Source organism: Pinus tabuliformis, chromosome 6 (assembly GCF_031772625.1).
Source record: "Pinus tabuliformis cultivar Carrire ecotype Pingquan chromosome 6, CPIR1, whole genome shotgun sequence".
NCBI classification, from domain to species: Eukaryota; Viridiplantae; Streptophyta; class Pinopsida; order Pinales; family Pinaceae; genus Pinus; species Pinus tabuliformis.
This window is the reverse complement of record NC_142292.1, coordinates 33,067,179-33,139,267: the sequence shown is the minus strand read 5'-3', so window position 1 is coordinate 33,139,267 and position 72,089 is coordinate 33,067,179. Positions and strand designations below refer to the sequence as shown.

The 72,089-nt window shown below is 41.2% G+C and overlaps 1 protein-coding gene across 8 annotated transcripts; it reads left to right on the top strand.

Moving 5' to 3' along the window:
* Positions 1-15,235: 15,235 nt before the first annotated feature.
* LOC149257076 (protein NUCLEAR FUSION DEFECTIVE 6, mitochondrial-like) lies at positions 15,236-68,119 on the top strand. 8 transcript variants are annotated; one of them, XM_089413568.1, is made up of 5 exons: positions 15,236-15,596; positions 15,746-15,858; positions 61,841-62,020; positions 67,259-67,322; positions 67,787-68,119. In XM_089413568.1, exons 1-3 carry the CDS (start codon positions 15,430-15,432, stop codon positions 61,885-61,887), a joined length of 327 nt encoding a protein of 108 aa, XP_089269694.1. In that variant the 5' UTR covers positions 15,236-15,429; the 3' UTR covers positions 61,888-62,020; positions 67,259-67,322; positions 67,787-68,119. The 8 variants fall into 8 exon arrangements, with proteins under 8 accessions (XP_089269694.1, XP_089269693.1, XP_089269701.1 ...); XM_089413575.1 differs by lacking the exon at positions 67,259-67,322 and adding an exon at positions 48,661-48,840 and having other exon boundaries at positions 15,237-15,596; XM_089413567.1 differs by lacking the exon at positions 67,259-67,322.
* The last annotated feature ends 3,970 nt before the right edge of the window (positions 68,120-72,089 follow it).

Genomic DNA, 72,089 nt, shown 5'->3' with positions numbered 1-72,089 from the left:
TTCCGCTTCCTAGCTTTCCGGTTCCCCTGCCTCTATCCGTTTGAATCCCTTTGTTCTGCGTAATCAGTCACTGTATAATGCCTCACAGGGAGGTGGCCACCTATTTCATAACGGATGAGTGTCAGTTCTCTTAGACATATTTGAAATGACCGTTTTTTCCGTTAACTCCAAGAATGCCCACGAAACATGACCTTTCTGCCAATGCATTGTCCACATCGGACTTCAAATCTTATACAACTTTGCCTGTTAACCTCGTAAAATCTGGTCATCCATCAAAACACATCTCCATGTTGATCTGGAGCCTCCAAATCTTATGGTTATCGTCCATATCAGGCGAATAAGTAACATGATGTTTATCCGTCTGATGCGAGCGGTTTTCTCTCTCTTCCACGGGATGCATGGAAATCGCTGCATGGCATCAAGCGGAACTCGGTTGAAACTGCTTACGCTCGAAGCCCCTCCGATATTTTACTGGTTTTGTGGAATCCTGCTTTCGATGGAATCAGAACGATATCCATTGCATTTTATGATTTTTCAGGTCCAGGTGCTTGCGGCCTTTCCTTCTTTTAGGGGCTTGCCCTACGATATGTGATCGCATATCGAAAACGACCCCCATTTCTTGAAATGACCTTTGGATTTGCTAATTTGTGATAGCGCACGTTACCATGGGCTGACAGTCTGTGTGCTTGACCGACAGTCCTTGTTGCTCTACACTGATCACCAATTGTAACTGTTACGAGGATACCTCCGATAAGCTTGATCTTCATAAGATTTGTAGCCTTTGGTGTAATTTTTGAAGAGTTCATGAAAACTTAGAGAGTGTTCTAGGATCCAATTTGGATCACGGCCTTCCCACTGAAAAAGCTTTTGGACCACCAAAAGTTGGTTTTTAAGCATCAAGCAAGTGAGGATATAGATTCCCCGCTTGCCCAATTTCTATCCATCTTGCACTGCTTGGTTTTGAACCCTTGAGTCCAATCCTAAGGTACTCAACATCCCCTTGTGCGTAGTTCTCACCTTCTTGTCCAGAACTGTATCTTCCTGCAATTCATTAAGATATTCAGGCAACAGATCATTAAGAGAAGGCAATTGACTCTGCTCTTCGAGATCTTCAATCAATGAAGGTTCAAATAGTCTCAAGCTTTCTGCATTAACCATTAAATAGATGTGCATGTAAGCTGGCAAATCAAGGCGAAAAGCATTCTCACCGATTTTCTCAAGTATCTTGAAAGGTCCATACCTTATTGGCTTCAACTTCTTACCTTCACCTTGCATTCTATCTTTGCTGATATACAACCAGATTTGATCACCAACTTGGAAACTATGCTCAATCTGATGCTTATCATGCCTTGCCTTGTACTTGGCTTGGCTCATTTCCAGCTATTCCTGTACTGCTTGGTGAATCTCTTGGATTTGTTCAATGAAATCGGTTGCCTTGTCCACATCACTGTGTCCATCAACCATTATGTCTTTACCAAAGACAAAATCCAAGGGAGACCTTGGTGTGAAACCAAAACAAGTCTTAAAAGGAGATCTTTATGTAGAAGAATGTTTAGCCCAGTTGTAAGCATGTTGCACGTAACACAAATGTTCATCCCATAGCTTGGGATGCTTGCTGCAATAGCCTCTGAGCAACTGGATCACTGTTCGGTTGACCACCTCTGTTTGACCATCTATTTATGGATGAAAGGTTGTGCTCTTCTTCAATTTGGCGTCCATCAATTCCCACAGACTTGACCAAAACTTCCCAACAAATCGGGAATCTCGATCAGATACAATGGAAGTGGGTAATCCAAAATGAACCCATACATGCTGAAAGAACAACTTTGTTGTTTGTTCAGCTGTAATTTGTTTGTTACAAGGTATTAAAATACACATTTTGCTGAACCTATCCACAATAACATATAAATAGTCATGACCTTTTCTAGATTTAGGCAGTCCCCCAACAAAGTCCATGGAAACACTTTCCCAAGGATGAGAAGGAACTGGTAGTGGAGTGTACAAGCCTAGTTTTCTATTGATGGGCTTGCTTTTAGCACACATGGTACACCCTCTTATATATCTAGAAACTGTTTCATTCATTTTTGGCCAATAACAAAATCTTTGCAGCTGTGCAACTGTTTTACTTACACCAAAATGACCCGATATTAGAGAAGTATGTGCCTCCCTAATTATGTTAATTCTCTCTGTTTGTGGGATGCATAACTTTCCAAAATGATACAAGAGTCGGTCCTTAACACGATAATCCAATTCTTCTACTCGTTTGCCATGACTTAAAGTTGCATATACATCTTTAAAATATATATCTTGAGCATATTGTTCAATGTAGCTTTCATGCAATACTGAATTATGCTTAAGTATAGTAGATGCATTTATGATTGGTGTGGACAACATATCTGCAACTTTATTGTGTATGCCCTTTTTATATCCGATGACAAGATGAAATTGTTGTAGAAAACCCATCCACCTATAATGTCTTGATTGCTGCAACTTAGTTTGTGAGTGTAAATATTGAAGTGGTTGATGATTAGTATGTATAACTGTCTCTTTGCCCATTAGACAATGTTTCCACTTTTTCACACTCTGTACTAATGCATACAATTCTTTATCATATGTGGCGTAATTAACTACTGCAGAATTAAATGTCTCTGAATGATAACATATGGGTTTACTGTGCTGCATCAACACTACTCCCATGGCATAGTCACTGGCATCGATTTCAATCTCAAAGGGTCTTTGAAGATCGGACAGTGCTAGTACTGGTGTTGTACTAATTTTTTCTTTTAAGGTGTCGAAGGTTTTCTGCTCTTTGCCTCCCCACTGAAACACCTTATTCAATCCTGTTAAAACATGTAAGGGAGCTGCAATCAAGGAAAAGTTAGAAATAAACTTTCTCCAATACTGTGCCGCTCCTAGGAAGCTTCTAACTTCTGTACCAGATTTGGATTTAGGCCAGTTTATAATGACTACAACGTTAGAGGGATCTATCTTCAATTCACAACCCCCTACAATATGACCCAAATAATTCAAAGATGTTTTGCCAAATTCACATTTTGTTAACTTAACATAAAGATTTTCTCTTTTCAAAACATCTAAAGTCTGCTTTACATGCTTCAAATGTTCTTCCCATGTTTTACTAAATACAAGAATGTCATCTAGATATACAATGACAAAATCATCATAAAAGGCCTGAGTACATCATTCATTAGTTCATAATTTCAATAGTGAAATTACATGTTGTAGATGCCCGAAGGCATATGCTGATACTGTGGCACTGTACCACTGTCAAAATCAAACAAAAACTAGAAAGAAACCCGGAGGGTATACAGTAATGGTGTTGAGACCATCAAAATAGAGTTCAGTAGTATCTTCTGTGCAAAGAAGATGTCCATATTTACAAGCATTTACTGTTATATACATAGTTATGCGCCAAAAAAAGTTCATATACATATGCTGTGAAATTAGAGGCCGCTGCCTCCCTGTATATCTCCATCTATATAAGGCCTGTGAAAGTACTGGTATGTCCCTGTTGGAGTAAATTCAGCGATCATCCACTCCCCTATAGGACGATGCGTCGCTTCTTTTGATAGCCGGTCAGCAGTTTCATTTCTTTCCCTGTAGATATGAGAAACAGATAATTGGTCAAAAAATGTTTTGAAAAAAACAATTTCTTCCAATATATTCCTCAATGTGTATGCATAACAGATAGCAGTGTTGTTGAACCAATCTGTCACATTCTTTGAATCTCCAAAGATTTGTAGGTTTCGACAGTTTTTCTTAATAGCAAAGTATAAAAGATGTCGAAGAGAAATTAGTTCTGCAAGGTTATTTGTTCCCGGCCCCAGACCCATACTAATCTGAAAGTAATGGGTTTCAGATAAATGGAAATAAATGCCACCCCCACAGCCATGCTGTTGGGCAGCCCCGTCGAAATAGGCCCAAGGGATTGATCTATTGATCTGCTCCTACCGGATAGGCCGAGGTCTCGTGTTGCAGGTGTCATTTGGAATTTCAGCATATGCCGCACAGATTTTAGGATGGATAAGGTTCCAGTTGACCGGTTTGTCCTCAAATATAACAATATTCCTCTTGATCCAAATATGCCAAGAGACAAGTAATGGGAGGTTCCGAGGTTTGTCCATTGTCGAGGAACTCCACCAATGTTCCCAGGCTGAGCTGATGTCTGCCCCCTGCCAGTTAGTATTTAAATTTAGAGTTTGAGTGACCTGATACCAGATGCTCCTGGTAGTGGGACAAGAAAGGAAGAGATGATGAGTCGTTTCTTCATCTTGAAAACACAGTACACATCGGGTAGGTCCCAGGAAAGCCCTTCTTTTTAGATACGATCCAGTGGGGATCTTGTTTTCCAATATATTCCACATCAGCAGTCTGGTACGCGGAGGAGCTTTTAATTTCCATAATGTATCCCACCAGCTTTTTAAGGCCTCCAGTTTTCTATCAGCAATGATTTTGTCATATCCCAGTTTTGGTGTATATTGTCCAGATTTTGAGAGTGCCCATATAAGTTCATCCTCTGAATTCCTTAATCTGACATGTGATTCTGTGAGTGCCTGAATGTAACTTTGCCAAGGTCTACTCCATTCATTTGGGATGTGTCCATGTTGTTCATTCAACCATGCTTGCGAATGAAAAGTGGAATTCTGCTGGTCTCCAGTCTGTCCAAGGTACTTTATACCTCTGTTATTAAGATGATGAATCAAACCTTCTGGTAATATATGGGAGTTTCCACAGCTCGGCCATGGATCAATGCCAATTCGGACAGATGCACCATTTCCAATCCTCCATAGTAATCCTTCTTTGATGATGGGCATAGCATTGAGGATAGCCCTCCATATTACTGAAATACCTCTCCTGTTCCAAGAAGTGCCTCTGACCCAGTCAGTGATGGTCGACGGCCATATATATTTATGGTGGATAACCTCCGCCCAGAGACTATTGTGTTTCAACAAAATCCAACCCTGTTTGGCCACCAAAGCTTGAGCAAATGTCGGGAGTACTGTGAGCCCCCAACCTCCCCACTTCTTTGGTGTGGCAATTTTGTTCCAATTTACCCAGGCAAAAGTTTTGCCCTCCTTTTTACCATTCCAGAGGAATTTGCAGCAAATTTGTTGAATTCGGTGAAGAATCCCCCGCGGTATCCAGGCAAGTGACATCCAATATACCGGGGTGGCTTCAAGGACAGATTTTATGAGTATAAGTCAGCTCGCTCTAGAGAGGAATCTATGACACCAGCAACTGATTCTCTTTTCCACTTTAGTGATGAGCCAGGTCCAGTTTGCAATCTTGTATCCATCTGGTTTAAGTCTGAATCCCAGGTATTTGAGTCCTTCCATTAGATCAGTTTCTTGGTAGGCAAACTTTTGAAAAGCTAGCTGGGTTTCCTGTGGTGAGCAGTCTGTTAGGGAGATGGAAGATTTTTCTCTGTTTATCTCCATTCCCGTTGCTTTGCAGAAAAGGATCAGAATAGCATTTAGTGAGGAAGAGTCTCGGACACTCCCATTTAAAAATATCAGGATATCATCTACAAAAAGTAGATGGGTCAGATAGAAACGCTCCATGATTTTTAGTCCACTAAGTCCCCCTCTCCTTTTCTCTGCAGCAATAAGTCTACTCAGGCCTTCCATGACTAGAAGGAAAAGAAGAGGTGAAAGAGGGCATCCCTACCTGATGCCTCTATCTATATTGAAGGATGAAAAAGCCGAACCATTTATGAGGATGGCAAAGGAGACAGAAGAGATGCAGCCCATAATCCAGGAGATGAGGGTGGGGGGAAACCCCAGGTGAGTAAGGATCATTTTAAGATAAAGCCAATTCACTTTATCAAAGGCTTTTGACAGATCAATTTTGAGGGAGATGCTCTTGAGGTTCTTTTGTTTAATGGAGTGTAAGGCTTCCTGGGCCGTGCCAATGGCTTCTTGTATGTGTCAATGGTGGAGGAAAGCAAATTGCTCCTGGGAGATATGATTGGAGAGGATAGGTTTTATACGATTAGCAATATTTTTTGCAATGATTTTGTAAAGGCAGTTGCAAAGGGATATAGGCCTGAAGTCGTTGAAATATGCAGGGGAACCAGTCTTAGGAATCAAGGCTATGAGGGTGTGGTTCATAGGAGGATGGATATATCCTGAGATTCTGCTCTCTTCGATGACTGCCAAAAGATCCTTTCCCAACAGCTCCAGGAAAGCCAAGTAAAATTCCACTGGCCAACCATCCGGCCCTGGACTCTTGTCTTTTTTGAACCACTTTAGTGTACCTTCCAGTTCCTCCATAGTTACCGATTGGATCAAATCCTCCACTGCTTCAGGTTCCACAAACCTTGGAAAATGCCCTGCCAGGTTAATGATCTCCGGTAGATTGATATCTGTTGGAGCCGTAAACTGTCTTTTGAAATGTGAAGTTCCCAATCTGGCTAACTGCTTATGAGTTGAGGCCCATCCATCAAGTTCATTAGGTAGCTGCCAGATAGTATTTGTTGCCTTCCTACCATTTGTGAAGTTATGGAAGAATTTTGTATTTCCATCTCCCGCTTGCAGCCAGATGGCCCTGCTTTTCAACCTCCACTGTTCTTCTTTGTCAAGTAGCAGCTTATTTTTTTGTTTCTCCAGATTTTTCAAATGTGTTTTAGACTCCTCCGATAAGAAACCAAGCCCCTGTTCATCCATTAGTTGTGTAATATGTAATTCTATATCGACGAGATGCTGTTCATCTCTCCGTTTCTTCCTCTTTGACCATTCCTCGGTCCTGTTCCTGAGGGTTTTGAGACTCTCACAGAAATCAGCCGCCATCCTCTGTTCCCGCAGCGGAGGTTGAGATTGCCAGAAATCAGTTACAAGGTTGATGAATTCCGGATCCTGAAGGAAGCCCGTAAAGAATTTGAAAGGAGGACGCGACTTCTTGGTTGGTCCAGAGATTTGAAGAAGAATAGGTAGATGATCTGATGAACCACCAGTGCCAACCCATTGCATGTATAGGGGAAGATGACGAAGTAGATTTTCATGGATTAGGAAATGGTCCAATCTTCGACCTAAGGCGGCTTCCCCCGTTATCCTATTGTGCCAAGTGGGTACTTTCTTGTTCATGGGAACGTCAATAAGCTTGTAGGTGTCCAATAATGTGCTCATCTGCTCCGAGATAGGATCCATTTGTGCATGATGACCCCAAGATTCCTCCATTCCCAATGAAAAGTTTAAATCCCCTCCAATAATGGTAGCATTTGTAATAAGGTCATGTTCCAAGAAGTTAAGCCAGAAAGCCGCTCTGTTCTGGTTAGGCCCATACATGTTGATCACTCTAATTCTGATACCGAGTTCTCCCACCAAAATATCCATACCTAAGAAGCCCCACCCTCCCCAAGATGAATAGATCTTGACAACTTTGGGATTAATACCAATTGCTAGGCCACCCGATTTGCCATTAGCGTCCAAACCCTGAAATACCCAACCCGACAGAGTAGTTTGGAGGGTTCTGGTAATGATTTCAGAGGAGCCAAGAGTTTCCTGTAGGAGGAGGATATCACATTTGGTTTCTAGTACTAGCCGCTTGAGAGCCAATCTCTTTTTGGGGTTGGCTAGTCCCCTGCAATTGTATGAGAGACAAATCATGGGGAAACAGGAGCAGAGGGCTCAATTGCTCTAAGCGCCCTTTCTATGGTGTACTGTCGGCCCGTGGCAACATCCGCCACCGCCGACTTAATGGCAGATTTGATCTTGGATGGACGGCCTCTGGCTGCTTTAGATTTTTTTTTTGAGCGTCCAGGGGAGAGGCCCAACCCCAAATGTTTTGGCCGAGGTCTAGATCGGAGATTGTAGGGATGAGAGCCCATCCCTGAATGGGAGGAGGAGCGGGTGGGTGGAGTGGTAATCTCCCTGAGGGAGGTGGGAGTAGTGGAGAAAGTGGGGGGGGAGGGATGATGGAGTAGGGGACAGAGGGAATAGTGCCCAAAGCAGAGGAGGGAGAGTGCAGAGATGAATGCAGCACAGAGAACATAACTTCTGAATAGAGTGCAGTAGTTATAGGAATAGTCACTTTACCCGGGATAGAAGTAGCTTCCACTGTAGACTTGGAGTGGGTCCGAGGAGGTGAGGTCGCCGCTTTTCGCCTGTTTTTTGTTTTCTTTGAAGCACCTTCCTCTGTCTCCGATGGGGCCGCAGCTTGTTTCCCGTCTCCATCTCCTCGCTTCGAGTCACCCTTGCTCTGCTCCACCGAAGCCTGGTTTTTTGTCCCCTTCGAATTTTCCGAGGTCACCACAGAGAGTAATGGACAATCTTTGTATAAATGGCCCACTTTGTGACACCTCCTACAATGAAATGGGACACCTTCATAGTCCAGTAGTTGCTTGCGCGAGAAGTGCCTTCGGTGTAGAGTAATTTTCTCTTCCAGTCCCGCCCTGGTATCAAGGTGTACAAGGATCCTAGCCATGGTCATAATGCCTGTTCTTTCGTAGGATTGATCGTGCTCCAGATAGGTTCCCAACGCATCCCCAATACGCTTGAAAACTTGTGGAGTCCAAAATTGCATAGGTAAACCAGGCAATCTCACCCATATAGGCCCAGCGCCAAGCTGTTCGCGCTCTGGATCAAAAAGGGGGTCCCAACGCTTCAATAGGACTGGTGCTAGCTCAATATGCCAGAATTGTGACAATATCATTTGCGTGTACTCCATTCTATGAAAGTGTAGAGCAAACCAGCCTCTGGCCAGGACCCTTATTGTAGGAAGTTCCTTCAGGAGTTGACCCCAAATCTCCTCGGTCCATTGACGTAATCTTTCCATGAAATAGGTCCTTCCACAGACACGACCAACCAGTACTTTCCTTGCAGTCTCCATTGCATCCTCCATGTGAACGTCTTCACCAAAGGTCAGATTAATATCCGAGTCTAAGGGTCTAAGGCACCGACCCTTTTTCTGCTTGTCCAAGCGCCGGCCTATTGGGTAATCTTTTAGCAGGTTCCAACACGGGTCTGAGGTGCTTTGCTGGGCGGAAGAAGAAGGGCGTGCAGGCAGTAATGGGGAGCTGAAGCAGCCCGAACGAATAGGAGAATGAGGGTTTAAGCTGCAGGAGCCAGGATGGATGAAGGATCGAGCAGGACGATGTAGATTTGAGGGGCCGGCCGGGGCCAAGGAGAAGGAGGGAGGGTTCAAGTGCTGGGAGACCTGCGCAGGTGGTGGGGGGGATTGCCGCGGGGAGAAGGTAAGGGGGAGTCGAAAGAGGGTGATGTCTGCATACATGAGCCAAGTAGATGCAAGGTAGTCGGCAAGAGGGGAGGGCATTCTAGGGCCGGTAAGTCCTCCACATTGACAGTCGGATGATGCCTTTTACCGGAGAGCGGCGGGTGTTGCGCCGGGTGAGCTGCAGCTGTCGACCAAACCATCTGTTTGCCCCAGGGTTCCATGTCCGAACCTTTTTTATGTACCCAAATCTCCTGTTCAGGCATGGGGTCCTCCTCGTAGTCAACGAGGTCCTCCTCAACCATGGTAACCGACAAAAAACACCGCCTGACCACTGTATGACCAGGGGGGGACCGACTGTAGGTAATGTGCAGAATCACGGAAGCAGAAAGCCCGAATCGCTGTCAAAACCTTTAAAAAAACCACCGACAGTCCCGGGTATGGTGCCAAAACATATAAAAATCTTAAACCCTTAACCCGCAGGCAGGCCCGCGGCGATAGCCATAACCCAGATCCGGAAGGTCGCACACAGACCGGGAAAACCATCGTTCAGCAGGCAGAAACCCTAGGGTTTCGCCAGTTTTTCCAACTCCCTCAGCAACTTCACCATATCAACAAAGACATACAACATTTTGCATATTTGGCAGAGGTTAAGAACAATATTTGCTAAAAATGAGAATATTTCAAGTAGCATATCCATCACATCATTCATTACTCTCATGAAAGTAGCAGGAGCATTAGTTAAGCCAAAAGGCATAACTAACCACTCATACAATCCCTGCTTTGTTTTGAAAGTAGTCTTCCATGCATCTTGCTCTGCAACTCTGACCTGATAGTAGGCGCTATGCAAGTCCAACTTGGAAAAGTAAACAACTTCTTTCAACTGATCTAATAGATCATCTATGCGAGGAAGGGGATAACAATTTTTCATCTTTATCATATTCAATGCTCGGTAATCAATGCACATTCTCCATGAGCCATCTTTCTTTCTCACCAAGACAATTGGAGACCCACATGGTGATGTGCTAGGTCTTATGAACCCTTTCTCAAGCAGCTCCTGTACCTGCTTCTTGATTTCTGCATTCTCTAAAGCGAACAATCTGTACATTCCGATGTTAGGCAATTGATAATCTTGCTGCAAATTAATATCATGTACTATTTCCTTTTTGGGTGGCAGACTTTTAGGTTCTTGAAATAGCATATCATATTTTGAAACAACTTTTTCTAAATCAGCTTGCTGTTTAGCATTACAGCCCTCAAATACATTGGTTTTATCAGGTTTCTTTTCCTTTACAACCATCAGTAAAAATTGTTTGCATGAATTTACAATTCTTTTCATCTGCCCTGAGTTTATGAGAGTATAATTATTCTTGAGTTTATGAGCTCTTACAATATATTTGATTCCACCTTTAACAAGTTGATACTTGTTTTCAGCTCTATAGAAAATGGCTTTTCTATTGTACAAGTAAGGACTTCCTAAAACAATTCCACATATATCCAAGGGAACAATATCTAACTCAACCTCATCTACAAATGCTGACCCAAAAGAAAACCTAAGTTTGCACTGTCTAGTCACTTGTAGCTTTGCTTTATCACATACCCAACCCAATGGATATGGCTTCTTATGAGGTGTAGTCAGTAATCCTAGCTTCTTTACAATTGCTTCAGAAATTAAGTTTACTTGTGAGCCACTATCAAACAAAGTATCAATCTTTTGATGCTTGGAAATAACTCTAATATGAAAAAGCTCATGTCTTCTCCTCTCATTTTCTTCATTATCAGTCAATTGTGTAGAATTACTAGTGGATGCTTCAGAATTTTTACCTTTTATAACTGTGGTTGTGATTGTTGTTTCATTTCTTGAGTCTGACCCAAATCCTTCTGAATAGCTGCAGCAGTCTTCTTCTTTTTGCCATCGTACTTCTTGGGCCTCAGCTCCGGATGCAAAATCCAACAGTGTTCATCATCATGCCCATCCTTCTTGTAGTGAGTGCATGAAGGTTTGGTCTTTTGTACAGTATTTACCTTCCTCTCTTTCTATTTCTGCTTTCTCTTTTCCTTGTTCTTGCTTGCAGTGGGTTTTGTTGATCCCCCAACTTCTGGGTTCACATTCTTGCCTCTAGCCTCTAGATGTGTAGCCTGAACAGATACCTCATCTATGCTAGTAGGATTAAACATGAGAATGGTGTGCTTTAAATAGCTGTGTAGACCACCTATATACTTCATCAGAGTTTCAGGTGAGTCTAAAGAAATTCCTAGAATCAAAGCTCTTTTTCTAAATTTTTGGGTGTAACTTTGTACACTTTGCCCTTTCAATTGTAAAGAGTTTGCCAACTCATCATAGCTTGCTGCATATAAGCTAGTGGATAGAATTGTTTTTTAATTGCAGAAAAAACTTCACTCCAGACAGAAAGAATTTTACCATGCTTCTTCATGTCAGCTTGTGTTTTGCCTTCTCACCATACCAAGGCAATTCCTCCAAGGCATAGGTTGGCCAGCTGAATCTTACTTCTGTTTGAATCAATGCTCTACACCCTGCAATATACATCAAACTGTCTAATCCAATTATCCAGCTTCTCTGCATTCAACTCTCCATCAGGAGGTGTGGGAAGTTTTTCTTCTTTCCCTTTGCTTTTAAAATGGTAATTTAGGAGAGATTCTTCTACTCCTTTGTCATGCTGGGAAGTTGAAGACTCTTCACTTCGACCTTTCATAAATTCTCTATACATTTCCTCTACCATGGCTCTCATAGCCAAGAAACTGTCAATGAATTAGGAGCCTGATTCCAAGGGACTTTCTTTTGCTATTTTCCTCCTAGGATAGACTCTTCCAATTTCTGGGTTAGCTTCAACCAACTCTCCTTCTCCTAATTTGAGCCTTGTTCTTGTTAGCATTCAACAAAAAAAAAATCCAGCACAAGCTTGTTTAACATTAGCAACCTAAAGCTCTGATACCACTTGATCTGGAATTGATCTAAGACAATTAATAAGGTATTACAGACTCATGTGCATGGATGTGCCTATGTTATTTTATGCAACATATCAATAAGATTGCGAAATACACAGGCAATGAAGCAGTTAAAGAAAACATAACAGGCAAACATATAAACACAACAAGTTTAATAAGGAGTTCACCCAATACTCCTGGGCTACGTCTCCTGGTCCAACCTTTAGTGGTGGCCTCTCTATTATGTTTTCAAGCAATGTTTTTACAACAGTGAGCTCAATTTGAGTCTCACACAACAGAAATAAATCAGCAAGGTTGTAGTTGGATCCCCCAAGTCTCTGGAGTACACAGACTCTCTTTACTGACTCTGGACCTCTATTGGTCACAGTAGTATGAGCCCAATCCGAGACTCATACATGACAGGCATTACAGAGGAGTGCGCTTGAACCTCTCAAGCCTTCTTTGGAGTGCACAGACTCTTTGACTCTCTCTGTCTCTTTCTTAAGCCTGGTTCGATGCTGCCTTTGCTTCTGCAGGTCAGCTCGACTTCTTCTCTTTGCTTTCGGCTCACTGCCTACTGCTCTCTGCTCTTAGCTTTCTGCTTACCGCTTACTCAACTCTGTCAGTTTGTGGCTTTAAAGCCAATCTGCTTTCTGACTGTTCGTTTCTGCTTCCCGGCTTTCTGGTTCCCTTGCCTCTATCTGTTTGAATCCCTTTGTTCTACGTAATCAGTCACTATATAACGCCTCACAGGGAGGTGACCACCTATTTCATAACGGATGAGTGTCAATTCTCTTGGACATATTTGAAACAACCGTTTTCTCCGTTAACTCCAAGAATGCCTGCGAAACACGACCTTCTGCCAACGCATCGTCCACATCGGACTTCAAATCTTATACAACTCTACCTGTTAACCTCGTCAAATCCGGTCATCCATCGGAATGCGTCTCCGCCGTTGATCTAGAGCCTCTAAATCCTACGGTCATCGTCCATATCGGGCGGATAAGTAACATGATGTTTATCCGTTCGATGTGAGCGGTTTTCTCTCTCTTCCCCGAGATGTGTGGCAATTGCTGTATGGCATCGGGGGGAACTCGGTTGAAACTTCTTATCGCTTGAAGCCCCTTTGATATTCTGCCGGTTTTGTGGAATCCCGCTTCTGATGGAATCAGAACGATATCCGTTGCATTTTATGATTTTTCGGGTCCGGGTGCTTGTGGCCTTTCCTTCTTTGAGGGGTTTGCCCTGTGATATGCGATTAGCGACTTGTTGCTAATCGCATATCGGAAACGACCCCCTTTTCTTGAAATGACTTCTGGATTTGCTAATTTGTGATAGCACACGTTACCATGGGCCGATGCTCTGTGCGCTTGACTGACGGTCCTCGTTGCTCCGCGTTGATCGCTAATCGCATATCGGAAACGACCCCCATTTCTTGAAATGACCTCTGGATTTGCTAATTTTTGATAGCGCGCATTACCATGGGCTGATGGTCTGTGCGCTTGACCGACGGTCCTCGTTGCTCCTGATCACCAATTGCAACTATTACGAGGATACCTCCAATAAGCTTGATCTTCACAAGATTTGTAGCCTTTGGCATAATTTTTGAAGAGTTGATGAAAACTTAGAGAGTGTTCTAGGATCCAATTTGGATCACTTTGTTACTCATGTGAGGATCAATTATACAAGATCTTTTGTATAGATATCCTCTTAGAAGACACTGAGACAACTCCACTATGTTCTTTTGTGGCTATGATATGTTGTTCCGTTATGTATTCTTCTAATCATCAACACACTTATGTATACATCTTGGATTCACATTATACTTGATCAATGGACATGCTTTACTATCTTTGAGCATGGGTATGCCTAGCTTTGATATGAGTTTTCTTTCTGACTCCTTCTTAGGTATTTGATGGACTAGAATCCGGTGATCCTCCCTTTTATACTTAATGTATTTCTGCCATCAGTCCCCCTTCTGACCTCATACATTAGGGGGCAATTGTTATTACATCTTTCACCACTCCTGTAGACCAGATGTCTTATATGGGTTGGTTAGATCCCTTTCCCATTAAAGACCTATCCTTATTTTGAAAAACACTAGGTGCGGTTTATAGGTTTTATCAAAAGCCTACCTATAGGAGCCTGTGGCCTAACTGAATTAATTGGTTTGAGGTGGTATATGTATACCCCTTGGGTAGGCTTAAATCATTCCTAATGAGAGGTATCCATATTATGCCCAAATTTCCCCAGATTAGGTCTGCAATTTTCATATGCTTTATGCACTCTGAGATTCCCGGAAATCCTTGTTTCCTTGTAGAGATGCTCAACCTCCTTATTTAACATCTTCTTGCATATATTGGAGAGGAAGTCTTCAATGACTTGGGCTGGATGGATTCAGAGGAAGGTTTTGTCAATATCTTTGGTTAGGTTCAGGTGTAGCTTAACCTATTCTTGCTACCTTCAATTAATAAAGAAACTCATGTCTTGTTTCTGAATTGCATTGTTATCTTATGAATGTTAATTTGTAATGATGCTTATGATTTTTGATATACATATATGTACTTGTACTTTGAATTTGGTGATCTGCTTGTGTCTCTTTGATATATTTGTAGGTCTGCTCATCTTGGAAGAAGATTGAGGGTTTGGACCCTATGAGATTTACTTCAAACGTAGGACCTCTGAGTACATCTCTAGTCCATACTTTTGTGAATCAGGTATTTGATTTAATTGCATGAATTTTCTTTGTTATTTTTATTCTGCTCTCAACCCTAGTCATTTAGAACTTTTCTCTTCAACATTTTTAACGCAAAAAAATGTTAAACATTACATTACACCATCTCTATTATACTAGGCTGGAAAATGTTAAACATTACATTACAACATCTCTATTATACTAGGCTGGAAAATGTTAAACATTACATTACAACATCTCTACCGCACTGAAAGTACCTTTTTATTATACTAAACTCGAAAATGTTAAACATTACACTACAACATTTCTACCAACTAAAAACACCTCTTAAAGCAATAATATTTTTTTCCAATAAAATATTACCCGAAATACTTATGTGCACTATCATATTCAATTTGATCAGTACAATCTCTTTTCACGGCTGTTAAACTCGTCGAAATTTCTACTACGATCTTTCAAACGAAGTGGAAACAAACCTAAAACCCCACTCAACATAGAACCCTACTGAAAAAAGTGAACCCCCTATTCAATCAGATATTCCCATCAATGTTTCATTTGCATTCGTTTGCAGTGAATTTGGTAGCTTAAGCAAAGGAGAAGGAATGGCGCATATGTCAAGGTCTGTAATAATCTCTTGTAGGAGTATTGGTGGCGGACTTGCTGGTGCCCGAGCTGCCTTCAGAAGACCCTCGTTTTCCACCAGTGCAAATCCCCTCGGCAGTGGCAGAGACATACCTGTCCTCCGACGCCGCTTTTCTTCAATTTCAAGGTTCATATATTTCATTTCATCCTTTCTGTTATTTGAAAGCCACTCCATTTCATGGCTGCTCTGTTATTTAATTGAAATCCTCTCGAAATTACACTTGATAACAAGGACGTGATTCACATCAGTGATTTGGTTTTTATTTACAATGGCAGGTTCCCTGTAGAATTGGCGTGCTGTGTAGACTCTCTGATTCCGCTACATAGTGCGGTTGCAAGTTCTCGGCTCACGTCCCGATTGGCAATCAACTCTCGTTCGCTGTCTCAGGGTACCCTCTGTCGAACTTCCCCAGATCGGTAGTTTTTACTTTGTGAGTTTGCAATCCCCCATTAAAAGCTCGACATCCAACAATCACATCACATGTTTTTTCTTTTCTTCTGTTATCCCATTCATGAGAAATATGTAAATGAGTAGATTGGGAGTTCAGCAGATTCGGAAACCCAACAGATTGTCAGAAGGAAACCTGATAGCTGGGGTTTGCTTTAATTTACAAACACGTATATGGATTCCTTTTAGAGTCAAGCAACTGAGTTTGCTGCTTGGTAGGCAAGTGATCCATTTGTTGATTACTAAAAACCTCACCAATCCAATTTTTTTTAGCACAATGGAGTCCTACTAATCCACATTCGCTATGAATATCATCCATCCTTGAACCCTGCTTGTCAGCAGGCCCGATTATTCACACAATTCTTGGGAAGCCAACGAGCGCTTGAAGTTCTGCCCGTCCACTCAAAGCCCTTGAAGCCCAAACACTAGCAGAATAGATTAAATAGTAGTTAACACGCTGCACATAGATACAATGATCTCGTCATTTCGCATTGATTGGTGCACTTGTTAGATAACATCAAAGGGTCCAGTATTTGATACTATTAGAGTTTCAAGATTCAATGTAAGTGCAATCGGGTGCTAATTCCCAATTTGCGTCTATTCAAGTATGGCCTTTTCATTGTTGCCTTTGAATTACCTCTTGCATCTTTGTCCTTTACTAATTGAAAATACTAATGCCAGGTTAGGGTCCTATGTTATCGATGGCCCTTGAAGGGAAATTGCAGTTATGATAATACCTCAGAGGAATCTCATCCATTGGATAATTGCATGCAGAGAGAGTTCAGGTAGCCAGTCAGGTATCATGTACCAAGGATATCGGTTGCCCAAGAAGGTTGAAATGTTTTGGCTGGAGCCATGTCTACTTTCCATTCAATATTACTATTTGGGGTAGAGTAAATAGTAATTTAGTTAATATTTGCTCATTTCACCCCAATGACTTGAGTTGTGCATTCGGGATATTCAAAGTTTTAACATTGATAATAGAGTCAAGGATAAGGAGCTGACCACTGGTGGTTAGTTTATAATTGTCTGTCCAGCATCCAGTCATCTGCTATAAACAAATTGACAGACAATTTCAACATCTCCTTAATAAGTTTTTCTCAATTTTTTTTTTATTTGTTTCTGGTGGTTAGTTTATAATTGTCTGCCCAGCATCCAGTCATCTGCTATAAACAAATTGACAGACAATTTCAACATCTCCTTAATAAGTTTTTCTCATTTTTTTTGTTTCTTGACAAGAATGGGGAGATATTTTTATTATAGCAAAAATTGCATTGAGAAGATGCATTAAAAAAAGTACATCTTTGATGGACATCAACAAAGTCCATAACATAACAGTAATTAATAGGAGTCTTAGCAGTATACATAGGAAAGAAAACAATACTTCCAAAATGAAGCTGACTTTAGAGTCCCCGTAATAGATGCCTAAGTAAAAGATGACATAACACTGCATGTAAATATCTGGGGGAGAGAGAAGCACTCTATGCATGGTTACGAGTTTGAGAGTCTTCAAACCCTGGGACATTCAAGACTGGGAGGAAAAAGTGTGATGAAACCGCTGGAGATATCTCTAAGTGTTTTGAAGGAGTGCGATTCTACATGATTGCTAGTTGTTGAGTGTCAAATTCCTCTTGCTATGAGTGTAGGGATCCAAATTCAGCTTGCAATTACTGAAGATCTTGACGACATTGTGCTAATATCTCCAAGGAAGTTCCAATGAGGTTGGAAATGCCAATATGAAGTTGACAATATGAGGAATGCAATCCTTGAAACTCATTGTGGAGTTGTTATGACACTGTCTTCATTGTTGTGCCCCCCCACTTGTCTGTGGGCATGATGAAAGGAGAATGCCACTTCAGTAAAAAAGTACATCTTTGATGGACATCAACAAACTCCATAACGTAACAGTAATTAATAGGCGTCTTAGCAATGTACATAGGAAAGAAAAGAATACTTCTAGAATGAAGCTAACTTTAGAGTCCCCGTAATAGATGCCTAAGAAAAAGATAACAAAACACTGCATGTATAAAATATGGGGGGGAGAGAAGCACTCTATGCATGGTTACCAACTTAAGAGTCTTCAAACCCAGGGACATTCAAGACTGGGAGGAAATAGTGTGATGAAATTGTTGGAGATATCTTTGGGTGTTTTGGAGGAGAGTGATTCTGCACGATTGCTATTTGTTAAGTCTTGAATTCCTCTTGCTAGGAGCGTAGGGCTCCACATTCAACTTGCAATTGTTGAAGAGCTTAACGATGTTGTGCTAATATCTACAGGGAGGTCCCAATGAGGTTGGAAATGCCAATATGAAGTTGACAATATGAGGAATGTAATCCTTGAAAGTCATTTTGGAATTGTTATGACATTGTCTTCATTGTTGTGCCCCCCCACTTGTCTGTGGGCATGATGAAAAAAGAATGCCACTTTAGTAATTGAACCTAGGGAGGCGCTACGACAAAGTCTTCATGTCTATGAGGAGTAGAGACTGGCTGGAATTTGGGATGGAGACAATGTTGCACATTGAACAAAGCGTTATGAACTTATTGAGCCATTGCAACAGGTCCTGTCATTGATTGATACCTCGTGGAGGAAGGATGGGTAGTACTTCTAATGTAATCCAAGCTTCTGTAGCTTTCACAACAAACTACAAAGCCAAAATCGATGTTACAACACGCACATCCCCAAACATTTGATTTTGGCTACTATATTAAACTAATTCAAAAACTAAATCACAAAGCGTAAATAAAGAGTAATTTTAGACCTGCCCACGAGAACTAAGAATGTGATGTCCTCAACGAATTGAGGACTAATTGACTTAGTAGCCTATTCGTCCCCGTAGGCTATAGTCCTTCAAAAAAGGGGATAAAACCCAAAACACCCAATGTTGGGTAAGTTTTGGGTAAGTTGGGCGAAAAAACCCATATATGGGGCTTTGAGTATGACACATTCAACCAATTAAGAAAGTGAAGCCCCTTAAGGAAGTTTATAAGTAAAGAGGGGTTGGATTCATTTGGAGGCATCAATGTGGATCATTTCATCTATTTTTGAGCTTTGGTCATGAGGGTTAAAAAACCCCCCTTTTCTCTTGTCAATTTCAGTGGTGTAAGATTCCACCCAAATTTGACTTTGCTTCTCTTTTCCTCTTTGTTCTGGTGCAGGAAGTCTTTGAAGGTGTTGACGAGCCAAAATGTACCGCAAAAAACTAAGGGGGGTCTCCTTGGTGTGAAGTCCCAAATTAGACCTCACACTGTTTGGGATAGGAGCCTCGTCCGGTACGTGGGCCCGACTGCCACCATGAATGTTTCTGCTCTTGGTTATCAAATGAGAAAGTGTTAGAGTGGGGACAAGAATGAAATGCTCAGTCAGTGAAACAAAATCAACCCAAGATTGACAAATTGTAGAAAGAGGTACAAACAAGTCTCAACAACAATAAGAAGAAATATGTCATGAGAGGGATTAGTGAGCTAAAACCCAATCAGACATACACTAAATAGGAACATGCCAGAAGTTAATTGCAAAGTAGTTCACAATAGGTCACCGACATGGCAAGGAACAAGTAAACACAGATTTGAAAACAAAACATACATGCAACCACTATGTACCAGTCCATAACATATTGCGTATATGAAAGTGCACATACAAATATAGTGAAGTATCAGACAACTAATACAACCACCATGAGTAAGCATGGGAATCAATTTCAAATAGAGAGAACATCTTATTAACGCTGTTGCAACTTCAAATAATATCTTGCAATTGGTAAAAACCCAATAGTGGAACATGGGCTGCCCATATCATTGCCCAATACGAAAACCCCAGCCCCACTGCCAATCCACTCTACTAGCTGCCAAGAGCTGAGTGGCTCTAGCTTTCTCTAGTCTTAGCTTCAACTCAAGTGCCAAAGTGTTGGAAATAATACTGAGAGGGGGGGTGAATCAGTATTATCAGATCAATCAAACCTTTTCAATGCTCAGAAACATATACGCTACTTCAGTTAAGTAAAACAGCGTGTACACGCTACTGTGACTAAATAAAACAGCGTATAAGCAGAAAACTCATAACTTAGTTAGTTTATTCTTCAGTTAAGTTCATCAGGACATTATTCAGCACATTAACAGTAAGCAGATGCAGTATAACAGAACGGATCAAAAGCCACACACATGAACACCAAGATATAAGGTGGAAACCCAATGTGGGTGAAAACCACCTGCTGCAAGTTATCTCTATCTTTCTTTAAGAAACTTCAGTTTACAATCTTTTGTACTGGTGCAGCCTTATACCAGTACGCAGGCTACAACCTGCAGAAGGCTACAACCTTCTCTCGTTCTCCAAACTTCCTTGGAAGGGAGCTCCAACCCCCTTTGTTCTTGTACTAGCCAAGATACTAGTACGTAGGTGCTGACCTACAATCTTCTTTTCTTCAGGTATCACCTTTCATACATTTTCAGACTTGAATATTCCTGAAGCACAACATTACAATCTGAAGACCACAATTCATTCAATTTCCACAACAGATCATTGAAGCATAAAACAACCAAACTCTGAATCACTGAACCACTGAACCCTGTCAATCACCAGTTACCAGAACACAGAGCAGACTACAGAACTCTGCAATAACTGTCAGACCCCACTGTAAACCCAAAAACAAGCTTCAAAAGATATACGCTACTTCAAGGAGCCAAACCCGCGTATACACGCACTTTTACCGAAGCCAACCTGCGTACAGATCTAAAAATAAACTTTCTCAATTTGCAGCTGTACCAGACATTAGTTAGACCCAGAACATAGCATTGCGACAATATGCAGATCTAGAAATAAGCATAATCAACCATATCATGATAGTGCATTTCAAACCATTAGATCCCGATCTATCCTTAGATCTAGTCTTCCATCAACCAATGTGATCTCTCCTTGGCTTAGATCAAGCAACCCAGCACCTGCAAATCAGATCTCTTTCACTCTTAGATATTCAAGCCTTGTCGAAAGATGATTTTGCCTAATGATCTTCTTCTCCTTATATAGTCTTAGGCCTAGCTCAATACCAAGAGCCAAAACCATAGTAACACAATACCATCAACTTCAAAACTAGGGATCGACACGCCCGTCGAGACACAATGGTCCGAAATCATAGGCACAACTTCCAAGGACTAACCACCATGGACCAAAGGAACCTTTCCACATACACGCGCTTTTTATGAATCGAACTAGCGTGTACACGCGACTTGGGCTTAACGAAACGGCGTGTATGAGCTTCCTTGGCATGCTGTACTGAGATCTGTCTTCTGATTAAGATGTCATCACTTGTACCAACCTCTGAGCACCTGTACCATCCTCTGAGTGAGTTGCCATCAAGGACAACACTTGAATCATAATGCCAACAATCTCCCCCTTTGGACTTGATGGCAACCACCACACCAAGTCACTCTCCCCCTTTGACATCAAGAGCAAAGGGCTGTGCTCCCCCTGAGGACATGCTGATACCTCTGCTTGGCTGTGCTGACTCGTGCTCCCCCTGACAGTAGGCCAGATCTGAAAAAGATGTTTTTCAACAAGAACCAAGATTTATACACCATAAGGGACCTTCCTATCACCAAAAGACTCAATACATACATCCATACTCCCTACCAAGAGGGGACATATCAGAAACAACCAATTATATTACAGCATTCATCCCAGGCATAGTGGGGAAACCAACATAGGCCGTTACATGACCTTGACACCATAAAAGAGATATGACAAGAGAGATACATGACATAGAGACAACAGATCTAGACCAAGACTTAGGAAAGACACCAGCAGCATCAGATAAACAGCTTGTTAGATCAGCAACCAGAATTTCTTTCTGAGCTCCTTCTCCTGAAACCAACAACCAAAACATCTGAATGCCAACAATGCTTTATGAGACTTTTGAGCTGCTCCCCCTGAACCTGTGCCTGTTGCACTCCCTGAAACTGTGCGTGAAGAATTCTGACATTCCTATTGCTGTTCAGAACTTCAGAGTTTTCCCTTGCTGTTCAGAACTTCATATACGCGTTTTATCCTGTATAAAACAGCGTATGTACGCGGATATTCTTTCTGCAACAAGCGTCCAGAATACACGCGACTTACCCGACATGAATCCGCGTGTATACGCTCATATCCCTTCCGTAACCTGCGTATACCAATTTTTCTGTAGAACAAACAATCTTCAACAACAGGATGAAGCATCAACTACTCCCAGCTTTTGTCTGAGATATTCAAAAGTTTCCCTGGGCAGTGGTTTTGTGAGAATATCAGCAACTTGCTCCTTAGAAGGAACATACTCCAACTTGACCTTCTGCTCAAGCACTTGTTCCCGAAGAAAATGGTACTTGATTGGTATGTGCTTGGTCTTTGAGTGCATGACAGGATTCTTTGAAATGCTGATTGCACTTGTATTATCACATAAGATAGAGACAGGTGGAGTGCAAGTGATTTGAAAGTCCTGCAAGGTCTGCATCATCCAAAGAAGTTGTGTGCAACAAGATGCTGCAGCCACATATTCTGCTTCAGCTGTAGATAAGGCAATCGAACTTTGTTTCTTGCTGAACCAAGATACTAATCTGGAACCCATGAAGAAAGCACCTCCACTTGTGCTTTTCCTATCATCCACACTTCCAGCCCAATCTGCATCTGTGTAAGCATGAAGAGTGAGATCAGTATTTCTAGGATACCATAAGCCATAGTTTTGGGTCCCTTGAAGATATTTGAAGATTCTTTTGACTGCCTGAAGATGAGTTTCCTTTGGGTTGGCTTGAAATCTTCCAACCATTCCTACTGCATGTGTAATATCTGGTCGAGTACCTGTCAAATAAAGCAAACTCCCAATCATGGATCTATAAGTGGGTTGGTGAACTGCTGCTGATTCATCATTTGCACTGAGGCTGCATCCTGTAACCATGGGTGTACATACTGGCTTTGACTCTTCCATGCCATACTTCTTCAAGATCTGCTTGAGGTATTTGGTTTGAGACAAGAAGATACCTCCTTCATTTTGTTGGATTTGCAATCCAAGAAAATATGTCAATTCTCCAAGAAGTGACATTTCGAATTCTTTCTGCATAACCAAGGCAAAGTTTTGACTCATGGTCTCTTCATTGCTGCCAAAAATAATATCATCTACATAAACAACAAGAATTAGCAATTTGTTATTTTCAACTTTTATATAGAGATTGCTATCTGCTGATCCTTTTGAAAAGCCTTGTTGGTGAAGATATTTGTCCAACCGATAGTACCAAGCCCTTGGAGCTTGTTTGAGCCCATAGAGTGCCTTTTTCAATCTGCATACAAGGTTTGGATCATTTCCAAGAATGAACCCATCTGGCTGCTCAATATATACTTCTTCTTCTAAGTCTCCATTTAGGAAGGCTGATTTCACGTCCATTTGAAATACCTTGAAGTTTTGAAAGCTTGAGAGAGCAAGGAACATTCGGATGGCCTCTAGTCTTGCCACAGGAGCAAAGGTCTCTTCAAAATCTATTCCTTCTTGCTGTGCATACCCTTTACAAACAAGTCTGGCCTTGTTTCTAATTACTTCTCCATTTTCATTTAACTTATTCTTGAAGACCCATTTTGTTCCTATTACATTCTTATCTTTTGGTCTAGGAACTAATTCCCAAGTGTTGTTCCTTTCGATTTGCTCAAGTTCTTCATCCATTGCTTTGACCCAACATTCATCTTTGCATGCTTCTTTCACATTTTGTGGTTCAATGGAGGAGAGTAGAGCCAAGTAGCTTGAAGCTTCTGCAAGTGTCCTTCTTGTTTGTACTCCTGCTTCTTTCTGCCCCACAATCTGAGTTTCTGGATGATTCTTTTGGACATATCTGGATGGAGTCTTCTCTTCTATTCTTGTCTGCTCCTCTGGTTCTTCTTGAGATTCTTCTTCTTCTTGAGGTTCTTCTTCTTCATCATTTCGCCTTTGAGAGTAACCTTCATCTTCTTCAATGTCTTCATGATGAACTTGCCTAGGAATATATCCCTTCTCATCAACCACTATATCAATACTGTCAACAATTCTGCCAAGTCTTTTATTGTAGCACTTGTATGCTTTGCTATGTGGAGAATAACCAAGAAGAATGCCCTCATCTGCTCTAGGTTCAAGTTTGCCAAGTTGCTCATCAGTATTCTTAATATAACATTTGCTCCCAAAGATTTTGAAATGCTTCACGGAAGGAGTTTTACCACTCCAAAGCTCATGAGGTGTTTGAGTGCTGTTTACTCGGACATTTGTTTTGTTAAGAATGATAACAGCAGCATGTGCAGCTTCACCCCAGAAGGTTGCAGGAGTACCTGATTCATCGAGCATAGCACGAGCCATTTGTTGGATAGTTCTGTTCATTCTTTCCACAACCCCATTTTGCTGAGGAGTTCTAGCTGTAGAGAATTCTCTTCTTATCCCATGTTCATCGCAGAAATCGAAAAATTCATTTGATGTGAACTCCCCACCTCTGTCAGATCTGAGGCACTTAATTTTGTGTCCTGATTCATTTTCAGCCAATGCTTTGAAGGATTTGAATTTTTCGAATGCTTCATCTTTGTGCTTCATAAGCCCTAACCAAACAAACCTTGAGAAATCATCAATGAATAATATCAGATATTCTTCTCCTCGAGGTGTCCTTTTCCTAAATGGACCACATACATCTGTATGGACTAGCTCAAGAGGCAAGCTAGCTGATCCTTCCTTTTCTGGAAAGTTAGTTCTGGTTTGCTTTCCAAACTGACAAGATTTGCATATAGTGTTGTCTGGAATTTTGATATCTGGAAGATCGCGAACTGCCTGATATTTGCATGCTTTTCTTATTTGTGAGAAGCTTAGATGTCCCAACCTTCGATGCCATAACCAGTGCTCTTCATCCTTGCTAAGATAGCATTGTTGTTGTCCTTCTTCAAATATGTACAGATTATTTGGAGTTCTTTTGCCTTTGAGAACTGTTTTACCTGTATCAAGATCACGAACAAGACATCCATTCGATCTGAAAATAACCTCGGTTTTTTGATCACACATCTGACTGACACTTAGAAGATTATGCTTCAATCCATCAACATACAAAACATTTCCAGCCTTGACCTTTTCTTTCAAAGGAGCAATACCTTTTCCTTTTATAGTTGCAGGAGTATCATTTCCAAAAGAAACTTTCTTTCCCTTTTCTAAAGTAGAATAAGATTCAAGTTTTTCTTTATCACCTGTCATATGTTTCGAACATCCACTGTCAATGTACCATAGATTTTCCTGTCCTTCTGCATAAAACGCTATCCCACATCTTTCTGTCTGAGGTTCTTTTATTCTCCATTTTTTGGTGCTCGTGGCTTGTTCCTTTTTCTCCTGAAACCTGCTCCTGCATTCAGATTCTTTATGACCAAAATTATTGCAAATAGAACATTCAACTTCATTTTCAAGAACCGAAAAGTTGTTATAGGTCCTCTTTGTAATCCCTGTCATACTTCTTTGTTTTTGAGCTTCCCTAGTCATGATTGTTTTATATGCAACACATTGAGCTGCTTTGTGACCAAAGTTATGGCAAGAAAAGCATTGTCCATTGAAGAAGCTTCTGCGGTTATTGAATCTACCAGCCAACTGATTGTAATTTCTATTTTCATCTATTCTTGTGCCAAACTGAGAAGATTTTACCTGTGGTTGGTTGTAGCTTTTGTTCACCCTTAAGAAGGATTGTCCCTGATAGTTTCTGTTTGTAATTCGTCCCTGCTTTACCTGATTATCTTCATTGTTCTTCTGCTCATTTCTTCTTGCTGCATCAAGATAACTCTTTGAGGTGGATGCTTTAGAGGTTTCTCCATTATAGCCCAAACCTGTCTTGTTTAGAGGAGACCGCTGCACATTGATAATCTCATCCAAAGTTTCAGATCCTTTGACAAACTTAAGATTAATAGCTTTTGTTTTCTCAATTTCTTTTCTGAGACCAACAATTTCACCTTCTAGTTTTTCAAGATGTTTTTCCTTTTCATCAATTTGAAATTGCAAAGTATCAATGATCACACTCTTTTCTTCTATGCATCTCTTGAGTCTAGTAATTTCATTATAGAGATTATCCACATCTACAGCATCCTCATAATCATCATCTTCAAATGCCATTAATAGCTTATATTTATTACCTTGTTCATCTTCATCACTGTTTGATAAGCCATCACTATCTTCATGGGTGTAGTAGCTTTTCTTATTTGCACTTTGTTTCTTATTCCATCTAGCAGGTTCTTTTCCTTTATCTTTATTAGGACATTTTGCAGCATAATGACCTACTCTTCCACAAGCAAAGCATTTGAAAGGTAGCTTACCTCTGAACCTTCCAGCACCCCTTTGAAGATTTCTGACAAAATTTGATTCTTCTTCCTCTTCTTCTGGAACATGGCTTGCCTCATAGTAATCTTCTTTTCCTGATGCCTTAAAAGCAGCTTCCCTTCTGTCTGATGGACCTCCCTTTCTCATTTCATAAGCAGTTAGAATTCCATGTAACTGAGACATAGTGAGAACTTTGAGATTTTCCTTTTCTTCTATTGCAGATACTTTAGATTCAAACTTGGGGGATAATGATCTTAGAATCTTTGAAACTACTATAGTCTCTTTTATTTCTTCACCCAAATTTTTCATACAATTAACAATCTCGTCTACCCGAAGAAAATAATTTGCCACACTTTCATCATTATACATCTTGAGAGTCTCATATTGAATCCTGAGAGTTTGAAGTTTAGCTTCCTTTACCTGTTCATCTCCTTCATAGCTAGTGATCATTTTGTCCCATATCTCTTTTGCTGATTTGAAGTGCATGACCTTCATGAATTCTGTTTGGGATATACTTCCTAATAGAGTACTGACTGCTTTTGCATTTGTTTCATATGTCTTTTTCTCAGCTGGATCTGTAGGAGTAGCTGAAGGAAAAGCATAGCCTGTTTCTACAATGTTCCAAACTTCTGTACCAAGAGATTGAAGATATGCAGTAACTCTTACCTTCCAATAATTGAAATTTGTTCCATCAAAAACCGGTGGCCTGATTGATGCTTCTTTCTCGTAGTTGCTCATGATGAATGATCTACCTTCAAGCGATCAAGCTTCCCTGAAGGACCCGCTCCGATACCAATTGTTGGAAATAATACTGAGAGGGGGGGTGAATCAGTATTATCAGATCAATCAAACCTTTTCAATGCTCAGAAACATATACGCTACTTCAGTTAAGTAAAACAGCGTGTACACGCTACTGTGACTAAATAAAACAGCGTATAAGCAGAAAACTCATAACTTAGTTAGTTTATTCTTCAGTTAAGTTCATCAGGACATTATTCAGCACATTAACAGTAAGCAGATGCAGTATAACAGAACGGATCAAAAGCCACACACATGAACACCAAGATATAAGGTGGAAACCCAATGTGGGTGAAAACCACCTGCTGCAAGTTATCTCTATCTTTCTTTAAGAAACTTCAGTTTACAATCTTTTGTACTGGTGCAGCCTTATACCAGTACGCAGGCTACAACCTGCAGAAGGCTACAACCTTCTCTCGTTCTCCAAACTTCCTTGGAAGGGAGCTCCAACCCCCTTTGTTCTTGTACTAGCCAAGATACTAGTACGTAGGTGCTGACCTACAATCTTCTTTTCTTCAGGTATCACCTTTCATACATTTTCAGACTTGAATATTCCTGAAGCACAACATTACAATCTGAAGACCACAATTCATTCAATTTCCACAACAGATCATTGAAGCATAAAACAACCAAACTCTGAATCACTGAACCACTGAACCCTGTCAATCACCAGTTACCAGAACACAGAGCAGACTACAGAACTCTGCAATAACTGTCAGACCCCACTGTAAACCCAAAAACAAGCTTCAAAAGATATACGCTACTTCAAGGAGCCAAACCCGCGTATACACGCACTTTTACCGAAGCCAACCTGCGTACAGATCTAAAAATAAACTTTCTCAATTTGCAGCTGTACCAGACATTAGTTAGACCCAGAACATAGCATTGCGACAATATGCAGATCTAGAAATAAGCATAATCAACCATATCATGATAGTGCATTTCAAACCATTAGATCCCGATCTATCCTTAGATCTAGTCTTCCATCAACCAATGTGATCTCTCCTTGGCTTAGATCAAGCAACCCAGCACCTGCAAATCAGATCTCTTTCACTCTTAGATATTCAAGCCCTTGTCGAAAGATGATTTTGCCTAATGATCTTCTTCTCCTTATATAGTCTTAGGCCTAGCTCAATACCAAGAGCCAAAACCATAGTAACACAATACCATCAACTTCAAAACTAGGGATCGACACGCCCGTCGAGACACAATGGTCCGAAATCATAGGCACAACTTCCAAGGACTAACCACCATGGACCAAAGGAACCTTTCCACATACACGCGCTTTTTATGAATCGAACTAGCGTGTACACGCGACTTGGGCTTAACGAAACGGCGTGTATGAGCTTCCTTGGCATGCTGTACTGAGATCTGTCTTCTGATTAAGATGTCATCACTTGTACCAACCTCTGAGCACCTGTACCATCCTCTGAGTGAGTTGCCATCAAGGACAACACTTGAATCATAATGCCAACACAAAGTCCTCAACAATCGAGGCATGAGGGCACATTTATAGAGGTGAGGTGGCCGTTCACCTACTGTGACCCTTGACCTTCCCTCATGCCCTTTCAGCTACCCTCCTGACTCTTGAGCTTCCCTAGTTATTCTCAAGCCAAAATGATTGTTACATGCCCACATCACTCCTAACGTAGTCGCTGATATAACGGTGGGCAATATTTACATTACGATGATGGAGAGAGAGGGAAGGATGTAGAGGGTTATTGGAAACATTAGAATGCTTGTTTCTTATATGTCGTAATGATGCGAATGCCTGGTCCTGGAACCGACCTGTTCTCTTGCCACTATGCTTCGCTCGCATTCATCAATCCTTTAGTGATGTGCCTTGGAGTTTATTGAGGGGTTCTTGGAGCTTGCAAGGGACCATTTGGCTTGCTATGCAAGCTTCATGATAAACCCTGAATCTTCTGCATAGACCAACATCTTGCTACCTTCCTTCTGCCTTGGAGCTAGCTTGACATTGTTGTTGACCAAGATCATGCATTTCCGCAACATCGATTCCTTGAGTCATTTTAGCAACCAATTTGGCTCAAGTGTCTACATAAATGGCAGGGATTTTCCTTCGCCGTTTCAATTCTACACATGTGCACAATTATTAATTAAGCATCAAGAAGGTGTACTTTGATGAAATATAAGAAATAAATAGCACAATTAATAATGAGCAAGAATTCTTAGCCTCGAAATTGCTTGCAACATCATGGTCACAAATTTGTGCGTTGATATGCTCCATGTCTTGGAACCAAGGTGGCATTAGTTGTTGCTTTCCTTGAGTGGTTAGATTATTATTGTTATATAACCTTTCATGAGCCTTTTCATCCTCAACGCACATGCTGGGAATTGTTGCCTTACATTGTTTTTGATCTTTAAATAGTATTTGTGGACGCACAACGTATTTATGAAACTTGGGGTTAGCGTGCTTGCCTCTTGAGATGTGACTCTGCGGCTTGCCTACCCCAGAAGAGGTCGCATAGGCGCACTTAGTGGAGGTCGCATGGGTCGCAAGGCCTGATTTAGGTTTGTGTGCGACCTTTGTGACCTCCAAGGGTCACTAGGTCACAAAGGTCGCATGACTGGGTGAAGCTCTGCACTGCGACGACTTGGAGGCTGCGAATTTGCACTTATGTGGGTCACGAAATGTTAATTCTGGCCAGGTCGATTTTAGCTGGAGAGTGTTACAGATTGGGAGTGAGATTTGCAAACTCGCCCAGCCACACTCCAGAACTCCGATGCAGACAAATCAATTTTATCAACGCAGCATCAGTTGTCAAGGGTCCCATCCTCCGTGTCTTTAAACATCGCATATGATGTTCGATGCACATCGCATTATCAGGTTTTAGGCGTCGATGTGCCCATGGCATGAAATAACCTGCACACTTTTGTGTAGAGGTCATTGAAGCTCAACTGACTGCAATGGTCCTTCGAAGGATCACTCTGCGACCCGCACACTTCTACTAGGCTTACTGCACCTGCTGTTTGCCTAACTGTATATATGTCACATTCATACCCTTTTCCTTTGGTAATGTCTCTGGGACATCAACATGAGAATTGAAAGATGGAGAAAAGCTAGAAATTCATGATTTGATTCACAAGAACCAAAACCAAAGGAGTCATTGACCTTTAATGTTTCCACAACCTGATCTTCAACTTGAGCTCTTGCTCTGGAATTAGTTGATTCCAAGTCTTCAATGCTGCACCTCCTTGTGCTGCACCATGCTGCACCCATCATCACTATGTTGCATCTCATCATGCTTCACTAATCATGATCGTACCCATCACTGTATTGCTGAGCACTTCATTGCACTATGCTGCACCTAAATGCATCATTCTGCTGCACCTCATAGTGCTGTGTGCACTATGCTGCACTGTACATCATGCCATGCATTGTTGCACTTATGTGCACTATGCTGCACTGTACATCATGCCATGCATTGTTGCACTTATGTGCACTATGCTGCACTGTACTTGCAGCTCTCATTGCTGTACCAATGCTGCACCAATTACCATTGCTGCTATGTACAACCACCAATTTGGCTCCCATAGACTACCCAACAATCTGATCCAAACTGACCCGAAGAATGGATCCAACGCGCATCACAATTGCTGCTCCAAGTCTGCTATACTGCTATCCCTGGTTAGGGCATGTGCATGCTGCAACAACCCTTAAATACTCATACAAATAGTCTCCCTTTTGCTGCGGCCTAGGCAAGGAAGGTTCCTCCTTATGTGAGCTGTTGTTCTGGGCTTTTATGGCCGCTAACACCTCCACGCAGCCCTGTTTTGGAATGGCTAGGCTTGCTTCCTACCACAGAGCTCCGCTGCCACCTACAACCCACTCAAAACACCTTATGTTGCCCTCTAAACTACTCGTAGGGATTGCGGCTTACCCACATCAAGCCTACACTGCCCTTCACCATGAGTTAGGCATCCAAGAACACCTCCACGCAGGCTGAAACAACCTTTCCTTGTCTTGGCCCTTTAGGGAGTAACCTTGGCCTCCCTTATAACAAATTCGGCCCTCCAAACGACTCGTGAAACAGGCCTCTATAACCACGCTGTTCCGCTCTCCTTTGCTACGGCTAAGACAAAGTTCCCTTGCTTCCAACTTAGGGCTATCTCCTTCACAACATGACTGTGTCTTCTTGGATTAGGGCAAACTGCGTCTTCCTTGATTTGGGTCATGTGTAGAGCAGCGAGGGTATCATCTAGAACAGTGTTTAGGCTCCTTCCTTACTGCGCCTAGGGCTTCCTTCGCTTAGACTTCTCTTCCACTAAAACCCAAAACAAGTGGAGAGAAATCAAGAGTGAAGTGTGTGTACAAATGACTATCAAGTCACCTCCTTTTATACTAAAATGTTGAGCACACGTGGGGGTTATTTGGTTGCTGGCCGACCTTGACGAATTGTCGCATAACAAAAATAAATTCATATCTTCATGAATACTTATCGAAATTGGATGATCTTTACATCAATCCTACACCTCTCGATGAGAGGGATCCAAGAAAAATATCAGCTGCCATAAATAAGATGACCCACATGGAGTTTGGCCCTAGTTGCCCAATTTAACAATTACTGAAACAATGAGTCCCTTCTCACCCTGGTGCAGTGAAAGAAATGGGCCCCAACAATGCCAAGATGATGTTGTGATGCTCGGTCAGTGCCAAAACATGTTTGTGGCAATGCAACTAGAGAATACGATGATGTTAGACAAGGTTGTGGGTTTATTCGATCATCAGGGTTTCGGGTGCGCAAGATGGGGATCACAATACACAGACCCAAATACATCTGGAAGGGACGAGGATGATGGTGAGGCAGTGCCATCGACAAAATGTATTCTCAAAAACTCTAAAGGGTGAAGATTATTTCAAAGCAGGGTTGGACCTTCAATCACATGCACCTAGGGTTACAAAGATGCTAAGGGAAAATCATGACCCTCACAAACCCTAATGCACACGTTGAGGTGAAGGATCCGCCAAGAACCTGGGGAAAATGTTCTGAAATGACTCTCACCATGATGCCATGTGATGCCAATGAGAATGCACCCCTAGAGGCATGCGAATTTGGTAACAACAGGGAGGGGATCACTCTTTTGACAATCTAGGGTTTCTCCCAAACCCTAATATTGTCAATTGTAAGGGAAGCCAACTTGAATGCATGCTTGTTCAAATATGGGACATCTACTGATCGCGATGCATATCATGCGAAGATGAGTTTCAAAATCATGAGAGACTCTTAATGCATCAATGAAGCCATTAACCTTCGAAACCCTAATGCGATCATAAGGCCTATGTTTGAGATAAAGCATGATGTGCAGATGCAATGTATGAAGCGTGAGTGGGCGCATCAAAGGGGTTGGATAGGCAAGGTCGCGAGGAGAGTAACCAGTTGAAGGCCTTATCGCAACCCTAGTAGCCTGGGGCGAGTGGTAGGGTACCCAAAATTTTGGATGTGCCCAAAAAATTTGGGTGGTGTTGTAGCAGTTAAAACAATTGGTGAACCACTGGTAGAATCCAGTATCTCAATCAACACCCCTGTAGTAGACCAAGTGGGGATAATGATGCAAGGGAATATTGAACAATTGCTATGGGCGCCTCTTGTGTTGCCTTGACCTTTGTAGATATGCCTTCCCCTTGTGTCTTAGCTAGGTCCTATTGGTCAATAAACACCCAATTAGAAGTTTACACATGCCGGTAGTTGATGATGATGATGCAAAGAACGAGGCAAAGGGCTTATTGTATTTCAAAATTTTAAAAGTAAGTTTCTGGTGTTGCTCCATTGCTAGCGGGCCTGGACAGTACCTCAGTGGAGTCACTCCAAGAAATCACAAACGTTGCTCCGCTGCCAGCGAGCCTGGTCAGTATGGTCAGTACCTCGACGTAGTCGTTGCATTACCTCTCTGCGTAGGAAGCCTTTCTCGATCCTTTACCTTTTATTTAACTTCATTTTCTTTTATGTGTGCATTTGCACTTATTACTGGGCGTTCATTGCGCCAAGCAGATGAGGGATCTCGACTTATTTTACGAGCAAGAGAGGTTGTTTCTTGTTTGATAGAAACTAAGAGATATCTTGATTTAGGTTGGCCTTCATGCCAAACTTTCACATTTCATCTCCAGTTAATAAGTGAACAAAGAAAACAAGTCATTGAAATAGTCGAGACCATGCTGAGCACAAGGTTCAGGTTATGGGTATAGGTCATTCAAACTGATTAGGGTTCCCCACGAGCAATTTGTTCTTATCTTCCTTGTTAATAAATTAGACTCGTAGGAGAGATATCCAGGATGCAACTTTGATGACGGGTTCTAAGAGAAGCTACCTATTGGAGTAACCATTACAATTGCACGCAATCATTAGGGCTAGGTTTTTTGTTTGTTTGTTCAATTCTAGGGTTAGGTGACTAGGGAAACTTTCCTAGGGTTTCAACATGTGTGAAGAGGTCGAAGCAATCACTTTAAGGTTTGAGCATCTGCAAAAGGGTGTGAGGAAGCCAGTCACAGTACCAAAGGTTTGAAGGCTTCAGGTTCATGAAGGCCCATGGATTGTTATGCAACATAGAGGAATATGCCAAGTTAGGTCAAAGGTGAGTGTATGCCAACCAAGAAGAGAGATGCATGATATAATGCAACATACATGGCTTATGATGCAATGTAATACTATGTGCAAAAGAGATAAGCTAATTTTCAATTAAAAGACCAATGCAATGCATATGCAGAGATTTCATGAATGCCATGCAACAACAAACAAATGCAAGGACATGAGTGCAAAATAAACATGTAGGAAACTAAACTACCTATAGTAAGGAAAACAAAACATAACAAATTCAAACCATAAAGCAAATGCTAAGGAGCAAACTTCAATCAACAAATTAATAAGCAAAACCTAAAACCTAACTAGCATAAACCCTAAACCCTAATTTAACCAGAGAGGAGGTCAGGTCATGTGAAATCAAACTTCCAATGCAGCCACCACAACAGTTCCTGACCTGCAAAAACAAAGATGACAACGATTAGAATTTGTGAAAAGAGTTGTGCAAAAACTAAAATGCTCACCTGTGAAACATGCACAACAACAAGAAAGTCACGTCTACTTACAGGGAAACATACCAGAAAAGACCATTCAAGGCAAATTGCAATCCAATCCTGGTAAACAGAGTCACAAACTTGAAATTTATAATCATCCAGCCATGACATGCTTAACCCTAAGTCCAATGTAAGTAAGGCAAGATGTTGCTGGCTAGCAAAGGAATCCACCAGATAAGATCCTTCATTCCAATCAGCAACCCTACCATGATATAGAGGATGATCAACATGATGACTTTGAAAAGAGGGGCTTCTGCCGGGTGTAATTGAGATACGTGAGGATTCAAATGTGGAAACCCTAATTTCAGAAACCCTATTTTGAAGTTGTCCATAGATTTCGTAAAGGGCGTGAGGACCTGACATAACCATCAGTGGAAGCTGAAGTGCCTCATCATCCTGACAAATCTCTGAACCTTCAAACGATACGCCATCAAATATCGGTAGCTTCACATGATTTGTAGGTGGATGTATATGGTTATCATTGGCTGTGATAGGACAACTATCAATGAAAATATTGTGGATTGGATAAGATGTCTGAATATTGATAGATTGGCAGCTCAACAGATCAGATTCTTTAGATTCCCAAGAATGAACTGAATCAACCAAAGAGTCTCAGTCAGAGGAGAGGTAAGGCGATTGGTACCTTCCCATATAGGAGATTGTAAGACATCATCTGCTTGTACCTGTTCACAATCCGTGCCGACTGGGCGATAATAAAAAAAGATTTGAGGCAATCGCCAATGCATTCCCTTCAACAAACAAATTAGGGTATAGAGGTTGACGATATCAACTGAGAGGTGATGGAAAGATTTTCTCAACATCACTCGAATGAGAGGCTTTCCAAGATGAGCTTGCATTTGGCAAGATGATGCTGAGAGGGGCTTCGTGTGCAGAAACCCTAATTTGACTTGGTTCAGGGGTCTCATCAAGAACGTGAGAACCTGACATAATCATTAGCGGAAGCTGAAGTGCCGCAACTTTTTGATGAGTCCCCAAACATTCGAAAGGTGGATCATTAAATTTTGGTGGCTTCGTAGGATCAATAGATGGATATAAATGATAATCACTAGAGGTGTGGGCGAATATGTTTTCGACATAATGACAATCGCTGAAGCCACCAGTTTGATTAGGTTGGGTATCTGACAAATAAGGCTCTTTTTGGATTGAGAGTGAAGAGGGATTAATGAGAGAACCATCTTGAGCTGGCCGAGATGTAAGGCCCTCTTCTTCACCTGTTAAAGATTGCCTGTGGAAAAGAGCAGGAATAAGAGGTTCAAGATCCACATACCTTGACTGTGAAACATTTCCCCCATGTACATGATTGCAATCAACACGAGTAGGATAAAGATGTGAATGATTTGTAGGAACCGCCAGTGTAGTAGACCCATGAACTAAATTAGGGTACAATGGATGCTAAGGGTCAGATGAAGGGGCACCAGTCGGACTCGAACTCACATCCTGCCCACTAGGAATTTTATATGTGTTCGTGGATTTGATAAGACAATTAACTTTATTTGAGACAAGACCAAAGCCATCGCAGACAGGTGAATGAGATCTAGGAATATAGGACTTGATCTGGGTTTCATCAGCAGGAAGAGATGTTATATCAACATAATTTCAGATTCAAGATCCAAAGGATGTACGAGGGCTTCAAAGTCAAGACCATCCGATTCATTTCCCAGAAAGCACTTTTCATCATTTGAACCATTTACGGCCAAAATCTTATTATGTAACAAATCAGGAGGATGATGAGAAATCCCACAAGCAGTAATCTCTTCCTCGGAGGCTTGAGGTTGTTCCAGATTTAGAGAGATAGGCAAAACAAGATTAGGGGTAGAATCTGGACACTTTGTAATCTGCAAATTATGATGATACTCATGTGAAACAGGATTTGTTTCTAATTGAAAATGTTGCAAAGAAATGAGAACCAATCGTTGAAAATTTATATTCAAATACACCCAATCGACATCTCTTTCAGGAAATTCAAAACAAATATGTACAAATCTAAAAGAAAAATCCTCTAAAGATTCTTCAGGTTTCATCCTAAGCTCATTTATCCTCATTAACACATCTTGAAAATCGTACATGTGAAATGCTTGTCGGAGCTTACTGATGAGTTGCTTGAACGAATGAATGGATGATGCTGGCAATGTGTGGCACCATTGCTTGACGCGACCTTCAAGGGTGAGGGAGAAGAGCACACAAACAAATTCTTCATTGTAGATCTCGTAAGATTCGCAAAATGTAAGGAAGTCCAAAATGTGCTCAATTAAGGAAGTTCCATCCTCACCATCAAACTTTAACAAAGACAAGTGATAGAGCTGCTCCTCGGGGATTGAAAATTGAAAAGTGGACAAGTTAGATAAACACTCTAGGAGCACGATTCGAGACGGAGCCATTTATAGATATGAGACTAAACTGCAGGCTCCAAGGGCTCAACTTGTCATCTGGCCCTCCTTCTAGCGCCAATTTGTTGACGGACCGAAATGTACCGCCAACAACTAAGGGGGATCTCCCCGGTGTGAAGTCCCAATTAGACCTCACACCGTTTGGGATAGGAGCCCCATCCGGTATGTGGGCCCGACTGCCACCATGAATGTTTTTGCTCTTGGTTATCAAATGAGAAAGTGTTAGAGTGGGGACAAGAATGAAATGCTCAGGCAGTGAAACAAAATCAGCCCAAGATTGACAAATTGCAGAAAGAGGTACAAACAAGTCTCAGCAACAATAAGAAGAAATATGTCATGAGAGGGATTAGTGAGCTAAAACCCAATTAGACATACAATAAATAGGAACATGCCAGAAGTTAATTGCAAAGTAGTTCACAATAGGTCACTGACATGGCAAGGAACAAGTAAACACAGATTCGAAAGCAAAACATACATGCAACCACTATGTACCAGTCCATAACATATTGCGTATATGAAAGCGCACAAACAAATATAGTGAAGTATCAGACAACTAACACAACCACCATGAGTAAGCATGGGAATCAGTGTCAAATAGAGAGAACATCTTGTTAATGTTGCTGTAGCTTCAAATACATATCTTGCAATTGGTCAAAACCCAATAGTGGAACATGGGCTGCCCATATCATTGCCCAATACCAAAACCCTAGCCCGATTGCCAATCCACTCTACTCGCTGCCAAGCGCTGAGTGGCTCTAGCTCTCAAGTGTAAACCAACTATCTCTAGTCTTAGCTTCAACTCAAATGCTAAAGTCCTCAACAACTAAGGCACGAGGGCACATTTATAGAGGTCAGGTGACCATTCACCTACCATGACCCTTGACCTTCCTCATGCCCTTTCAACTACCCTCCTGACTCTTGAGCTTCCCCACTTCTTCATCAAGCCAAAATTATTGTTTTTTTTTTCCAAAGGAAAAAACAGTAACTTTTATTAAAGAAATAATGAAAAGTTACACTAGCATATGCACTGATACATTCTGTAAGCTGCCACAAAAGCTCGAGTGCTTTCGCACCCCCCGCATCGTTAGAAGACTAACGTGCACAGAGAAAAAGAAAAGAGAAGAGAGGAGAGAGAAAGAAAGAGGCGAAAAACTGAATTCCGGCAGTGAGTAAGACTCATGCTTCAAGTTTTTCTCCCCTTTTTCTTTTCGACCTTACGCCACTCTCCTTGAGTGGGCTCGATCGAAGCAATGACTAACTGTGATTCTGCATTCTGTGGGCCAATTTCTTTGTCTGAGTCTGAAGTATCAGAGTGGTGATGTCGCTTGATGCCTCCCATGCTTGGATCCACTCTTGTCATCTCTGTCTTGTTGTTCTGTGTGGTTCCCTTCTGATTCTCCATTTCTTGAGATACCTCAGTCTTCTCTGCAGGGGTCTCTTCCACCTCTGCTTCTGATTCTTCTTCCTCTGAATCTGGGGGTGAAAATTGCCATCCTTTCTTCTGCTTCCCTTTCTGCTTCTTTTTACTGTTTACTTTCTTGGCTTCTGGACATGAACTTTGCAAGTGTCCTGTCTGCCTACAGAGCCTGCATCTGAAAGCGGTGTTTTCATAATCTAGTACTTGCAACCAGTTTTGTTGTTTGTAGATCAGCCTTATATTGTCCGGCAGCCCTTTACTTAAATCTACTTCCACACAAATACGTGCAAAAGTATAGATCCTTTCATCAATCCTTTCCAGGTCTGTTTTGATATATTTCCCTATACTGTTCCCAATGCCTTCCAAGACTTGTTCATTCCAAAAGTGCAGAGGAAGATTGTATAGTCTGACCCAAACCGGCATTTTGGTTACAATCATTTTGTTTGGATCAAAATCTGGAAACCATGGGGTCATAAACAGCCCCGATGTTCCCCAAAACCATGACCCTGTGCTGATGACTGTATGTCTGACTTCCTTGGATGTAAATCTTACTATAAAAAACCCCTTTGAACATAGATGAATATCACATTCCATGGTCCAGCTGGTGAAAATCCTGTGGAATAGATCCAGAGGTTTAGGCCAAAAGCTGTTGAAACGACAAATTAGAGCTTGCGTTTCATAGGACTTAACGAAATCGTCAAGCCCTGAAGAATCTAAATTTAAGGCTGGGATTTGCTCTGACTGATCTACAATGTATGGCCTGGGTATGTTTCCGCCTTGATCTGAAGAGGACCCTGTGTCTCTGCTGCCCTGAAGAATGTTTTTGTAGGATAAACCTCCCTTGGGTTGGTGCTGGGGAGCAGATTTTTTTTCCCTTGTCTCTCCCTAAGGAGCTTGGCTGTCCCTGAGGCAGAGCCCCTCCTCTCAATCTAAAGTTTAAAGTAATGATTGATCCTGGCCCAATCTCATAGCTATCCATCGACCTAAGATCCTGGAGAGACCGCCTGCCACTGACCAGATGTTGGATTTGAACTGGGTATCCCATTTCTGCCCAAATCTGTTGTTTCAGCTGCAAGGAGGTGCTTCCTGCTTTGGCTGTAGGCAAACCTCCAGGTCTGACGCTGTTTTTGTTTGTTTTTCCTTGAACTTGTCTGGATCTGCTAAAACTCTGCTCGATCTATGATTGGTGCCCTCGATCTGCTGCCTGGAAGCAAACTGTGCTCGGATATAGGCTAGATCGTGTAGATCCAAGCCGGAACTACGATGTTTGGCCCCCTGCGTTGTAGGAAGGATCGGATCTGCATCGTGCAGCCCTCCCCTACCATTTCTTCGTGCGTTCTGGTTTTGGCGACGCCTGGCCTCTAAAAACCATACAACATGGCAGCGTCTTTGTTCAAGAGCGCCGTTTAGGGCCTCGATCTTCCGCAAGAGGCAGGCCTCCTCGTTTATCCACTTAAAAAAGTGAGACTCCGTTGCTGCCCTCGCCTCCCGGTCTCGCTGAAGGCTTGAGTTTTCTTCCCGATCCAGGATCGCATGATTCCTTTTGACAGAGAAACCCATAGATGCATAGCCACACTGATCTGGGTGTATTTGAGGCGTTTTTCTGTGGGAGGCAAGCCATTTCTCTGAAGGCGCTTGCAGTAATGGCAGCCTATCAGCAGTGTTCACCGTCGCCCCAAACCCTGGATCGACTTCGACCCCTGAAGCAGGCTTGGGAGCCGATGCGGCGGCGCCAAAAACTCTGCTCGAGCAAACCCTAACCATCGCCATTCCGTTCTATACCAGATTTGTTTCAAGCCAAAATTATTGTTACATGCCCACATCAGTCCTAATGTAGTTGCTGATATAATGCTGGGTGATATTTACATTACGATAATGGAGAGAGAGGGAAGGATGTAGAGGGTTATTGGAAACCCTAGAATGCTTGTTGCCCATATGTCGTAATGATGCAGATGCTTAGTCTTAGAACCGACCTATTCTCTTGCCACTAGGCTTCGCTCGAATTCATCAATCCTTTAGTGATGTGCCTTGGAGTTTATTGAGGGGTTCTTGGAGCTTCTCTATTACAGGCTAGTGAAGGGTGTTGTTTGGTACAAGGACTGCTACAAGGAGGGCCGAGGACTAGTATGATGCTCTGATCCCTATACTCTGAGAAGCAACAAGGGTTTGTGAGATTAGTGCCTTATGATTTCAAGGATTCGTTGGTGATTTATTGCAGGGAATGAATAGTCAACCTAGCTGCAATCCTGAAGCAGTCATTTAGCCCTCCTTAAGGGCATATCTCTGAGTATTTTGTGGCCTAATCTAAATTGTGGATTTGTATGCAATTCTAAAGCAAAATAATGACCTAAATTGCTACTAAACTTGTGGTCTTGTTGATCTTTGCGACAATCTTTTAAGGCATCAATTTCTTAGCATGAAGGTCTATCTTTGCGACACACTTCTGGGCAGTTAACACACCATTTTTTAGAGATAAAGTGACACTGTTGATGCATCATTACTGATATTTCTGTTGAAATGTGTAACGAGGTTCGGTCTTTATAATGACATATGTAATCATGATTTTATGTATTTAAGGAAAAGAGAAGAATAAATTTATTATTGCGAGTCGTGAGGCATGGGTTTCATGCTTAAGAGAATTTATTTCATAGTTCAAGCTCCCATTGTGAGCTTCTAGGGCTTGTCATTAAGTCTGCAAGTCAAGAATGTCATTGTCATGTATTGAAGATCCATTTGGGCATGTTACATATTGTAAAAAGAATTTATTTAAGTCAAAATTGAGTCAAAAGACCCTCCAGGACCTAGTCATAATGAAAAGATCAAGTTGGCCTACACACATGGACAAGTCGGCCTAAAAGAAGTGTTGAAATTTGGTACCGGAGGACAGGTGGTTCCCTAAGGCTTTGATCTTTGGCCTAGGGAAAAGTGTCCAAAAGAATTTAATTTTTCTCCTAAAGTAACTTTATAATTTTTATAAAGTTAAATCTAATTTGAAAGTGACTTTAAGTGATAAAGTTACTAAGTCTAATTTTAAAGTGACTTTATAAAGTCAATGAAAAATTAGAAAGGAAAAGTGACTTTGGAAATAAATGACTAAGTGGGTCTTTATTAAAGTGGGGTGAATTAAAAAATAGAAAGTGAGATTTAAATGAGCATTTAATCTCAGCCATTGATCTAAATCTATTTCAGCCATTGGATTTAGGGATCACCCAAAAGTCATTTAGGGTTGGGTTAAGGGAGGAAAAGGAGGAAAAGATCATTCATTCTTTCATGAGCAGATTGAGAGAAGGAGAGCAAGAGAGCAAGGGAGATTTCTGGGCGGTGTAACAGCAAAGCTGAAAGCGGTGTAACAGCAAAGCTGCACGCAGAGTTACAGCAAAGCTGCACGCAGAGTTACAGCAAAGCTGCACGCAGAGTTACAGCAAAGCTGCACGCAGAGTTACAGCAAAGCTGAACGCAGAGTAACAGCAAAGCTGCACGCAGAGTTACAGCAAAGCTGAACGCAGAGTAACAGCAACGCTGCACGCAGAGTAACAGCAAAGCTGCAAGCGGTGTCACAGCAAAGTTGAAAGCGGAGTAACAGCAACAGCAACGGTGTAACAGCAACGGTGTTTCAGCAAGGCTGAGATAAGTTGTAAAAGTCTGTTTGTTGATTTTTTGCTGAACATTTCTCCTACTGTAAAAAGGCATTTTCCAGAAATAAAGAAGAGCTCTCAAACTGGTTTTCCCCAAGAGTTGTAGGGGGTTTTTCCAGGGTCAAGTTGACCAAAAATCTCTGTGTTTAAATGTGTTTTAATGGCTGTTTATTACTGCTGATTTTTATTTCTGCAATTTCCAGCATTCTGTAAAATTTCCAGAATTTGTGTTTTCAGCAATATTTATTTTTTCCAGCTTGTTGAATGTATGGTTATGGGAAAGGGCATTTAACTATATGGGAGAAATAAGGAGAAACTGAAAACCGGGGTGGGAAATCAGAAATTTCTACATGGTATCAGAGCTTGAGTGCTGAAGGGCAGTTTGGGACAGCAAAAGAGAAAAATACAGCTGCTGATTTTTTCACTCAGAAAATTCCAGCAAGCTGATTTTTCATAAACAGCAGGTTTATCTTTACCACAGCAGTGCTATTTTTCAGTTTTAGGACAGCAAGATGTCATTGGGATTGAGGGTGGAGGATAGGTTGGATGGGCATACAAATTACAGCGTTTGGAAGGAGAGAATGCAGAGTATCTTTGAGGAGGCAGAAGTCTGGGATATCATGGTGCATACAGCACAGCACCCTGTTGTTGTGCCTACTGATGCTACTCAGTTGGCAGCTTATAATAAAAAGAACAACAAGGGTAAGAGGCTGATTCTAGACGGAATCAAAGACCATTGCATTCCTCATGTGAGAGGAAAGAGCAATGCCCATGAGATGTGGACAGCATTGTCCAATCTCTACCAGAGTACCAATGAGAACCGGAAGATGGTCCTGAAGGAGAAGCTGAAGAACATTAAGATGGGTAATGATAGTGCAGCTGGATATCTCACAAAGATTACCAATGTGAGAGATGAGTTGGCAGCGATTGGAGAGGCCATTCCATCCACTGAGTTGGTGCGTATTGCAGTGAATGGCCTCCCCCGTTCATGGTTGAACTTTGCTGATGGGGTTTGTGCACGTGAGACCCTTCCCACATGGGAGAGGTTTTGGGATGATTGTATTCAGACAGAGATCAGGAAAGGACAGCTTGGGGCAGCCAAGCCAGTTGAGCAGGATGAGGACGTAGCACTGATGGCAGGAGGCAAGAAAGGCAAAGGGAAGAAGCAGGCTTCCACAAGCGGTGGTGGAGGCAAAGGCAAAGGTAAAGGTAAACAGGGTAACTCACAAAAGGACTATTCCAAAGTGAAGTGTTGGAATTGTCAGAAGATGGGACACTATGCAGTTGTGTGTCCGGAGAAGAAGAAGAAGAAGGGGAAGACCCAGGATGTGGCAGCGTCAGCTGAGATTGAGGACTTTGCAGGTCGTTTTGACCGGGAGTTTGCGTTCACTACATGTGAGTCTTCTAGTGCAGGATCACCTGCCACACAGGTTCAGAGGGAGCATGCTTTTCCCTCGATTAGCGGAGCATCTACAGGTATCTGGTATGTGGACAGTGGGGCTTCACGTCACATGACAGGAGTCCGGGAGTACTTCTCAGAGCTTTCAGAGAGTGGCACTGATATTGAGGTAGTACTCGGTGATGACAGAGTTGTTAGAGCAGTCGGGGTTGGGACAGTGACATTTCAGAGGGAGTCCAAGCCTCCCTTGAAGGTGTCAGAGGTTCTTTATGTGCCAGGGATGAGGAAGAACCTCATATCCGTCTCAGCTTTGGAGGACAGAGGATATGAGGTACTGTTCAGGGAAGGACAGGTGTTGATGTATCCCAGGGGCTCTCCAGCTGATTCAGCTAGAGTGATAGGTGTACGCCATGCAAAGGTGTACAAGTTTGCATTCCAGCCCCCTTTGGCATTGAGTTGTAGTACCGACAGCAGAACTAGCAGTTCTGAGCTGTGTGAGATTTGGCACCGCAGGATGGGGCACATGTCTCATGGAGCCTTGAGGACATTGCGGGAGATCACTACAGGTGTGCCAGATTTCAGTACTGATCACCATGATACTTGCAGAGGTTGTGCGATGGGCAAGTTTGCCAAATCCCCTTTTCCCAGCAGTGACAGCAGAGCGACTGGGATACTTGATTTGATTCATTCTGATGTGAGCGGTCGGATGTCTCATGTTTCCTTGAGTGGATATGAGTACTATGTTCTATTCATTGATGATCACTCCAGGAGGACCTGGATTTATTTCTTGAAGACCAAGAGTGAGGTCTTCAAGCGGTTTCAGGAGTTCAGAGCTCTTGTGGAGACTCAGACAGGTCGAAAGATCAAGTCCCTGAGGTCGGACAATGGAGGAGAGTACACCCTTGGAGAGTTTGTTGACTATTGTGCGGAGGCAGGCATTAGGAGGGAGTTCACTGTTCCTTACAACCCCCAGCAGAACGGGGTTGCGGAGAGGAAGAACAGATCCATCATAGGGGCTGCCAAAGCCATGTTACATGATCAAGGGTTGCCATTATTCTTGTGGGCAGAGGCCTGCAACACAGCTGTTTACTTGCAGAACAGGAGTCCGCATCGTGCCTTGGGGCACATGACTCCGGAGGAGGCTTTCTCTGGGAAGAAGCCTGATCTTGGTCATCTTCATATCTTTGGATGCATTACATACTCCTATATACCCAAGGAGAAGAGGACCAAACTAGAGCCCACCGCAGAGAAGGGTATCTTTGTGGGCTACAGTGAGACCTCAAAGGCCTTTCGGATTTACATTCCTGCACAGAGGAGAGTTGTTGTCAGACGGGATGTGAAGTTCGAGGAGGACAGGGCCTTTAGGAGGTCACGGGAGTTAGAGTATCTGGATCAGCCAGACCCTCAGCAGCAGTTGAGTCAGTCGCAGGGATCCAGTGGGCAGGGATCAGGAGGATCCGGAGGTACATCTATGAGGATGTCAGGTCCATCAGTGAGCAGTGGCTCGCCGAGCCAGAGGGGTGGTGCTCCGGGCAGCATGCAGAGCAGTTCACAGAGCAGTTCACTAGGGAGTCCACTGATGGACAGTTCACACGGTACCTCAGCTTCTACAGGTTCAGGTGCAGGCAGGAGGACAGCAGACAGACAGTCAGGAGTTCAGGCTACTGATGGGGATGAGGAGGAGGAGTTTCATTCTCCTATGGGAGAAGCATGCTCAGGAAAGAGGAAGCCCAAGTGGCTTCAGGACACCTTGAGAGATGCCACATCTGTCGCTGAGCCGAAGAGGCCGGTCAGAGAGAGTAGACCACCTGAGAGATTTTGTAGCTATATGGCGATGGTTACCAGCATCCTTGACTCTGAGCCTTCTAGCTATGAGGAGGCAGCTAGCCAGCAGGTCTGGAGAGAGGCCATGCAGGAGGAGTATTCTTCTATCATGAAGAATGATGTTTGGGAGGTGGTGCCGAGGCCTGAGGGCAAATCTGTGGTTACTTCCAGATGGCTTTACAAGGTAAAGCATGCTGCAGATGGCAGCATTGAGAAATTCAAAGCAAGGTTTGTGGCTAGAGGGTTCTCACAGGTAGAGGGAGTTGATTATGAGGAGACCTTCGCTCCCGTGGCTCGATATACTTCGATCCGCTCCATTATATCGATAGCAGCAGAGATGGGTTGGAAGATCCACTAGATGGATGTGAAGACCGCATTTCTCAATGGCTTCATACAGGAGGAGGTGTACATTGAGCAGCCACAGGGCTTTGAGGTGCATGGGAAGGAGTCCCATGTGTGCAGATTGAAGAAGGCCCTTTATGGCCTGAAGCAAGCTCCCAGAGCTTGGTACTCCAGGATAGATGCATACTTGCAGGGGATGGGTTTCACAAAGAGTGAGGCAGATCCGAACCTTTACTTTATTGTGATTGGTGAGGAGCCTCTCATTCTGGTGCTGTATGTGGATGACTTGATCATTACAGGTGCAGAGAGACTCATAGAGCACTGCAAGAGAGATCTTGCGGCGGAGTTTGAGATGAAGGACATCGGCTTGATGCATTACTTTTTGGGTTTGGAGGTGTGGCAGGAGGAGGGGCATTTCTTCCTGGGGCAGGGGAAGTATATTGTGGACATCCTTAGCAGATTCCACATGGAGGATTGTAGACCCATGTCGACACCGATGATCACCAACTGGAAGAAGCTTCATGCTTCGGATTCCGAGTTGGTGGATCCCACATTGTACAGGCAGCTGATTGGTTCCTTGATGTATTTGGTCAACACCAGACCAGATATCTGTTTTGCAGTCAACACGATGAGTCAGTTTATGTGTGAGCCTAGGAAGGTTCACTGGGTGGCTGCAAAACACATTTTGCGGTACTTGCAGGGGACAGTGGATTATGGTCTGGACTACAGGCAGGGAGATGGAGTGAGATTGGCAGGATACACTGATTCTGATTGGGCAGGTTGTGCTTCTGATAGGAAGAGCACTTCAGGGTGCTGTTTTGGGTTGGGTTCAGCAGTAGTGTCATGGTTCAGCCGGAAGCAGCAGTCAGTAGCACTGAGTTCAGCAGAAGCAGAGTATATGGCAGCCAGTCTAGCTAGTTGTGAGGCCATCTGGCTTCGCAAGATGTTGTTTGGCTTATTTGGTCAGCCGTTGAGACCTTCAGTGATTTACTGTGATAATCAGAGTTGCATTAAACTCACGGAGAATCCAGTATTTCATGACAGGTCAAAGCATATCGGGATCAGATATCATTTCATCAGAGACTATGTTCAGAAGGGAGCTGTGAAGCTTGAGTATATTTCCACTGATGAGCAGGTTGCAGATATTCTTACCAAAGCCTTACCACGGGGCAAGCATGTCTACTTCAGAGACAAGATGGGTGTGGTGAGGAACACCTTCCTCGGTAAGAGGGAGTGTTGAAATTTGGTACCGGAGGACAGGTGGTTCCCTAAGGCTTTGATCTTTGGCCTAGGGAAAAGTGTCCAAAAGAATTTAATTTTTCTCCTAAAGTAACTTTATAATTTTTATAAAGTTAAATCTAATTTGAAAGTGACTTTAAGTGATAAAGTTACTAAGTCTAATTTTAAAGTGACTTTATAAAGTCAATGAAAAATTAGAAAGGAAAAGTGACTTTGGAAATAAATGACTAAGTGGGTCTTTATTAAAGTGGGGTGAATTAAAAAATAGAAAGTGAGATTTAAATGAGCATTTAATCTCAGCCATTGATCTAAATCTATTTCAGCCATTGGATTTAGGGATCACCCAAAAGTCATTTAGGGTTGGGTTAAGGGAGGAAAAGGAGGAAAAGATCATTCATTCTTTCATGAGCAGATTGAGAGAAGGAGAGCAAGAGAGCAAGGGAGATTTCTGGGCGGTGTAACAGCAAAGCTGAAAGCGGTGTAACAGCAAAGCTGCACGCAGAGTTACAGCAAAGCTGCACGCAGAGTTACAGCAAAGCTGAACGCAGAGTTACAGCAAAGCTGCACGCAGAGTTACAGCAAAGCTGAACGCAGAGTAACAGCAAAGCTGCACGCAGAGTTACAGCAAAGCTGAACGCAGAGTAACAGCAACGCTGCACGCAGAGTAACAGCAAAGCTGCAAGCGGTGTCACAGCAAAGTTGAAAGCGGAGTAACAGCAACAGCAACGGTGTTTCAGCAAGGCTGAGATAAGTTGTAAAAGTCTGTTTGTTGATTTTTTGCTGAACATTTCTCCTACTGTAAAAAGGCATTTTCCAGAAATAAAGAAGAGCTCTCAAACTGGTTTTCCCCAAGAGTTGTAGGGGGTTTTTCCAGGGTCAAGTTGACCAAAAATCTCTGTGTTTAAATGTGTTTTAATGGCTGTTTATTACTGCTGATTTTTATTTCTGCAATTTCCAGCATTCTGTAAAATTTCCAGAATTTGTGTTTTCAGCAATATTTATTTTTTCCAGCTTGTTGAATGTATGGTTATGGGAAAGGGCATTTAACTATATGGGAGAAATAAGGAGAAACTGAAAACCGGGGTGGGAAATCAGAAATTTCTACAAGAAGCAATTCGACCCTATGAGAAGCCTATATAAAGGAGACTTTGACCTCACTTGGAGAGACACACTTCACTCACTCAAGTTCGATCACAAGGACAAGAAGAAGTGCGAAGAAGAGGAAGACGAAGGAAGGAAGAAAAGTCGAGTTGTTTTGGATTTGTTTTTGGGCTACGTCTCTCCACACGTGCGAAGGAATTAGGATCATATTGTTGCAATAAATTCGAGTTGTAGAAGTGAAGATAGGTCATCAAGAAGAACTATTTTGGGAACCGAATTCTCTAGGAGAGAGAATATATCCAAGCGAAGGAGAGAGGAGTAGGAATACACCATTGTTTCTCACACGTGCAAAGGCTAGGGTTTCTGCAAAAGAATCTGCTGGGTAGGTCGAAGTTGTAGAAGAATTTGCTAGGGAGGTCGAAGTTGCACAAGAATCTATTAGGCATGTCGAAGTTGCAAAAGAAGTTGCTAGATAGGTCGAAGTTGGAGAAGAAGCTGCTGGGCAGGTCAAAGTTGCAGAAGAAGCTGCTGGAAGTCAAATTTGCAGAAGTTGCTAGAAGCAAGGTGTGACTTGGTCTTGGAGGGTCTTGGTCAAGGGTCAAAGGTCTCGGAATTTGTCAATTGAAGTTCTATAAAAAGAGAAAGAATTCTGGTGGGTTTACCTCTCAAGTTGGAGAGGTTTTGGCTCTGGCTGATCACCTATATCTTGTGTCCTTTGTCTTATTGCTCTTTATGGTTTGGTCGTTGTTTGATGAAGAGAATACTAATAATAATTGAGTGAAAGAAGAAGCTAATTAAGAAAATTAAAAGTACACCACAAACAATTACCAAAGTAAGAGAAATCATCCTATGTTGCTGCCCCCTAAATTTCTCAACAATTTCTGCCTAGTGGATATACTGAAGCAAGTTGCAGTGGTATGTCTCTTATTTTTGCATTGGACGAATGCTTGAAGTTTTTGTGATTTTGTTGTTTATGATACGTTTGGGCGTTCCTATGAGTACTTTGCCCTCTAGCATAATGTCTCAGCCTTCATATTTGGACAACACTTAGTCATCTCAGTTAATTCTTCCAATACTAACCAGATCTGAAGAATAAGGCTGCGCTAGTGTGAAAAGAAGTCTCTTGTGTCATCTATTATTGTGCATGCACAAATCTCAAGGTTGTTGGCATTGGCAGGGTTGCTGGCTTGAATTTTCTCAAAGAAATCCTGATGCATGACATAAATATGAAGCACTTGAATGATAACCCCACTAGCTAAGGTTTAGAGGTACAAGGGTATGTTGTAACATCAGCTTCGAGAGCATTAGACAAAGCGAGCTGTAGTAGGCACAAAGACAAAAGAACCAACATCTTCAGGTACACTTCTACAACTTATTAAAGGTCTGATACTCGTTTATTAGAGACATCAAAGGTACATGAATCCATATTTAAATTACAAGTCACTTGAGGAATTTTGGTTAAACAACAATAAAAGTTTCATTGTTGAAGTCTCACTGAATATCATTAGTATAATTGATCAGTTGTAAGGCTTTCTCGTTGTCAATATATAAGAAGTATACTGTAAAAGTAGTATTTGGCAATTTAAGAAGTCTGGAGTAAGATTTTGGGTGCAGTAGCAGAGTCTCATTATCATTTGTGACAGTTAGGCTTTCAACTTTGCAGACCTTTCCCTTGGAATGTGTATTAGCGTTTGTTTCATGATCTGCAGTTTCATTTGCACGAGTCACAACACTTTGCAGTAGTAATATACACTATGATTGATGCACTCAATGCCATATAATGTCATGACTTGAGTTTTGTACATGATGTTATCTATTTAATGATGATAGTGTGAGTATAGTTGAATATTGAGATGGAGATTGTTGTTGCAGCTAGTTGAACAATGAGTGCTAAGGTTAGGCTGTGGCATTTGTACAAGCAGTCAGAGTTTGAGCAGTGATTAACTTTAGTGATGATTGGCAAAGTTCTCTTGACAGTGATGTTTGGCTTGACAACAATGTAAACCTATGATCTTCTATTTCTGTTTGAGTGATGTATGACAGTGGTCTTCTATCTTCAAGACTAAGACATATGATAGTAAATCTATGACATATGACTTATAACAGTATGGCAGTAACCCTAACAGTGATATATGACTTATGTGATGTATGACAATGTTACGTGTGCTTTCCTTGAGCAAAATATTCTGAGGGTGAATGACGGAGTTAATGTGCAGCAAAGTGTTGAGTGATAACAGTGAACAGTAGCAACAGTGGCAGCAGAAGTGGCAGTGAACAGTGGTAGGAGTGTAGTAGAGGCAACGACTTTTGACAGTATCAGATATAGAGTAGATTGTAGTTGGGTCATTGTCCTTGGTACGAGAGCCCAAATTCATTCAAGGAGCATTTGCTTCCATCCTTGCTGGTAAAACCCTTGGGGAGTTTTGTACTTCCTTCTAGTTCATCTGGTAACTTTGTATGTAAACCATATATAACGAAGCTTGTTGAGTGAAATCACTTGTGTACCGATTCTATGTGATGTGATCTAGTTTCATATTTGTTTGAGGCTCTGGATATTTAAAAGAATAAACTAACCAATTGTGTAAAAGTATGGGAAATATTGATTCACCCCCCTCTCAGTATTTCCAACAATTGGTATCAGAGCAGGTCTTTCTTTGGAAGCTTAACTGCTTGAAGGCAGATCCATAGCATTCAAAGTTGATTGGTGGAGCCTGCAGTTGAACATAAGATGGCTGCTGATCCCAAAGAAGTTGTTAATTCCCTCAAAGGCAAAATCGATCAATTGGAATGGGATAGAAACAGGCTCAAAGGTCTGTATAGTAGTCTTCATTTAAAAAATGAAAAACTAGAGACCGAGAATTCAAAGATATACGATAATTATAGATTAACTATAGTTAACATTAGTGTTCTTCAAAATCAAATTGATAACCAACAAATGCCAGAAAAGGATTGTGAACTTGATGAAGCAAAGAAGGAAGTGGATCATCTCAAAAGCATGTTGCAAGAGGCAAACAATAGGGAAAGCACCTTGACAAGCCAACTCAAGGAAAAGGAAAGGCCAAATAAATGGAACAAACATGATAAAGAACTTGGCAAACAAATCATCTCCTTTAAGAGAGAACTTGAAGAATCCAAAATGATTGAGGAAGTCGTAAGAAGTCAAATGAAGCAAAAGGAAGAGGATTGCATGAAACATGAACAAGAAATCATCACCTTGAGAGCAGAAGTGGACAAGATGAATCAAAGATTGAGGAGCTCACAGGTCTTGGATGACATTCTCAATTGCCAAAGATCACCACTTATCAAGATAGGTCTTGGATATGTTGGTGAGTCCTCATGCTGCAAGGATGAAGATTCCAAAGATGAAGAGAAGTCACATGACGAAGATGAAAAGCCTCATGAAGAGAAGCCTCATGCCAAAGATGAAGAGAAGCCACATGTCAAAGAAGAAAATAAGCCTCATGAAAGGAAACCTCATGCCAAAGATGAAGAGAAGCCCAAAGTCAAAGTTTTGCACAAGTCAACCAACACTGAAAGTTGGAAGACCAATGCCTCAAGAAATCAAGTTGATGCATTGAAGATGCCAAATCATAGAAGAGCATTCAAAGGTGGAGAGCAGCAAAGACCTAGATATTCTCAGCGGCGAGACACCTTTAGGAGATCATCACCCTATACACCCAGGTATGCAGGCACATTTCATGGTTATTGCTATGCATGTTCTAACTATGGACATAGAGCTGGAGATTGTAGGGAATATAACAGGAGTAATGATAGAGGGTTTTATTAAAACCCTAGAGGCAGATTTTGTTGACACCTAATCCTCATGATTGGGTGAATATAATGTAAATAGATAAATAAGTAATATGAACTGTCATCGGGAGATGAACTAAACAGTCTCTCCCTCATGTATTTAATGAAGACCTACCTGAAGGAATAAACACGAATCAATTTTTGGTTGAGGAGTTACTGCCTGGCCTGACATGGTATCAGAGCCAGCTCCATTTTTTTAGCTTTTATGCCCTTTGTAACTCCCTATTCTGCTCCTCTGCTCTCCATTCAAAAGCGTTGTCCATACAAAACACTGTCCATAAACGTTGGTGTCCATACGATGCTCCATAATACGCTGCATACAAAGCGCTGTCCATACGTTGCTCCATAATACGCTGCATACAAAGCACTGCATACAAAGCGCTGTCCATAAACGTTGCATACTGAACGCTGCTCCACGCAGTAGCCTGAACTCTGCTCCACGTAGTGACCTGAACGCTGCTCCACGCAGTAGCCTGAACGCTGCTCCACGCAGTGACCTGCTATCATTTCTTTTTGCCTGCGAAGACTCACGAGTTGGAGAAGATCCGCAACCGATTCCTAGCCTGTCCAATGTTTTCACAGTGTTTGAAATGAAAACATTGGTAGCTGCAACAGAAAATTTTCATGGTAAGAACAAGCGTGGTGAGGGAAGATTTGGCGCTGTGTACAAGGGAACTACTTAAGATGGAACTGTAATCCTGCGTGCTTGATAACCTGCATGCGAGAATCAAAGCACACCTGCATGCTTCATTGCGTGATAGCGTGCTTCATTTGCATGCGAGAATCAAAGCACACCTGCGTGCTTCATAGCTTGATAACCTACGTGTGAGAATCAAAGCTTCTGCACGTGAAAGGGTTGATGCGGAAGTTTTGGCATACACGTTGAAGTTACTGACATGGTATGTGATGCTTTTCCATATATGTGATGCTTTTCCATATACCATAAAGGCACATGAATTCGTTGAGCTTTTAATGGGCATATATTACATTATATAAAATTACCATTGGGGTATATGGAAGATATATGTTGGAGCCTTTCATTTAGTTCTCGCATAAACAATGAGGTGAGGGAAATATGTTGCATAAAGGTGTAGCGTGAGGTATTGGCGTCCATATTGGTATATGAGGAAGAGATTTGAAATCTTTTGAGAATGCCTAGCTGATCTATGTTTTATATTTTCATTAAAGACAAAGACAATACATGGAGAGAATGCCCTTTTGAAATGTAAAAATTACCACCAGAAGTACAATTTTACTGTATATTGGCAGAAGTATTTTTCTATCAGCAGAAGTTTTTTTTTTACAGAATGCATTCAATCATATCCATGGTGGGAATAGTTCTCACTGGCAAGGAGAACTATCCTGAATGGTCATGAATGATAAAACACACCCTCATTTTCAATTAGCTGTGGAAAGGAGTGTGTGTCGGAGACGGAGACAATGAACCAGTACAACCTACCTCAGACAAAGAGCTTGTCATTTGGGAAACAAGAACAACAAAGCTTATGCATTAATCGCAGCATCTGTAAATGAAGAGGTGAGTCGCCGTATTTCGTCATATTCAACTGCCTTTGAAGCCTTACAAAAGCTGAAAGAACTCTATGACTCACATTTAGCACTTGAAGTTGTTCAACTCATGATTAAACTCTTCACTCTTGAACTGCAAAATAATGATCCTCTTGCTCTTGCATATGAAGTAAAGTCTATAATGCATGATATCAAATGCACTAAGGTTGAATTGGATATTCCTCTTATCGCTTTTCTCAAGGCACTTTATCCTACTTACTCCAATTATCTTGAGTCATTGCAAGCAAATGGAAATCTCAAAGATATCACCTTTGACTCTCTTGTGAAAAAGTTTGCTGAAAGAGAGAAAGCTTTTGGAAAGAAGATAGCCCCTGAATCTTTTGAAGAGGCTGTGTGCCTTTCTCACAAAGAAAAGCATCCTACTCAAGATTCTTCAAGAGGAAGAGGTGGTCGAAGAGGAAGAGGAAGATATTTCAGAGGCAGGGGGGTAGACATTCTCAAGGAGAAAAGGCAGATTTGCACTGCATTTGCTGCAAAAGAAATGGATCACATGATGCCTCTACATGCAAGCTACCATGGGACAAAATTGAGCAGAAAAGAAACCAACAGAAAGGTAAAATTGATGATACAGACAAAGGTAAAGCACCTGAATCGGCTCACTATGTTGTGGCACAATGTAATATTGGAGTAAATGAAGATTTATTTAATGCTTCACTTGCTTCTTGGAAAAATGATTGGTTGCTTGATTCAAGAACAACCTGCCACATGACTCATAAAAAAGATTTTTTTGAAGAATTTACTGACAATGTTGATGGCGCAGTATACTTTGCAAACCAATCAAAAATCAAGCCATCAGGGCTTGGCACAATCAGGCTTAAACTGCCTGGTCTTCCAGACTTTCTTTTGCATCATGTTCTATATCTCCAACAGCTCAAGAGAAACTTGTTGTCCTTGGTCCACATCCACCAGCAAGGTCACTCCATTCATATGTTTGATGGCAAACTTGAGGTAACAAAAGCATCTGAGCACTCACTTGTCTTGAGGGGAATAGAAGAAGAAAGGCTTCTCAAGCTGTAAGGAACCTCTGCTCGTGCACAACATTTCTCATGTAATTCTCATCATGAAGAAGGTACACTTCCATCAAGTTTATTATGGCATGCTAGATTTGGACATTTGAACTATGACAGTCTTCGCTTGTTGAAGAAAAATGGAGTTGCTGGTTTGCCTACAATTCCTAGGAAACTTAAGCAATGTGATGCTTGCATCCTAGGAAAGCACAGCAAACAGTGTTTTCATGATTCACATTCAAGAGCACTTAGAAAACTTGAACTCATTCATTCAGATTTATGTGGTCCAATGCCTGTTCCTTCTGCAAATGGAAATAAATATATGATGACATTTATTGATGACTCCACCAGAATGTGTTGGGTTTATTTATTGAAGAACAAATCTGATGCTTTTCAAACATTCAAGAATTTTCATAAATGGATTGAAAATGACGCACAATCTCATATTGGGTCTATTCGCACTGATAATGGAAAAGAGTACACATCAAATGAATTTGAAAACTATCTTCGGCAACATGGGATCAAACGTCAAACAACTGTGCCTTATAATCCCTAACAGAATGGTGTAGCTGAAAGAATGAATAGGACAATCTTAAATATGGTACGATCCATGCTCTTCTTCAAAAATGTAAAGATAATGTTTTGGGCTGATGTTGTTCTATGTGCTGCATATATAAAGAATAGATGTCCATCTAATGCTATTAGAAACAAGACTCCTTATGAAATGTGGTATGGACATGTTCCTTCGATAAAGCATCTCAGGGTCTTTGGTTCCACTTGTTATGCCTTGATACCAAAGGTACATAGAAACAAACTTGGTGCTAGAAGTCGTAAGTGTATCTTCCTGGGGTATTCAAACACCTCCAAAGCATACTGTCTCTATGATGAAGTAAATAAAAAGTTTGTTGTATCTAGAGATGTAATTTTTCTTGAATCATCCAAAACTGACAATGTTGTTGAGCAGCAACTTGATCGCTTGGATAGATTCGCAAAAGCAAAATCATTTCAGGAATTTGATAATCAGATTCCACATCTTGAAGGGGGGATTCCTATGCTAGATCAACATGTGGAATCTTCTTCTGAAGAACACTCTCCCCCGAATGAAACTCCAACAATGGATGATGCTTTAAGTGATGTAATTGATAGAATTGGGAGACTCAATCTTGATTCAGTCCTAACTCAATCAACGGAGCAACCTGGACCATCTGAGAAAGGTCCCCCAAAGTGGCTGACAAAGACACTTGAAAGTGTTCATCCTAATGAAGTTGGAAAGACAGGAACTAGAAATTCAAACTGGCAAAATGGAGGTGATGTAGATGACTCTAATTCACTTGTTGATATGGACGTTTCTTATGATTGTGAATTGAACTTGTCTACAGATTTTGAACCAACTTCCTTCAAAGAAGCTGCTTCTCATGATGAATGGAAAGAAGCGATGCAAAAGGAGTATGATGCCCTCATAAAGAACGACACTTGGAAGCTGGTTGATCCTCCATTAGGAACCAAACCAATTGGCTGCAAGTGGGTCTACAAGAACAAGTATAAAGCTGATGGCTCACTTGACAAGCACAATGCTAGGCTTGTGGCAAAAGGTTTTGCAGAGAAGGAAGGGGTCGATTATTAGGAGACTTTTGCCCCCACAACAAAATGGGCTACCATCCGGACACTCTTTGCCCTAGCAGCTCAGAACGGTTGGAAAGTCCATCAAATGGATGTAAAAACTGATTTCTTGAATGGAGATCTAAAAGAGAATGTTTTTATGTCCTAGCCTGAAGGATTTGCTGTGAAAGGACATGAACATAAAATATGCAAACTGGTGAAGTCCTTGTATGGCCTCAAACAAGCACTGTGAGCCTGGTATGAAAATCTAACTGAGCATCTTTTGAAACTCAATTTCAAACATTATGATCTTGATGATGCAACTTTATTTGTCAAGAAAGTTGGCAAAACAGTTGTATATCTTGTGGTATATGTAGATGATCTTTTGATGAAAGCTACATTGCATCCATAAAGAAGGAATTGGGGAAAAGTTTTGAAATGATTGATTTGGGCTATGTTCATTACTATCTTGGCATTGAAGTAACCCAACATTCGAAGTCCATATTTCTTTCTCAAAATAAATACATTGGAGATCTGTTGAACAAGGCATGATAGAATGCAATTCTCTTACTACTCCAATGGAACAAAACTTAAAGCTCACATCTATTGAAGGAAAAGAATTTGAGGATGCAACAAAGTATAGACAGCTTGTAGGAAGTCTCAACTACCTAACAACTACCAGACCAGACATTTCGTTTGCTGTTGGAATCCTCTCCAGGTTTATGCAAAAGCCTTGTGAGGGACATTGGTCTGCTGCAAAAAGAGTTCTAAGGTACTTGAAGGGAACTCAAGACTTTGGAATCAAATATACACAGGTGGACGACTTCAGCCTAATTGGATACTCTGATTCAGACTTCGATGGAGACAAAGAAACTGGGGTATCTACTTTAGGATATGCTACGAGTCTTGGATTAGGAGCTGTCTCCTGGAGATCACGCAAACAATCAGTTCCAACAGATTCCACAACAGAAGCAGAATACGTGGCAGCAGCTGAAGCAACAAAAGAAATTGTGTGGCTCAGGAAAATTCTTGAAGATTTGTAGGTAAAACAATTACAATCAACTCCACTCATGATTGACAATACCTCTGCAATAAAGTTGGCCAAGAACCCAAAGTTCCATGATCGAACAAAGCACATCAATACTAAATATCATCTGATTCGACATCATGTTGAGGCCAAAACAATCCATCTCCGTCATTATTCCACTAATGAGCAAATTGCAGACATCTTCACCAAAGCGCTTGGAAGAGAAAAACTTGAATGATTCAGAATGATGCTTGGACTCACCAACATCCCTTCAAATTAAGGGGGGGAATGTTGACACCTAATCCTCATGATTGGGCGAATATAATGTAAATAGATAAATAAGTAATATGAACAGTCATCGGGAGATGAACTGAACAGTCTCTCCCTCATGTATTTAGTGAAGACCTACCTGAAGGAATAAACACGAATCAATTTTTGGTTGAGGAGTTACTGCTTGGCCTGACAGATTTACTGGAATACAAGAGAGAGCCCCATATGCCTATGACAGCAGAAGTTACAACACCTTTGCTCAGGTGTTCAGACCAGAAGTAGAGTGCTACCTATCTCATAATTTTGGACATTTTGCATGATATTGTAGAAGCAACTTCAAGTGGACCTCACAGAACCAGGAAGGACAGACATTAACTAGGCAAGAAGACAAGACCATCAGGGTTTGGCAGAGAAAAGAGGTTTCACAATGAATTCTTGTACAATTGGAAGACATGATGCAACAGGAGAGCGTATTGTTAGGGGGAGCATGTGAAATGGAAGAGATGATGCAGTAGGAAAGCACATTGTTACGGGGAGATAACTAGTCAAAGAAAGATTGGTGACATAGAGACAGGGGCAGCCATAACTTTAGGAGGCATGAAAGACTTTTTGGTTGCTATGGCTTGATAATGTCACTCATCACTGTTTTTGGGAATGTTTCTTGAATATTTTTGAGCACTGAGGGTGCTTTATCAAGATTTTGAAGTTTTTTAGGCATTCTAACAAAAAAAAAAAATCCCTTGGATGACTACAAATCTCAGTGAACCAACCTTGATCTTGAAACAAATTCAGACTTTGACCTTGGAAACAGATCTCTGTTTGGAATCCTTGCCACTTGGCTCATGCAGTCTCAGACCTGAGCAATTCTGTGAAGGATCTGAGCCTTAAAGTCTGAAGCTTCTTTTCCCTTGCAACAGTACACTCAGCCCTCAAAAACGGAGGCCGATTTGGCACTATATTTGGACTATTTTCAGAATCCTAAAACATCACAGACCTGAAGTTTGACAGTTTGATGATTGTGGAAGATACTAGGCTCTGTGATCTGTTGTTTGGTTCTTTCACTTATTGTCATCTCAGCAAAATTTTGGAAGTTGAAGCAAGTTTAGATCTGATTTCAGCCCTGAATATTGTGGCCTTATTATAGTGCTGTATACAAATTACTATAGCAGGCTTTAAGGTTTAAAAAGATTTCAAATCAAGACACTGATCATTGAGTGAATTGGAGGACGAGTCAAGCATCTTTCGGTAAGTATTCTCAAGGGTACTGAAACTATATTCAACTACATTAGACGTCAACTCTGTGGCACGCTTGGAAACATAAGCTGGGATTTTGGTGATCCTCATTTATTGAGAAGTTAGTATTCCATATTTGATCAAGACAAAACTGAAGATTGAATGGCCTACATCTTTTTTGAAAATGCCCTGATATTACTAGTGCTAGACAGACCTGCATTCTTGATTTGCAAGAGGTCAGAAATCTTTAAAAGTTGCCTATAAATCATGTTTGCGGTCTCTTTCTCTCGCTCCTGCATTGGTATATCTGAAGTAGACGCATAATTGTAATCTAAGGCCATTTGCTAAGGATTCCCAGTAGCTGTGACTACTACAGTTCTGAAGGGTATGCAACCAGCCTCAGTTCAAAAAGTTATTGTCATATAAATTATGTGTAAAATCCAGGCTTACAAAAAGTTGGTATAGGAAGTATTGGATGATCGTATTGCTCCTTGTTCTGGACTTTGCAATAGCACAAATCCTGAGCATTCTTTTCCTGTAAACAAGATAAAGGACATAAGAGTTTGGTTTGTTCTGTAAGGGCTTCATCATCATATCTTTTTGCAACAGTATGGTTGTAATGTGTAACAGTGAATCACCTTGACACAGATCTGAAATACTAACATTTTGTGAAGAGTAGTTGAAGATTGTAGCAGAGGCAAGTTTCACAAAGTTCAAAGAATTGTAGTGGATCGGCATTTACAGATAGCTCAGCAAGTTCTAATCTTGATGCAGACAGCTGTTCTGGAGCAATTAGAATCCATTGAATTGTGATTTTTGCTTCAGCAGCAGTAGATGGCAAAGGGGGAGAGGAACTTGAAAGAAACAAAGAAGAGAGAAGTGAAAAAGCTCAATGCAACATGCCTTGTTTTGCTAGGTGTGTTGACATCAATGACAAAGGGGGAGATTGAGTATGTTTTCATTGATGTCAAAGCTGGTGTAGGATGTCAAAGCGGGTGTAAGATATCGTCATTGATGTCTTTCATGCATGGATGAGATGATACATTGATGAAACCCTAGCTCTAGGGTTTGGATCCCTTGGAAAATAAAAACACCCCACAATTGTTGAAGATTTTGAAGATGCAGATCACTGAATTTGCCTTGGAGACCCTCGCCATTGGATTCTCCTCATCATGCTGATTCTATTGATATGTGGAGTGCTTTGTGGGTCCTTACGGTTTAAGATATGTGCCCAGTCAAAGTGTGAGCCCCCATCTCATGGTCAATAGCCCCAAAGGGTGATTATGTGGCAACATTATGTTGGCTAGTCTATGACACACTTAATTATGTAAAAGGAGAATAATTCTATAGGATTAAATTTAATAATAAAGGATCAGAGTCTTCATGGTCCAAAATCTTGAATAAAACTCGAATTTGTTTGTGGTCCAAAAATATGAGAGGGAAGTTTTGAATTTCAAAATTAAATGTTTTCCCTCCTTGAGGATCAAGTCGGCTACCCTCCCAGATGTCCATCCAAAAACTATACAAGGGCATCCCATTTCACTTCTAATGTATCAATTCAATGCTCATCAATTAGCTGATATTATTTTGAAATCTTCGGGCTTGAGGTGTCATTGAAGATCAAACGGGAGGCTTATTTGGAAGGAGTTTTTTGGTTTATGTTTTTGGGTTGTGGTTTCTCTGGGATAAGGGTTTTGCTGGGCTGTGTGCCCTTTTCTCTGCGGTTCTCTGCTATGGGCCAGCGAAGGGTGTTGTTTGGTACAAGGACTGCTTTAAAGAGGACCAAGGACTAATATGATGCTCCAATCCATACACTTTGAGAAGCAGTGATGGGTCGTGAGATTATTGCATTATGATTTCAGGGATTCGTTGGGGTTTCATTGCAGGGAATGAAAGGTCAACCTAGCTGCAGTCCTGAAGCAGTCATTTAACGCTCCTTAAGGGCAAATCTATGAGTATCTTGTGGCCTAATTTGAAGTGCAAATCTGTATGCAATTCTGAAGCAAAACAGTGACCTAAATTGCTACAAAATTTGTGGTCTTGTTGATCTCTGCGACAGCCTTTTAGGGCATCAATTTCTGAGCATGAAGGTCTATCTTTGCGACACACTTCTGGGCAGTTAATGTAATGAACAAAGTTCGTATACCCAACGAAATACTCAGAATACCTGGTATATGTAAGTACCCATTGTAGGATAAATAATATATATTATATAAGAATTGTTGAATGTACAAATATGTCTGATCGTTACAAATGAGGCCTGCTTATATACCTAGGCAGGTGCCTCTTCATGGAAGGTCATGTCCCATTAGACATGCCTCTTCAGTACTAATTATTAATTAATATTCACTAATTAATCATTACTATATGTACATTATTTTTATATAAGTTATATTCATAATGTTGCCTTCCTCTCCAAAAATATGTCCTCAAAGCTTATTGTAGACAAGGCGTGTCATCTGTTTCTTTATGTTGTAAACTATTCACATCTTTCAGAATTCTTCGAGCTGTCATCTTCGTTGATACAAGATTGTTGAACACCTAATCTTTGGGATTAGGAATCTTGTGTAAATATTGTAAATAACTAAATAAGAGAAGTTGGAAGACGAAGAGACATTGGGAGATGAAACCCAATAGTCTCCCTCTCCTTGTATATAGTCATATTCTATCTTAATGCAAATGCAACAATTTCATTCGGAGTTACTCCTGACCTGACATGGTATCAGAGCCAACTCCCAAATTAGTCTCTTTCTGCATGTAACTCTTGCAATTCTCTGCCATATTCCATGTTCCTTTGCCCTCTGCATTGATCCTATTGAAGGAAGCAACATCAATGGCGAGATGGTTGACTTGAGTGCTGTATTGTGCATTGAAAGTTGAACTTAAGGCTGTTGGAATGCGGTGGTGCTATGTGCATGGAATGTTGCTGCATTGAAAGGGTATTATATGCTGTGTTGTCTGAGAAATAGTTCAACACGGTGGTTTGGTTCGTATTCTGGCCATGAGGTTGGTATGGTGCGTTCAAGACAGTTGCAACAGTTTGATTGGTGATAGCATATGGTGCGTATTGTTGTGAGCAGTCTATGGTGTGTTGCGACTGACTGTGAATTGAACATTGTGTTGTACATTCGTGATATGTGCGCTAGTAACTCATGCAATGGTTGTTTCATTAATGGTGAATGCTATGCAAAGTTTTTTTTCTATGCTGGTTGTTGTGTTAATTGAAACTTTGTGTTGATGCATTGGGAATTGAAGTATATATAAATCACATATGCCATGAAATGTTGTTGACTAGTCCGACTTGTTGGATAACCGCCTGTGGAAATCCTGATATTTGCGTGGGATTGGTGACATTGAGCTGTGTTAAACCTTCTCTGTGGTTGTTTAGTTGTGCATTACTCCTGTGACTGGTATGCAAGTTGCGTATGGATTTCTTATGGTGCAATTATCCCTGCCTTGAATTGAAGACTTGACTATGGTATACAAATGGTTTGCGGACCTTGCTGGTGTTCATTGAAGTTTTTTTAGCCATGATATGAATTATGAATATGTGTTGGTCTGTTATATATTACATGGTATATGGTGCGGTGAGACACATAAACATGGTGCATTGAATGTATTTTTTGAAAGCCATGGTATATACATTGATTTAAACATGTTGCACATATGGATGGTATATATTGAGAGAGTGCATTTTTTAATTGATGAATTCTTGAAGACATAACCGGTCAACTTTATTGCAAATATATCAACCTTTTGTTGCAACCATTGTAATTTTGAGGCCAGATTAGACTATATGATGCATTTGCTCATCTCCATTGTAGGTGTAGTTCTCTTTGGAAAAGAAGATAAAAGACACTTTGATTTTTAATGAGTTATGGAAAGGGGTTTGTGAAGAAGGAGACAATGCACTTGAAAAGCCCACTTCAGACAAGGAGCTTGCCATTTGGGAAAATAAGAACAACAAGGCCTATGCCTTGATTGCAACGTTAGTAAATGAAGAGGTGAGTCACCATATTTCTCCATTTTCAAATGCTTTTGAAGCCTTAAAGAAGTTGAAGGAATTGTATGACTCACACTTTGAACTTGAAGTTGTTCAATTGATGATCAAGTTGTTCAGTCTTGAGTTGAAAAATGATGACCCTCTTGCCTTAACATCAGAAGTAAGATCCATTATACATGACATAAAATCCACTGGTGTAGAAATAGATATTCCTCTCATAGCTTATGTCAAGGCACTATATCCGACCTATTCACATTATTTTGAGTCATTGCAAGCAAGTGACAACATTAAGGAGATTACCTTTGACTCCCTTGAGAAGAAGTTTGCTGAAAGAGAAGGCTTTTGGGAAGAAGACAACTCCTCAGTCTACTGAAGAAGCTGTGTGCCTTGCACAAAAAGAGAAGAATCCTGCACAAGATTATTCTAGAGGAAGAGGTAGCCGAAGAGGAAGAGGAAGGAAGAATTTTAGGCAGACATTTCCAAGGAGAAAGGCTTGATCTTCATTGCATATGATGCAATAGAGATGGACATGATGCATCCACATGTAAGCTGCCTTGGGACAAAATTGAGCAGGAAAGAAATGAAGGAAATGGTAAAATGTTATTAAGGATAGGCTTAAGGATCTCTTTAAGCCCTTTCCAACGAGCTATTGTGCCTCTTAACTCCTCTCCATTGAGGATAAATTGATTTTCTAAAGTCAAAAGACCAGTCATGTCACTCCCTGTCCAAGTTGGCACTGTCCAGTAGAAGTTGGTCCTGTTTGGAACATCTTGAGCAGTATAAATAAGGGACACCTCTTCCTCATTCGACCATCAACTCGACCAAGAATCAAGGAGAAGTAATTTGGGTCTGAGGAAATAATAGACAGGTTCATATCTCATGAACCTTAAGACGAGTTGAAGAAGCAAAAATTTTGGGTTTTGGCTTCTGTCTTTGGGTGATGGTTTTACTTTTTGGTGAATTATTTGATCAGTTTTCTTGAATAAAATTGGCTATCTTTGGAGCAGACTTCAACCTCATTTGTAGCTCAGATCCAGCCCCTTTGAAGGACATATGTTGGCCTTGATAAGAGACAGAATTTCGGTCTAAGTCTCAGCCTGAGGAGCAACATAATTCGGCATAATTCAGCCTAAAGTGTAAAATCCCACTATTTTTTTTTCCCAAAATGACCCATAAAATTCCGAATTTTCTTTATTTTCATTCAATGTAGTCCCTTAACAACTTGATGTAATTCTGCTGCAGTAAATAAGTATATTTATTGGAGCTAATTGCAATGCACAGTGATACACGTGTATGGAAATAACTACTGTAACTAGCAACTGTTGTTCAATTCTAAACATCAGAAATTTGGAAAGATCACTGAGAGATCTGTGTAATAATGAGTCTGAACAGCATACATCATTTATTTCTTATACAGGAAATAATTCACAACAGGAAGAATAATGTAGAACCTGGGTACAATGGCTGCCAGTGGAGATAAGAGATACTCCAATTTGGAAATTCTGGAATGTAATGCCCAAGTAAAACACAGACAGTTAAGGCTCCAGATTTAAGCATACGTCCAATCAGCTACTGGTGATAAATGGGGTTACCCAGGATGGCCTTCCACTGAAATATGACCTTCACGTTGCTCAGAGAAAGAGATGTATGCATGGGAAAAACTCTTCAGCCCCCACGCAGTCCATGATGACTCCAGCATGCACCCAAACATATAATTAATTTGATACATACGCACAGGTAGTGTCTCTGGCCTTCCAAGAGAGATATATCCATCCCTTTGATGTAGAGATTCGACCCAGAAAATTGGTAGCACGTTCAACAGCAAATGCAAGGAAAGTTTGAACCCGTCTCTTCCAGAAAACTCATGCTTGCTATGGACGCTGCCCAATAATAAAATTGAAATAACTCAGCTCACTAAGAGGGTAAAAATCATGCCACTGATCTATAAAAACTCGTTGCCATAACTTCCTTGAAAATCCAGTCACGTGAGGCTCTCCGCTTTTACTCCGTGGGACATATGTAGGCTGGTCCCCACAATAAAATATGCAGGCTCCTTCAGATAATTCGTGGGCCCCAGGAAGCTGGAGAAATTACTGCTCCTGTACTCAGTCTCTCTATTGGCTCATATTTGCCTTTGGTGCTCCATTCTCCATAAAATTCTCCAGCCTGTCAAAAGAAATGGGAAATACTGTATAAGGATATAAAAACGATTGACAAAACTTGAGTACCTCAACATTTCTCAAAAATCTCGTTCTCCATTGAAGCTCAATGGTGAAATCTGAATGACTTCACTCTCATATCCAGACTAGGGGGTCTTGTTGCAACACCGAAGTCTGCTATGGCAGCTAGGGCTCCAAATCCCTCAGCTTCCTCTTCCCACTCTCTCCAAGAGCTCTCTCTTCAAACTCACACAATGCACGAATGCAGAGAGTCTCCTCAATTCCCTTATTTAATGAGTTTGCGATTGTCTTTTCATCTTCACCTTCCCTTTTGTCTTTTTCTCTTCGCCTTCCCTTTTTCTCTCTTTATTTTTTCTTTTTCTTTTTCTTTTTATTAAGTTCACTTTTATAAAATCACTTTATGATACTTCACTTTATATAGTTAGAGTGACATCCCACTTGCCTAGGAAATATCATCCTTTTCCCTTCTTTAATAAAGTCTTCTTAGGCGAATTTAAGTCCCCTTACTAACTATTTCCCCACTTTAGCCTACGGGAACTACTCTAGGCTAGCGGACTCGTCATAAGCTTCCTATGGTGACGGGGACATTACATAAAGTTAGGAACAGTCTTGACCTTTCTGTGGAGAATTTCGACCTGTGTGGATTTAAACCCTTCAAAGGCTCATTTTAGTGATCAATTTAAATATTTTTGGCTACTAGCATCACTTAAAGATTCTTTGACACTACAAAATTAAGGTTTTTGGATCATCTATTCTCAAGGGTTTCCTAGGGTTTAAATCCTCCTTCAAGGCTAGCACTTTTTTTCTAGTGTTTCCTAGGGTTTAAACCTTCCTTCAAGGGCAATACGTTTTTTCTATGGTTTCCTAAGGTTCACACCCTCCTTCAAAGCTAGCACATTTACAAAGGGCTATTTCAACCGGAAAAGACAACTGTAGTAGGCTTATTGTGTGCAAATACTAGAAAAAGTGCAATTGAGCTCAATCTAGGAAACAAATACATGTCAATTGTCTCAAGTCTACAAGGATCCCAAACATGCTTGCCTTGAAAGTTGAATGTTTCAAGTAACTCCCCAGGGTGCTTTGGATGTGGTGAGTAGGATTTTCCCACTGGTTGCTTGCACTTAACAAATCTCTATGAATGCATACAGGTAAACTGAATTTAGTCTCACAATTTGTTACAGCACACAAGGGCATTTCTGTCCTTGAAAATCAAGTGGCTGATTTTCCATTACTGTCAAGTAGTTAACCAATAAAACTCAAATAGTTGTTACTTGATTTTCAAGTAGTTACTGTGGTCAAGACAACAAATATTTTCTTATACTTCAATTATGCAACTATACACTATCAATGGACAGTATTAACAAGGCCTACGACCAGCTTGTAGAACAACTTTTCTTAGTTAGATGTGAACTATATATTTGTAGTCATTTGCTTGTTAAAAGTGTTTGGCTAGCATTGGTTAATTAGAATGTCAGGGGATTGCTCTGCCTCCCCTTTATATTATTGTTAACAACTGGAAACAACAGCTAGCTTAGATGCGGTGATATGATCTACTCTGTTCATCGCCCCAGCACTTGCACCCGGCTTCATCTTCTACTTCTGCATTAAGTCAGGTCTCAATCCCAATAGGTTTTTAACCCAGGTAGGCATTACAGTAAGATCTCCAACTTACCGGACCACAGCCCAACATACTTATGATAGTTACTGCCTCATACATCTTATGGTTGTGCCTACAAGATTTCAGCAAGAGTGTACGAGGATATCTCAATATTGTTTTGCATAATATTTGTCCATTCATGTCTATTTTTCTGTTTTACATGTCATACTGTGATTGAATGTTTATGGACCAGAAGTCCAGAGGTTTTTGTTTATTCATGTACAAAAATAATTTTGTATTGCTAAATTTTAAGCACAGATTGTATCCGTTGTTTTCTTTGTTTTTTAAAGCACTTGAAGGAACATTTGAGTTGATTTTAGCCTCCTTAATTCAAGCCAATTATTACTGATTACACTTATGCTATTTGTCCTTGACACTACTTAACAATCATGCATCCTTTTGGACTTCATGTGATACAGATGATTATAATATTTCTTGTCTTATTTCTCTGTTGATTTATCTGTCACTCATTCACAGCTTAACTGAATGGCAATATTCGATATTCCCATGATTGGGTTCAGTCCTATCATGCTCCAGGCCTGGGCTATAATTACTTAGATGATTCGCACCTTTTCAAGACTGTCTATATGTTGCTGACTTCAGATGACGGTTGAGTTCAAAATGCCAGGAAAGAGAGTCCAACAAAGGAATGTAGGCCATAGTTGAGTACTGACTTATCAAAGAGTTCCTGAGATATTGCCAAAACTATATAATTCTGACAGTTACCTGCAAGCCTTGTCATCAAGGTCACTGCATGGTGTTGGTGCTTACTGTTCTTTCCTTAGCTAGAGTAATCTTTCGACCGATCCCAATTGAAATTGTTTCATCAATTAGATTTCAGTTTTACTTTATGTGGGTATCAAGTGATTGATCTCTGGCACATCAATCCTAATATATGAACTTAGCTTTCATTTCATAATCCAAATTCCTAATGCAGAGACATTGGCTGCCCCAAGCATTTTTGTCTCAAAACACCAAACGTAATGCAAATTAGCTTTTTGAGAGAATGCACTATTTATGGTAAAATTGCCTTCCCTGCGAGGGGATTTGAGTTGTTAGCATTCTTTCATAAGGAGACTGTGCAGACGTTCATGCCAAACTCTACTCAAAATCATACACATGCGATGCATTATAAACAAGTGAATTAGGATATTCATACGAAACTCTACTGGAAATGGGTGTAACGAAACTTCATACCTGTTATCTTAGGATCCAACTCTCATCCGTGCTAATCCTATAAATCTTTTTCAAGGAGATATGATACTATTTACGATGCCATGGTATGTTTTGGAGTTATGATATTGCAAATTGGAAGTCAAAATATTATATTGTATTTTTTTTGAAAGTCAGAATTATATATTTTTCTCCACTGTATTGTATAAACTTGAAAATGCATGGCCAGATGGGGACGATGGATCATAACGAGACAGGATTGGACTCACTGACTATTTGATGTTTGGCATCGGGTAATTATCTGCTTCACTATGGTGGTGACAACTATGGCACAAAGTAGTCTGTTATAGAGAAGTGCTACTCAAGATTTAAGTGTTCTGTTTTGCATCACAAATTGAATTTTATGCTGGCCTGATGAACCTCTTCACAAGTCAAGTACATTAATTTCAAATATGGAATTGTTATTCTTGTTTATCTGGCTCCTATGTATTTCTCATCCATTTCTTCATAATTATGATCTGAGTTTGACTGACTCTGGATATTCTTTCACGAGTCTGAAAAAAACCACATATAGACTAGAAATGTATGGATATACCTTTCACAAGTTTCTGAAAATGCCATACATACACTAGAAATGTGTGGGAAAAGTTCTTTGAATGCTAATCTCAATTACATTTAATATTTTTATTCAAATCTTACTTTGCTCTGGCATTTTACATTTATGCTAATGCACTCGTTTTGATCTTGTGTCCACCAGAGCTTGGTCTTTCTGTACCAAGATGATTGCCAATGCACGTCAGCGCTTGTTACATGGGGTGTACATTTCTTTCACAGGATGTAAACAGTGCAACATTTTTTGTGGAGTAAAAGGTGCTAGTTTTCAGAAAGTACAAAACAACTTGGGGAAAAGGAATAATTTTTTTGTCCAATTCTACTGAGGATGCAAAACATAGCAGCGGTAGTTTCTATTTAGTTTCAACTGAACAAATTGGATTTGAAAAGGTGGCTTGTTTCTTTTGATGAGCAAATAGTTCCAGTTTGCATGAACCTTAAAGTAATGAAAAGGATGGAATAAACTATATAATATATATCTGACAAGGTTATTGGGCATTGAAAAGCTTTGATTTTCTAATAGTTTGGGATGCCTTTGTTAAATAGTTCCAGTTTGCATGAACCTTGAAGTAATGAAAAGGATGGAATAAACTATATAATATATATCTGACAAGGTTATTGGGCATTGAAAAGCTTTGATTTTCTAATAGTTTGAGATGCCTTTGTTAAATAACACCTAACAATATCAGCGCGGAGTCATCCGTATACATCTTAAAATGGCCTCCTAGCAAGTAGTGCCTATACTTCTGGAGCGCATACACCATAGCTAGCCCTTCGCGCTCTGTTGTGGAATAGTTTTTCTCTACTTTGGATAATTTTTGGGTTGCGAACGCGATAGGATGGTCCAAGCTCTCTTCGCCAGCTTGTGTCCATTTGGCTAAATGCACGCGCGGATCATCCTGCCCATCATACTTGTCTGCCATTCGCATCTTAAGATTGTAGAAATTCCCACTTGTAGATCACCTAATAATGCAATATACTAAAGCAGAATACTTGATCTACTTCTACAAACAATGATGCGGAAGCTTAATCGAATTGAGCAACATCAATAAGAACACATATAATTGATAAGAAGAAATCAATCACACATAACACAAAAGATATAACCAGGGGAAAGCCAAAGCATAAAACCCCAACTCTGTATTATCATACAAGTGGAAATCTATTCCAAGTTACAAAAAGAATCAGCTCAAAAGCTTTCCTACTCTCTCTGCAATAAGATAATGAAGCTCGTAGACTACATAGACAAGTATATATCTTTGTCCTGTCCTCCAAGCCCCTATTTCTTTGCACAATTTTTCCTGGGGTTCAGTGAAGCCACGTGTGATTTGGCTTCATCACACTCACTGTACAAGAAGAAATATAAGCACAATTCTCTTGGAATAGAAATTTTTCTGCATGCAAGGAATATTCACCAGAAATATCCTAGCAACTGACAGTACACTGTCCCACCATCTGAACTCAACTGGGTCTTTGTCTGAACTGACATGCATGAGTTATCCATGAGAGAATATTCAGTTATCTGAAGAACAACAGTGATATGCAAGCATGCATTAACTAATTGAACTTACTTAATTTAAACAAACTGTCTAAATCAAACTAACTGGACTTGACTCAGTTAACTGAGCCAACTAATTACTACTCAATATAGAACTCGTCCTTATCTCTTTAACTGATGGATAAATCCTTCAATCAGTGGAGAAATTGTTGCATGTTCTCACATAGACTTCATGTTTGATTTTTCTCAACTAATTAATTCATGGAGAATTAATTAATTTATTTTCAAACAACTGTTAAGTTCAAATTCGAATTTTACTTCCTATGTTTAGTCCAGGGACTAACTAAAATAGGAATCCATCTGAAATGCTATTTTTAGAATGTTATTTTTAGCACTTTCACTTTTTCATCCATTTTAGCGAAATTCAATACTGGATGAAACTGTTATTTTTAGCAGTGCTATTTTTAGCATTTTTTGTTGCTATTTTCAACAAGGCTTCCCAAAGCGAGTTCTCATCATTTTCCTACATTCGCGCCAATCATCAAAGCTTCCCTTGTGCGTACCCCACTATCTTGCGGGCATAGCGCGCAGTGCCCAGTCCAATGCCTAGAAGCACTGCTTTTCTAGTACCTCCCTTTCAAATGCATCCAAAAAGATGTCTACCTCATTCAGACCATCATAAGTAGGCAGATTTCTTACCTCTGAGGACACAGCGCAGCGATGGGGTCATCATGTTGCAGTTCAGCATAGTCACTTCATGTAACCGGTTCTGCCAACGCTCTAACTCTTCATCGGAGTCCGAAGTGCAGGAACTCTCGCGATCCCATGTAATACGTCCATCCGCGGTGGGATTCACCCAATCTTGATCTTGCACCGTTATTTTATAGATACAGGCCAAATCGTCATCACTCTCATAATCACGAATTAGTTCTGTATAGCGCGATCCCTCAGCATGATCTAGATGTACTATTATGCGTAGCGATTTCATATCAGTGGTCCAGTCAATTCCTAGGAGCGCAAGATAGGGTTTGTTGTCATCTATTATCTCTATTACTTCAAAATCAGCCAGCGTGCTCGCTCCCTCAATATCCACGGTCACCCCCTGCAGCTGCCCATGGGATGATCTTCTACTGATTGGCCATCCTTAGCTGAATCGGAGACCATTGTAGCACGGGTCTCCCCATTCGTTCCCAAGTCTGCTTCGGTAGGACGTTCGCGTCTGACCCCAAGTCCAAAATAACCTGATCCATCTCATACTCTCTTATCTGCGTGTCAATTTCATCTCCCATCCTGTCCTTGTCTTATGCTTGCTAATCTTTTGTACTACGCGCGATTCACCCGGCACGGTTCAAACGCATCTATTGATGAGCTCTTATAACCCTTTCACAGCCTTACTATCGCGCGGTAACTTCATACAGGTCTCTAGGAAAGTTGTGCATAGAGGGGTCCATCTCCTGTTCAGGCTTATCCTTGCTTCCCGAGGTGGAGGCCTCAGCGAAGCTATGCTTAGCTTCCATGAAGGTTTCACGTGCGCACTCCAAATCGAACTCAGCCTCCTTCGCCGGATCTTTGCGAACCCACGTACTGTCTTCTCGCTGTTTCCCCTTGTCATCTCCTGTCGCGATTCCACTCTTGAGCACTATATTTACATTTGGATCCTCTTCGCGCGGCTCATACCTCATCATCTCCAGGTTTTGAGTCGGCGGAGGCGGTAACGCCCCTTTGTCACGTATCCTAGCTATCAGCGTAGGACAATGTTCTGTTTCATGATCAAACAACATGCAATATTTGCATGATGGACGCAATTGTATTAAATCAATTGTCCTCGACCTCTGCCAGGTCCTCCTCCGCCTCGGCCTCGTCCGCGCCCTTGAAATCCTGTCCGCGCCATCCCTGCGCTTTGGTCAAGGGGCCGTGTTTCGGCCTAAACCCTATAGGCGGGAGTTCTATCCATCATCAATTCATAGCTCCTGCAAGTACGCTTATCATGCCCTACTAACCTACAAAAGTTGCAGAACAACTGTTGCGGCGTTTGTACAAACTTCTGTAGCAAGTGACAGTTATTCGTGGCATGTTTTTCGGCTGCTTGACAGATAGCGCACCATAATGCAGGCCCCACACTAGGTCTTGCTTGAGCTTTTGGCCTTAAAGTCAGCGGTCCTCCTCCTATAATATAGTTCGTGAAGACTGGGCAAGGGTCTTTGTCATGACCTTGACTCTTGCATTTCAAGCACCATACCTCTTTGCGCACCTTTGGTCGAACCGTCTTGTCCTGCTTTAGACTTTGCATCTCAAGGCACAAATTCTTCAACTGCGCATGGATCTGCTGAACTCCTAGATTTGGATCTTGCATCAGAGTTTCATGTAGTCTCATGGCAATCTCCAAGGCCTTCGCCTGAGTGGTTATCTTTTGTTGCGACAGCGTAGCCCTTAAGTGTGGCAGGAGCGAAGCAACAAACCACTCGCGATGCTGTCCGTTTGTTAGGTTCATGTTGGCTTCGTGGATTGTACATTTCAACCTCTGATCTAGTTCCCAAGGCGTCTCGCCTAGTTGCATCATGATTTCTTTGAATCCCATAATTGACTACGCCTTAGATTTAGGTCTACTGAATTCTCTATTCAGTGCAGCCTAGATGTCTGCCACTCCAGCGTTTAGGTTATCATTAGAGTACTTAATATACCAGGTTAGCGTGCGATCTTGCGGAGCACTAACCAATGTCGCCTTCTTTATATGATCATCTGTAACACCTTGAGCTTCCCATACAACCCTTACAACGAACCAGAATTGGTCCAGGTCCTCATTTCCCAAGCTTTTGAACAAAGGCAACTTCACTGTATTTGCCATACTGAACTGTGGTGGAGGTACGGGTGAAGTTGGAGGTGGTGTGGGCGGAGGTGGTATTAGCAGAAATCCTTATCTTATTAACTGAATAGCACTTTGCGGAGAAAC

Coding starts and splice junctions, on each gene's coding strand:
- LOC149257076 (XM_089413567.1), top strand. CDS start 15,430: ATGGCGCATATGTCAAGGTCTGTAATAATCTCTTGTAGGAGTATTGGT. Junction 15,597..15,745: donor CGCTTTTCTTCAATTTCAAG/GTTCATATATTT, acceptor TTACAATGGCAG/GTTCCCTGTAGAATTGGCGT. Junction 15,859..61,840: donor CTCTCGTTCGCTGTCTCAGG/GTACCCTCTGTC, acceptor TCTCCATTGTAG/GTGTAGTTCTCTTTGGAAAA.